The 72,089-nt window shown below is 39.1% G+C and overlaps 2 protein-coding genes across 2 annotated transcripts; one reads left to right on the top strand and one right to left on the bottom strand.

Annotated features, from left to right (window-relative positions):
• Nucleotides 1-44,892: 44,892 nt before the first annotated feature.
• sap30l (sap30-like) lies at nt 44,893-51,598 on the top strand. The gene is made up of 4 exons (XM_084940956.1): nt 44,893-45,663; nt 47,747-47,869; nt 49,459-49,557; nt 51,077-51,598. The coding sequence occupies exons 1-4, from the start codon at nt 45,478-45,480 to the stop codon at nt 51,203-51,205; spliced, it is 537 nt and encodes a 178-aa protein (XP_084797082.1). The 5' UTR covers nt 44,893-45,477; the 3' UTR covers nt 51,206-51,598.
• A 3,296-nt stretch (nt 51,599-54,894) lies between these two features.
• LOC146379643 (heart- and neural crest derivatives-expressed protein 1-like) lies at nt 54,895-57,341 on the bottom strand. Its single transcript, XM_084940955.1, has 3 exons — nt 56,617-57,341; nt 55,886-55,932; nt 54,895-55,621 (listed from the first exon to the last, which is right to left on the bottom strand). Exons 1-3 carry the CDS (start codon nt 57,098-57,100, stop codon nt 55,544-55,546), a joined length of 609 nt encoding a protein of 202 aa, XP_084797081.1. The 5' UTR covers nt 57,101-57,341; the 3' UTR covers nt 54,895-55,543.
• Nucleotides 57,342-72,089: the final 14,748 nt, after the last annotated feature.

Genomic DNA, 72,089 nt, shown 5'->3' with positions numbered 1-72,089 from the left:
TTTTGTAGATCTAATAAATGTTTCTGATTTCAGAGGTGAGAGGATGATAGAGGAGGAAACTACACAGCTCTCATAAACCCACTTTCAGTGAGCAAGAGGGAGAGAGACTACGACGTTGCACGGGCTGATGCTGACATATGAGTGCAGTTCATTATGATGCTTGGATAATTTACTCACAAAACATGATCCTGAATTTGCTTCTATGATTCATGGTTTCAATAAGAATAAATGCATTTCTAGGAACATCAAGTGCTGAGGAACAAACCTGTTAATCACAAATAGCTTTGACTGACGGGTACGGAGCTATTTTCAGTAAAGATGAAGTGTGTATGCTCATCCTTTCAAGAGTGTTAGATATTTTAAGCTTCTTTACCCAAAAGCCTCAAGTACAGAAAAGTACAAATGATCTCTTCTTCAGTGTACTGGGAATATTGCACAAAACAAATATTCAAAAACACAGCAAAATGCAATGTTTTCACATTTATATAATTGAAAATTACACAAAAGACAAAGAGGACACAGTCAGTGTGTCTTTTTTAAAGAGGTTCCACACAAAAAGAAGCAGCTAAATAAAAGAAGCAGCTAAATGGAACCAGTAGTTCTGAGTCAACAGAAAAAAAGATTCACAATAGATTCAGAAACTGAAATTGTGGATTTTGCCTTTGCTCAGTTAAAGAGGAAACATGCATCCTATCTTGTTATCAGCTCACAGTTCGTTAGGACACCTTAGTGCAGCGGTCCCTAACCCCCGGGCCTCGGACCGGTACCGGTCCGTGAGTCGTTTGGTACCGGGCCGCGAGAGTTGAGGCTCAGGTGTCAAATGTATAGTTTTCAGGGTTTTTATCGGTTTTCAGCGTTATTTTGTTAGCGTTTTTATCGTTTACTCGGTTTTCCTGGGTCTTTTCACGTGTGTTATGAATAAATCTTCTTTTTTTCGGTACCGGTACTAGTTTTATTTTGTTGTATTTATCCGCGACACCTTAAAGGCCGGTCCATGAAAATATTGTCGGGCATAAACCGGTCCGTGGTGCAAAAAAGGTTGGGGATCGCTGCCTTAGTGCACTTACACATCTGTGATGGCTCCAATAATAGTGAAAGTCTGCCTAGGATTTTAATATCTGCTTCTCTTTTATTCTAATTACAGGCTGCTTAAACTGTACTTCAGCTGTATGGTTATTGAACTGTCAGCTTAAAAAACAAAAGATAAGCAAAGGTATAAAAATGAATGTAGGCCTGTGAAATTAAAGTCTCATTATCTCATGATAAAAGGGCTGTGTGGCAGTGGCAATGCTCTTGTTCGGAGTCCACATCTCTATCGCAGTTACCCTCACCCACGTGTGTGCGATTGTATAGCACCATCTAAGAGTAAACTTAGGCATTAGACACTGTGTATCACTCCTCCTGTTTTCCACCTGGAGACATTGTTTTATTTGCAATCTGCCTTTGGTGGCTTTTTGGCAGCAACTGTGATATTCAGCAGTCGCCTCATTGTTTTGACACATGTTATGGCCCGTCTAGGGGTGGCCAGACCATAACATAAGGGTGATCCATCCCCCTCTGACCCAAAGCAGCACATCACACAACGAGTACAATTTTGATGGTGATTTGAGAAAAGGGTAATCAAATAAAAAGGCAGTCCACCCCTACATGCTCCTGTATAAAGAAACAGCGCTGGACACGTAACACAAAGTGTACCGGTTGAGGTGAGCTGAGGATGAATGACTGGCCGTCAATGGCAGTGTGATCATATACGTCGTCTCCATGTAGTTAGCCAAGCCACATGGTCCGTCCCCTGGATGCACCAATCACGGAGAGGCACCTGCACACTCAAATTTGCATATCAGACAACATTACGACAACAACGAAACAATCGACTACACTACACACCAGCTACACAAGGCAACACACTAACTACAGACTCCAAACATGCAAAATGTCACAAATCTTAACTTATGCAAAGGACAGGAATATGTGTTTGTAATAAGTTGTTTGTAGTAAGCTGGTTTAGTTAAGCTGATCAGCTCAGACTGGCTTTAAATGAAACAAATTAGCCAAATCAACAAAATAGTTGACTCCCTAAAAATGATCTCCAAGACAGACACATAAAAAGTTACAGTTAAGTCTAAGTATGCTGCAAACACACCCTTTTGGTGGCCTATTCAGGGCCCTGTTCAGGGCTTGTGACCTTACTATAATGACCTGGCATCTTTTTGAATCTTGTGTGACACCTCTTTGGGGATTAGACTTAAAGTTCAAAGCCTAGTGTTTCACCTGCTGTCTTCCTTACTTGTGGTATATTCTGTGTATAAATATAAAAAGGTCTACCTTTTTTTATATTTTTGCTAAACAGCAGCGACTTAAGAATATGCACAATGTGTCACACAGAAAGAGCAGGAAAACAAGGTAAACTAAGATGTGGAGCAAAACAGGCATTTTCACCCACCAAATTTAGCCGAGGGTGGTTTGCTTGATATGTAAATGGGACTTGCTGTATGAATGTTTCATTGACGCTTGGCTGAGGCAGAGTGTGCGGAGAGGGCCAACCAAGCATGAAATATACATCACTACTTTTATGTGTGTGGGTACTGCAAGCCAAATAAGTGAGATGTTTGCACATTTTTGTGTATTCAGTAACTTGCCATCTATCAAGCATGACCTCCATGAGGTTATTGATATAAATCTTAATACATGGGACTGGACACTCCATAGTTTCTTGGTGTAATGTTGATAAGAACTGTTTAGTGTGCACAGATTAATAAACAGTCAGTGAGAGTTGGTTTGTACTGCAGGAATTATACAAAAGAATTATTCATGCACTTTGCAGTAGCCACAAGGTCACATGGGTTATTCTTACAGCTGCTCCCCACAGGGGAGGCCACAGTGGTCTGACTCCATCTTACTCCATCCCTCCTCTGTCACATCAGCCCTTCTACCTCCACTATTAAGTGGAAACCATGCTCTGTTGGGTTGAGATCGGGTGACTGACTTGACCATTGAAGAATTTCCCATTTCTTTGCCTTGAGAAACTCCTTGGTTGCTTTTGAGAAATTCTTTGGGTCATTATGTATTAATACTGTGAAGTTCTGCCCAGCTAGTTCTGCAGTATTAGTATCTGAGCAGACAATAGCCCTCCACACTCTACAGAAGTCTTCCTGCTACTTCTATCAAACACTGCTGACCCACTTGTACATACTAATGCTGTAACATTGCTTCCACCATGTCTGACAGAAGTGGTGTGTTTTGGATCATGTGCCAGCTTTGTGCGCAGACTTTATTCAGTTTTAAAAGTTGCCTCAAGGTGCTTTAGAGTTTAAAGTAAAGACTTTATAATAATACAAAGAACACAGAGAAAATCCCAACAATCATATGAACCCCTATGAGTAAGCACTTTGGCAACAGCGGGAAGGAAAAACTTCCTTTTAACAGGAAAAAAACCGTGACTGGTTGGGGTCACTGCAGTTTATCTTGTCTAGTTTGCACCTTGCTGTAAACTCTTTATTCACATTCATGAAGGAATCTCTTGATTGGAGACTTTGACAAGATAAAGCTGCTTTCTCAAGAGTGTTCTTCACTCGGTTAGATGTTGTGAAATCATTTTTCGTAAGCAATGAAAATAATTCTGTTGCTGTAAAGCCGAGCATTATTCGTTTGGCCATTCCTAAAGTTTTTGCTCTTTCTGATAGATTTTTGTTGTTGTTGTTCTTCGAGCCTAATGGTTTCCTCTCTCACTTGCACCAACATCTCTTTGAGCTTCGTTTTTAAAATTACAGTGGAAAGCAGATTTATAGTGTGTCTGCTCCATTTGTCACAAAATAAGAAAATGGCCTTCACCTGACCATGAAGCTGCTTTATGTGTACTGAGGTGTTCATGGTTTACTTCTGTACCCACAAACCTCTCTAAAGGAATTGTGTGTTTTTTGTTTGTTTGTTTGTTTGTTTTTTAAAAACCCTATTAGGTGTATATATTTAGATGATATTAAATATTACTAAGTAATAATATTTTATAAATCTTCAGCCATGATATAATGCAGAAAGTTGAAGACTTCAGGGAAGAGTCCAGCGAGACACTGCGCTCTGATCCAGTTTATCTTATTAAACACTGGAGAAAGATTTACTTTTTGACACTGAGCTACAATCAAGGATGCACAATTGTGTTCTTTGTGTGTGGTGTTTTTATCCTTATCCATTTAAATGACCACATGTCACCACCACTGGCATGCAAATCATGGGCTTTCTTTTCATATGTTGGTTTAGTTATAAAGCTGATCAGCTCCTGGAGCAAACTTTGTCTGGTTAGTAGCTGTGCCACACATTGTACACAGTATTATAATGACTTTTCTTTAAAATGACAGGTCCAACGCAGGATTTCTTTTGTTTAATACCTTTCCTCATTTCCCACTCGCATGTCTGGTTAGGTACTTTCAGGCAACTGAAGATAGACAATGTGGGAAGGAAGAAAATGGGCAGGATTTCCAAAAGCCATTTATTCGGTGGAGGGAACCGTTTTCAATACAGCGGGTTTTTGTTTTTTTTTTAAATCCATTTTAGTGGATGGCTTCTTGGCTCATGGCAAGAAGATTGCTGGTTCCACTCCTCTCTGTGTGGTTTACACTTGAGGTCAACTGGCAATTCTAGAAATTGAGCATGGATGTCAAGCAGCCAAAGTGCTTGAATTGTGTTTACATGTGACTTTGTGTGGCCAGTTAGACTGTATAAATGCTAGTCCCATACAACCTCTAGAGTGCAGAAGACATGTCGACTGTTTACAATGTCTACAAGTTTTCCAGGAAAGTAATGATGATGTAGAACTCTCAAAATATCCAAAGTCTCGTTTTGCTGAAAAATCTGATAGTAAACGAAGTATTGAAGCAGTAGTCTACACTCTGTGACCATCAACAAGAAAACTTAGATAATGAAGCCACACAGAGAGATTATCTTACTTTTATAAGCAGTATGGGTGCAGCAGATTATAAAATGCATTTTGGATATGCACAGATATGCAATCAGTAGTGAGATCTTTAAAAAACTAATTTCCAGCTGAAAGCAGGAATGTATGTCAAGGCTGCTGATCTTTGCACAGGTTAATTAGATCATTTCCAGATTCACATGAAGAAATATTGCCAACAACAATTACCAATTTGTTTTTAAGCAATACTCTGCAGGCTGCTGAATGTGACAGAATAAAAAGGCAACGGAGAAGCTTATATCCCTGCAGCACCACAAACATTTGTTTTGTGAGACACCGTCCTCCCACGAATGAGTATTGTCATTCTTGTAGCAGACTTTCAGTGAAATCAACTAATCAGAGGAAGTCCTAAAAGTGCCGCTGGTTTAAAAACTATGACAAAGTTCCTTTCTTGTCAAAATCTAAATTGCAGCTTTGAGGAAATTACAATTATTTGACTTTCCCCTTTGCAATGTAGCTCCAACAATGAGGTTATTATGTTCTCCTTCAGAGCACATGTTTGCGAGTGACACAAACAATGCACCTTGCTGTGCTGAGTGTTCTGCCTCAGGCATGCAGCAGCCAATCTGCAATGCCATGTAATCTCTCAGCCACCATTCAGTAGCCAACAACCTCTGCAACTTGCTTTGCTTCCCACGTCATGTTCTTCCTGTCGCTCACCAGCTGTGCGTCCTCTGTGCCTGATGAGCTGTCCAGACTGGAGCTTACGCTACATCCTTAGCCGAGGACCATTATGTGGCTCAGCACCACAGAGCACATCACAAATAGCAGAGTCGTAGTAGTGCAGATGGGTTAATTAGTTCTGTGCCATTAAGAGTGCTTACAGTCTAAACTGTTTCCAAATAAGACTAGGAGCAACAACGTCCCTAACAACCCTCTCAGGCCTTATTACTCACTATAAGGGAAATCCCACAGTAAAGTTAAAGAAAGCTGAGGTTCCTCTTCAGGTTTGCATTAGTACTGGTTTTTATGACCACAAATTAAGGATTTAGAACTTAAAACACACATTTATCAATAACATCTGTTGTAGCAATATAATATAATATGGGGAAATAATAGTACAGGAGAAAGTATTCAAGCTAAAACTGTCCACTGTGCCCCAAAACTGAGAGGTTTCACTCCAAATCAAGGTGATTGAATCCCCATCTCACTATATCCACGCTTTACCTTTTAAAATGTTCAATTTCTAATTAAAATCTAATGAATTATATTTCATTCATTTTAAAAACTCATAATCACAGAAAGATTTAGATATTATTTTAGTCTTCTTTGCAGGAGTTGCTCTCACCGGGGTGAGTCATCAGACTGATGACTCACCCCGTAAACTCATCCATGAGTAAATACATTACTGGCAACGTGGCAGTGGAAATACAACAATTTAAGCACACAGGCTAAAAATCTGTCAAAAAGTTTTGTTACTGCACCTGTTGATACAAAAAACAAAAGTCTGTCACAGTTTCTCTCTTTAAATAGATATGGACTCGCTACTTCTGAAAATTAATTTCCATGATGTGAAGCTAAAATGAGCCGTCCACAGCGTCCACTAAATTTCAGCCACATACAGCCTTTTTTCACAGGAGGAAGAAAAATGGTACAGAACCGAATAAATGACTGACTGTAAAGATTCACACAGGAATAATCTTGGATTAGAACTGTGCTGGTTGAAATATGGTTTTTTTTAGCCAATTTGATTTGGAAGCTTAAATTTATTGGTCAAGTATCAAGTTTTTTTTTGTCAGTGAAGACACAGGAGGTTACCAGAGAGGAACTGTCTGAGAAACAGAGCTTAGCAGCATTATAGGATATTTGGACCATAAATGCGAGTACAGCACATCTTGGCCTGTTCTGAATTCATTTTGAACCCATCACTTTGGCACACTTTGAATGGTTTTGTTTTATAACAAGGCTTCTGTCCTTCCAGTGGAAGATGAGCTGAGAATACACGGAAGCAAAAAATATCACAGCACTGAGAAAGGGTTAAATTGCTGTTGTGCTAGGTTGAACTCCCAGTTAGAGTCATTATGGTAAATGGTAAATGGCCTGTATTTATATAGCGCTTTACTAGTCCCTAAGGACCCCAAAGCGCTTTACATATCCATTCACACACTGGTGATGGCAGCTACATTGTAGCCACAGCCACCCTGGGGCGCACTGACAGAGGCGAGGCTGCCGGACACTGGCGCCACCGGGCCCTCTGACCACCACCAGTAGGCAACGGGTGAAGTGTCTTGCCCAAGACACACGGCCGAGACTGTCCAAGCTGGGCTCGAACCGGCAACCTTCCAATTACAAGGCGAACTCCCAACTCTTGAGCCACGATCGCTCGATTATTTATATAGTATGCAATAAAAGCAGAAATAAAAGCAATTAAATAAAAGTAGATTGAAAAAATTCACCTTTAAAGGTGGTGTTGGAAAGGTTACCTTTGAAATGTAACACTTTGCAGGCTACTCTGTTTAAAATAGTGCACATATCAAGTATTAACGCAATTTTAACTTCTCTCTTACAAAATGTAGTCTTACTTTTTTAGATAACATCTTTTTTTTTTTTAAATCACTGTTGTGCATATAAATAAAATCCTGCACTCTCTCATAGTCTAAGGCCTAGTGATGGGAATCTAGGACCAGTTCTTTTTGAAAACTGGTTCCCAGTAGTCCAGTTCCTTGGAGTAAAATGGTGACGCAGTTTAGGCCGTGGATATGGAGATTTATTTTACCATTTATCTCATCCTTTTGTGCAATAAAAATAAAGTGGAAAACTGCATCAAAGACAGAAATACCCCATTATGCTGCTAACACAACACAACTTTGCTGCTAACTCTAAGTTAGCCAAGAACCCATAGAGAAAGCTGAGGGAATGCTGACCCCATCAACCAACCCCTTAAGGAATCTAATTTATAAGTGATATTGATAATGGGATCGGAATCACTGAATTCCTACCAATTTCCATCCCTAATAAGGTCCTTACCAGGAGCCTGTGACATTTTTTTAAGTGTGTTGTTTATCTGTTGTTTATTATTATTATTATTATTATTATTATTATTATTATTATTATTAAATGATAATAACTATTAAATGACAAATGGCATGATTACTTACCATATGCATTTTTAATGTTTAAGCTTGATTTAAAATTACGTTTAGTGACAGATTGTAGCTAGAATCCTGTAGATGTTACCTCAGGTTTGACAGAGTTTTCAGAATTTCTAACAAGCTTTACTGCAAACAGTGATATTTAAACCCTTTGAAAGGGAAAAAAAAGATTATTAACCTTCCAGTATAACAAGGCTTTATGTCTGATTATATGGATACCATGATGAACTGGTAACAGATTCAACAGTGTAGTCTGATTTTATTTTTTATTGTCAGATGCCATAATTGTCCCCTTATGCCTCCGGTGTCAAGCTGCCACTTTCTTCTTGTCATTCTGTCTGTTGCCCCTCTTCCTCTGTTTATGCATGTATCTTTAGGTTTTTGTGGATTCTTGGAGGCGCTGCTACTCATTGGTTTCTTGCAGATCTCTGGCACGCACCCACGTCTGGCTAACTGGACAGTATATCAGGACCAGCATTTCCATCTGCCAGATTGTTTTTTAGCAGTAGAAATGTTCAGGCTCCTCTCGTAGTACTGGTTTGTGGTTGTGATCTCTTGCATTCAAATGCCAAACTGCACATACTGTTAAATGAATGGATCTAAAAATAGATGGAGATCCCTGTAAGCCATTTTACACATGATGTTGCTGTATTTTTTGGTGTCCAGAAATGCGCCAAAAGATGGTATACCCGCCTGCGAAAAGATCCTCCAACAATTTAAGGATTAGGACAACATGCAAAAGGCGAATCCAACATTGCTAACCAAAACTGAAGACCTGAGTGTTGACCAAGGCTCTACAGTGATCTCATGTTTCAGCCACTGAGACTAAATATTCTCTGCACTGAAGACCCTACTCATCCATCATACTCAGGAAAAAAGCATTATCTTGTGTTTTTGACTTGTGCCTCAGTATGAATTATTCAATGAGCTATTCATTATCTAACTGGACCTGCATGTAGAGGACGAGTCCCATCTACGACTCAGCCACTTCTATCTCTGAGGAGTTTGGAAAGCTCTCAAAATAATTGAATTGTGGCTTTAGAGGGTCTGGCTTTCCATCTGACTCGACTGCAAAGACAACTGCACTCGTCCGCCACGTCTGATTTATTTGATATACCTTTATTAATCCCACAAGGGGAAATTTCATAATTTAGACACAAGTTGTGTCAGTTTACTGAAAACCTGATCAAAGTCACACAGGGACTAAGCCACATAAAGACCCATCCCCCCAGAACTGGTCATTCATAAAGTAAAATGGGCAAAGTCTAAACTACTGCAGCCACTGTGACTATTTCCATTAGACACACATAATGTGTAAGGTCAGAAGATGAAAAGCTGGAATTCGTGATGTTGAATGTCAGCTTTGCTCCAAGTAGCATTACAGCGTGGTGTAAATGGCACTGTGCTGAATCACACACATGATATGGTGGAGCAGCTCTCAGCTACAGATTTATTAATAGAAAATATGAGAACATTTAGAAAAACACTGAACATTCGGTAGAAATGATACAATACCAATAAAGTACAATTACTGGTGTCTAGGGACTGAAATGAGTTGGGCAACCCAGCTTGTTTTCACATTTTCACAACTGTTTTTACCTGTATGCTTTTATCTCTTTAGGTGAGGAAGTCTCTGTATGAGACCTTTAACAGAATAACGATGACAAACACATTAGGAGTGCACAGGCATCAAAAGAAATCTGGACAAAAATATGTCTTGTCATTTTTGGACTCCACTGAGAAAACAGGAAAAAAACAGTCTACTTAAAGTACCCTTAATGAGATATCTGCAGAAAACAGGAAGCAAAAGAAGAAGAAAACAGTCAGACAACATGAAAATGCAACAAAATTCACCAACTCAAGAGAAAATACTTTAATAAAAGCTGTCCTCTGCAAAATTACACTTTTAGGATGTAAAGAGCTCATGGACGAATTAAAGATTTCTTTAAACATGTGTTTGCTGCTGTCCTGTCAAATGTGGCATAGACGATGCAGTTTGTTTGATCTTTCAAGTTGACTACTTGTTGCTCGTTTGTTAGTCAAAAAAACATGCTGATTGTGCAATAAAAATAAATCTATAATAAAGTTTTTGGACACATCTGTCTCAATATTAATGCATTTTACAACTAAGGAGATTACTCAAACAGTCAATATTCATTTTTAAGAAATTCTGATTGTAACCGTGATACTCTCCTTGCTTATTTTTTAAAATAATGAAATATGGAAGTAGTGCTTACACTCATTTTCACACAAACTCTGCAAGCCTGAATTAGTTTGTTATTTATTTTAAATGCATCACTTGGGAGGTTTAAATGCAAATGTAGTCCAAACAGATTGGACATTAGAGTCCTCAACATGCCAGCTCAACGTGCAAAGGAAAAGCAGAAATTCTGACTACCTACTCTCACATGGAATCCAAAATCCCACTTAGCCAGAGTTACTCCTGTGTCCTGCAGTGTGCTGTGCATGAGACAAAGTTGGCAGAATAAGGTTGGGAGGGTGTGCAGATTTAATATGTGAAAAGACCTTTGATTATGTCTTTCATTTCACGGCAAAGAGATCGGAGGGTTTATAGTGATGGTTGAGTTTACACAGTTTATACATTTAATGATGATTCCTTTCCCCTGGGAGTTCATGTTATTCTGCATGTTGTGTTTATTCTGAGATCTGCATGGGACAAAAAATATTCAGCCATCTGTTACTGTGTAAAGGCACAAGTGTGAAAAAAAATTGATTTTGGGATTAAACATTAGCATTCTCGGAGGTTTATCGAATGTTTTTTGTCAGTGTGTCTACCTGTAAAAATCAGATTCAAGAACTGTAAAAAAAAAAAAAAAGTTTTTTTTAACGTAGTAAAAGTAATAGTAATCTAGTTACACTGTAGATAAGGGAAGATTGCAAACAGAGCTCTGCTGACATGCTTTGAACTGAGGAGTATGACCATGTCACTCCTGTCTTGAGTAGCAGTTTATGTTTTATTTAAAGCTCTTCCAGTCTTCCAGTTCCATTGCTGTCTTTCTTGTGCCATATCAGGCACTATGTAGCCTCATATCCTCAGGCAGCTGTTGAAAACAAAGGGAGAAAGAGTGTTTGTGGTCAGGGGCTCAAGACTTTGGATATCACATGGGCCAGTTCAGTCAAAACATTAGCTTATACACTCCATCACGACTGATTTACCTTCTGAATTTACTGGACATCTGAAGTACAGAGCGCACCATTACTCTGCCACTCTTGCCTAATCCTTTTTACACAATCTGTCAATTTAATAATAATTTTTTAAAAAAAAGTTGGTGACATTATTTGAATCAATGTGATTCTTGTAAGGAATTGGCATATGTATTGACTTTAAGAGTAAGCCACTGAAGAGAATGAGACAGAGTGCAGTGATAGTTTGATTTCATTTTTCTGTCCTAGCATATCACTGTGGCTGCGTTATTGCCGAATAAACTGAAATATCAATGGTATGTGCATCAGTCTGTCAGACGAAATGAAAAATCTTTGACTCAAATTGGTTTTGCACTGATGAAGGTCATTTCATTGGAAAAGAGCAGACCAACTGAAAAGAAGAATTGACTCTCACTGTTTCACTGCTCTTTTTTTCCTGCTTCAGTTTGGCGTGCTCATCTTTAACAACCACCACAGCGATTGCAAAATGCTGTACTGCACATAGCTCCCAGTTAAATTAACAGCCATACCACATGTTTGGATGCCAGTATCTTTGGAAACTTACAAAAGCCCATTTTCCATTAGTACCTACTCGGATCGGCTCGATGCGACTTGAGGCAGCACAACTCAGCTCAGCTAATTTACCATTAGAATCAAGTACCACGTAATGTGCGCAGGGTCAACATAGCAACGCGGCCAAACGTCCCGCAACATCATTTGTATGAACCAACACAGGTGGATGTTGAGGCGATGGTACACCTGCTGCTTGGACTGTGGCTTTTCGTCAGACTCTGGGACCATTACGTTTTTTTCTATGTAACCATTTCCCTCATTCCCGGGTTTAAAAAAAAGGAGATACTCTCATGACTCAGTGACGCCACTGACTAACCAATCGTGGCATATGGTCTGACATCACATTTTCAGATGGTTTGAAACCCTGGTTGAGTAGGTACTAAACAATTATCTGGTACCAGGTTTTATCACTTAATGGAAAACCCTAGAAACCATGAGCCATGGCGAGTCACAAGTAGGTACTAATGGAAAAGGGCTAAAAATAACCATCTTTAAACCTTTAACTCCCAAACATTAGTAGTTTGTCAGCTCGTGCACATGAAAAACCAGTGTGCCGAGCTGAGGCTCTACATCACCAGATAAGTTCCCATTTAATTTAATTTAATTCTTTGGCATATTTATTTTAATCACCTTCTACTATTGTTTTCCTCATTAAGTTTTTTAATTCATTGTGAATCTATAAATATTTGACAGTGTTGTCACAGCAGCATGTTGTTTGTTTAAACGTAATTGGAATAAATTATTGTGACCCAGAAATAAACTTTTTTTTTGATGTTTGTCACTATGAGACAACCAAAAGCATGGTGCCACCTTTGTTAAATGTTATTTCTTTTCAGTGCATCACTCCGTTTCCATGACAATAGGTGTTATAGGCCACATATTTTAATGTAATGAATTTTAAAAAGGGGACCATAAGGTCACAGAGCGCCAAGTGGAAACTATGCATGTGGCCAAGTCATTGCACACCGACTCAAAAATCTTAAGCTGCCTATATTAAGATTATGATTTTAATCTAACAAATCATCAATAAGCAGATGACTTTTACATAATATATCTGAATGCATTAAAACAGAAGTAATCTAACAAGTCTTCAGTATACAGGATGATCAAAGTGCATGATAGTTTTACACCAACACTTCTTTAATGGTTAAATAAGTTTCTGGCAGATACCTGCTCATATTTAGGAAAAGCAACTCAAACAGCCTCACAGTGATGTCAGGATTAATATTTGATGTCTTTTCATATTTAAATCCTTTTAAGAGGAAACACATGGATTGTAATTTTGCTTTCTAATGTCCCTACTTCAACTCATTGTGGACACAACATGTTGGCTAATTATATTCTTTTTTGAGTGACTGAACATGCAAGTCTGAAGTTACTGCTTTCAGCGATGGGTTACATTTGTAAATGGACTTTATGGTTTACTGGTAATTCTAAAGTACTCGAGGGATGTGCTGCATGTTGTCTGGCTTTTTAATGACATTGGCATCAATTATTCAGTTGAAAACATTTCGCTGCGTGAACCAGACAGTCACTTAATGATTCAGATTTGTTATTTGCATTTAAATAGAAATAAGAAGAAGTACTCTTGAAATATGAGTAGTGTCTACACATTCAACCTAGTTGACATGTTGTATTATGTTATATTTATAATGAGAACAACAGAATAATTAACATTGAATTAGCATCAGAGTTTTATATAAAGATGTGATCTACACCTCACAAGTTTGCTCATTACCAACAAAATTGATCATTTTCAAAATTCATCATAACTCTGTGTTCCCCTCTAGGCCATCTTACAATGATTTTAAGATGTTTTTCTTTTCTGTTCACAAGTCTTACTACAAAACTTGTTGAGGGTCGGACCTTGAAGATGACATAGCCCTGGGGTGTTGAAAAGGTTCCTCATCTACCCTCAGCGGTTTAGTTCACCCCTCAGCCAGTGCAGGCACTGAATATACAAAATAGACAATGCTGCTTACAAGGAAAAAATAGTCACTGAGGCAGCAATAAGAGATAACAAATGTGCTGAAGGTTTTGCAGCCAGAATGTTATAAAAAAAAAAAAAAAAAGGAAAGGAAAATAAAGCAGACTTAGATTTTTTTACTTTTACAGAAAAGGAGGAAGGAGCTTGGAGAGATGGATGAAAGGACAAGAGGAGGTAGAGGAAGAAGAGGGATAAAAAGACAAGGGTGTATAAAAATATAGTGAGAACAGGAGGAAACACGAGGGGAGAGAAAGTGTTGGTTGTTTTTGTGCGTTTGCTGGAGTGTGAAATGCAAAACAAATTTCTATACATGCAAACAGAAAAGTATAATGTCAAAGAAAAAATAGGCGACTGGCGGTGGTGGAGGAGGGCCTGTGTACCCTCACTAACTTTACAAATAAAGTACACGCTCCCCCCCACCCCCATCCCCCGTACCTACCACCAGCTCTTTTGTGCTCAGCAGCCAGGAGGAAAAGAGCATTTCAGGATGTACAGCTGCATCAACCAAACCCATTTATAGAAAACACCTCATATGCAATATGAGGTCAATTAAACATCACAGGTGTCAGGTTATCTGAAAATAGAGATGAAAAGAGATTACTGATGAGATTTTAAACATTTTTCTAAGGAAATATTTACTTCAGTAGATTTATAATCAGACAAAATGAAACAAGATTCTTTTGGTCCACTTAAGCAGACAGTAAGAAAAGGCAGCAACTAGAAGCGTTTTAATGAAGCTAAAGAATGTAGTGAGGACTACAACACAAACCTAAGGTATGCATCTCTGCAAGGTACGTTTTCTAAGTACCTAGCTGGCTAAACTGTTAGCTTCTAGACCTGACCTTCCTTCCCTTCAACCTGGTGTCAAGACATGGTGGTGTCAAGTCCCCACTCAAGTTCACATTCCTGCCCTTCCTTCTCTTGCTGCCTCCAAACACACCTTCACCTTCTATTCGGCTAACAGCAGCAACAATTCCCAATTTATCCCAGTCCCCTCCCCCTCCCGCACACACACACACACACACACACACACACACACACACACGCGCGCGCGCACGCGCAAATAAGTCTTGCAAGTGCAGTCGACTCAGACTGAGTCCAAAACTAGATCAAAATCTTCACTTTCTTGTTCCACGTCATCACCTCTAATGATCATATCTGCTAAGATACTGACCCCAGGCATTCCTCCATTTCCCTGTCTTATTCCATTTGTTTTCCAGTTCCCTTCTTTACACCTTCATCTTACAAGTTCTTCTAGACATAAGGCGTCTCCTGTGATGCACTTTTAACCACAGGGTTGGAGCAGCTGCGTGATGACAGAGTAGAGATCAAGCAACAATACAGATACGAGTGAGAGCAGAAAACACCACAGACACACGCAGTTTGTTTACATTAGCTTTTTTTGTCCACGCTTTATGTGCATTAAAATGTAGTTCTCAAAGAGACTGTTTGTTTACAACAGTCATTGAAAATGGACATCTGATTTCTGATGAGGAGACTGATTACTTTTGTTTAATTACTTTGATTCCTGTGTATCTGCTACCCCAGTTTAACACAAGAACACAATATAATCTGCCATGTACAACAACAAGGACACAGACAGACACCCTTTCACTGTCTACACAGTCCCTGCAGGCGAGTAGTGTCTTAATAAAGTTTTACAGATCTATGTTAGAGTTCAGTTTGCATCATCAATTCCCTTTTGTTTATTCATTTTCCAAATATAATTTCCTACTGAAAAAGGCATAGATTCATAAAACATGCATGACCTCCCCACTCCCACACAGGCAGAGAAAAACAAAAAGAAATTGTACAGTAAGAAAACAGTACAGCCTTGTTAATTCAAGGTTACGAATGCAAACTGGAAATGACTGTTGCTTATAAATAATGTTTATTATTAACATTCCATCACTCGTCAGTGACAAGAATTGTGTTGTGTTGTGTTGTGTACAGGACTCAATGTGTCTTCTCAACTTTGGCCTATGATTTTAATTCATGAATTAGTTGTCTGTCATTTGTAACCCAACTGAAAGCTAATGTGGGTACATTTAAAATTTAAGAGGTTGTTTGGAGGTCTGATAGGACATGAGGCTCCACATGTTTCTCCAAGGGTGCCATCATCTAAAAACACACGGGCTACATAAATTATGCACTGATGCCCTTTTAAAAGTTATGCAGTACAACCCTGTCAGCTGCTCTTCAGACATGGAAAAGCATGCGATGGAGTGGAAGTGCTGAAAAGGTGTCAGTACCACCACCGAGTGGTTAAATAAAGGAACAAGTTTTGCTGAAATGTTGCAGAGTAGTCACATGTCACATGTTTCCTGTGCCACCAGTGCCCATGAAAGACCAGATGTTGTAATAATGGCTGCCACGTGATAATTTTAAGGATTAAGGTTAGGTTACTGGGATAATGATACCATAAACTGCAGATGGTTCTAATGGAACAACTTTATATTCTCCAATTTCTGATTTGTTTTGTTTGTCCTTTGTTTTTGCTTAAATCAAATTTTGGCAGCAGGGATTACTTGGTTAGGTTTAAGAAAAAAAATAAAGGATCTTGGCTTGGATTAATATATGCCTGTTAACAGTAATCCTAATTGCTGACAGATGAGTGGGATGTGACAGAGCCCTCTCACTGCTGTCATAGTCCAGTACATCAGGGCTCAAAGAAATCCTTATGTGTAAATGAGCCACAGCAGTGACTCTGACGAAATGTCACTAATTGTTGCTCCAGGGATGAGAACGGCCTGGCGATACTGAAATTAGTACCTCTTGAATATAGCCTCCCATCACATTTGCAAACACATGTAGATGTGGACTACTGGCCTCTACAAAGCCAGGCTGAAAGCTTATGCTTGATGGTAGCCTGTATTACAAAGTCAATTTGGTGGGCTGACCATGCGCTCAAAAGGTAGTTTCAGATTTAATTGGACAGGAGGTACTGGTCCTTGTAGTTCACAATAGTCATGGAGATATCCTCAATGATGGAAATTCAGCATGAGAGGTTAGGGAGAAAGTGCATAGTCAAGTGTGCATCTCTTACCAATTCAATCTTCCTCTTGTTGGAGCTTCAGAGTGAATTCGAGCTGAGGTTGTTTTATGATACACAACCCATTTTACATATACTCATACAATTTATAATAATAATAATAATAACAACAACAATAATACTAGGTGTGCACTCCTCCCCCCTTCTAAAATGCATTTTAAAACAGATCTCCGCTAGCTATAAAACAGAAGAATGTCTGCAGTTGTCCCCAGCACACCACAATGTGCTGTCAAAGTTGGTTTATCTACTTCAATCAAGTGGGTTAGTGGCTGTGCTTAACAATCAATCATTATGTCTTTAAAACAAGAACAGCTGACACTTTAGAATGCTAAATTTTAGTAGCTGTTCTCAAAAGGTGATGGAAAAGGATCTGCTGGAGTTGTTCATATAAATAATGGTGCACACAAATTCTGTTTGAATGTGTTCATACAAAAAGTGAACCAGTGTCCTGAATGCCAATCATGGTGGGCCTTTGTAGCTCAGGAGGTAGAACATCTAGCTGAAGTTCTCCATTTCCTGTAGTCCAACATCCAAAAAGGTGAGCGTATGTGCATTAGAGCTAAAAAGCATGTCCATGGGGGAATACAGCTAATAGTATAAAAACAGTCATGTGTGATTCAGTACATTTTATATGATCCAATACCAAGTAAATACAGGGCAAGTATACCAAAACTGAAACTTTTAATTTATAAAAAGCAGCTTACTGTATGTATGGGAGAGCAGTATGTCAAGATTTATCTGATGGATCATCAGTTTTTAAATCCTGAATACATTTTAATGACCACTTCATTACTGATTTTTACTTTACCACAATAATTAATCAACAAAACAAAACACACTTAGCTTTTCATTTCATAAATGTGCCTGTCCCTAGAGCACTATGGGTCAACTTCTGTTTAAATGTGATATAGACTATAAGTCTAGAAGTTAAAAAAATGTGAATGTCCACACAAAAACAGATGCTTTTTTGGGGAAGTTTTTGTAGTGCATGTTTTCATTTCCAAAAATATGATTTAACACACACTTTAGTGGGTAACATACAGAATTAGAGGCTGGAAACAAAGTGTTAGTGTTAGCATCAATACCAGTGCTGGTATCAATATTTGGATCAATCATTCCACCTCTTGTATAAAAGCACTTCAAATGCTTTTAGTAAGTGTGTATACAAGTACCACCCTAATTACAGTTTACCAAATGCCATTTAAATGAGACTGAATCTGTTTGAAAGTGTTATGTCAGGTAACACCAGGCTCTAAAAAAAAAAAAAAAAAAAAAAAAACAACACCAGTGAGACAACACTGCGAACTCTGAATTATTTTTGTAATCACAACAAGCAGTTCAGTCAGCACTGTCCTTTGGTTCCTCTGAGTCAGAGCAGAGCCTTAATATGACAACAGCGGGATTTTTTTCTTTTCTTGGAGCTGCAGCAAAATGAAACATGTCCTGACCAGAACTGAGGGCTCCTGACAAGCCTGTCACCATGAGCGTGATGCTACCTAAAGAGCACACACTGACAGCTGAGGGGGTGGAGGGTGGTGACATGGGGGTCAGACTGGTAAGAGTGAAGGGAGAGTGATGCGTTTCTGACGGCTGGGTGTTACCCATGTCAAATCAGTCCTTACAGGGCAGTGCTGATTCACCCAGTGTCATTCAGTGATGGAATAAAATGATAGTGGTGAGAGCGTGTCACACAGGCAGACAGGCCAGAGAGACATAATTACCATCAGATCCCTTAGAGAGAGACAGAGACTAAGAGAAGGACATGCGTAAATTGAAAGAAGAGAATTAAAAATGAACAATTTGAAAGAATATAATAAAAGTGGAGAATTTTTTTTAAAAGGGCAGAAGTGTTAAGTGGCAAGGTGGTGAGTTTCATTACCCGCCATTAAAAGAGTTGCATATTATCCAGGTCAGGGCAGCTGAGAGTCCTACAAACTGTGGCTGAGAGTCCTCTGGGCTCTTTTAAATTTAAATCGGCTACTCACAGGTGGCAGGAGATGAGGAGACAAAAGTATCAAAGTCGAGGAGGGAGAGGGTGTACGAGACTCAGATAACTAATGTCAGGAAATGAGGGAGGAGACTGATGGCTGCGATCAGGAGAGACAGGAAGGCTGACAGCTGCTAAAGCAGTTTATGGAGTTGGTTGGACTGTGGCACTGATGTTGATATCAAGTGCATTTATATACCAGATGGTCTAAATGCCACAACATTAAAAAAGGAACTCTGTAATCACAACTATAAGTGGTCTTTTGGGCCAAACAACCAGGATTCCAAGAAGACACCTAAGAAACTAAGCTTGATAGATAAATAGCAATAATAATTAGCAATAAAAGCAATTAAAAAAGAAATTTAAAAGGTCTTTAGCTTTCTGGTGGCGATGCTAATATGGCAGTAACAGCTTACACTGTAAGTATAAGACAGTAGGAAACAGAGGTGTGAAGGAATGAAGCTACAGCGTCAAGCAAGACAAGCAGCCATCAATTAGCTACTCCAGGGAGGTTTATGGGAAACATACACCGTGGAAGCAACGTCACCCGAAGCGATACAATCAAGGCTGCACAGACAAACAATTTCCGATCTTTATTATACCATGTTTTTTTTGGATTGTAAATCCAATTGTCTCAAATCTCTCAAGAAGACCCCAAGGGGAATTCTAATTAAATTCACTTGGATTCAACAAACAGATTCAATTTTAGCGATCAAAATGTCAAGGTCACTCATCACAGAAAGCACATCTTTGGCCCCAACACAAGAATATCGTAGTCAATAAGTTATAAAAACAAGATGTCAGCATCATTGTGATGTTCTACAGAGAGACATTTTTTTACAACATGACATTTTGGTCAGATAATAAGTTTGTTGTGCCGTCTGATGTGTCCGCCTTCAAATTTGTGGGGTTGTGGGGCTGAAACGGTGTGAAAGAGACACGTTTTAGAATTAGCGATGCCCATATTATCATAGCTACAACTTTGTGTTCTACCATTATCAGCTTTTATGGCTTCATAGCAAACACTTTGTCCTTCAATAATGAAGTGACCAGATCACAAGCATGTTTAGTAACAAAGACAGTATCATTCTTAAACTTACTTTCTAATTTAGGTTGGAGTCTTTACAAGGTCATTAAATACAATTCAAGTGCTGCTGCAGCTATGGAATTGGACGAGAGTCAGGTTTATACGACAAGTACAATAAATTTTGGCAACATGAATCTCAATGCTCTGACAGCACTGCTGCTGCTGGCTTCCACAGCCATCTGCTGTGGCTGAAAAGTGGCCTTAGCCTTGAGCAAGTAGGGAGAGGCACCGAGATCCAAGTGATGGTTTTATGAAGTTAAAAAAAATAAAACAACAAAAGCAACAGATTTTTTTTTAAACTTTGTCTTTAAACACAGTGGAGACAAAAACGTTTGTTTTGACAAAGACCAAAAATTTATCCACATAGTCTTGAGGTAATCTTGACCTCTACAAACAAAATGCACAAAGTTCACTTCAGATGAAGAAAAGCCATCAAGTCAAAGAACAAAAACACTGCATGGTCAACAACAGACTACTATTACCAAGATCCAGATCTTCCACATATGTGTGATAGCTGCAACAAGTGCAAGTTATTAAGAAGTTTAATTTGGCTGTGGAAGTTTTTTTTATTTATAAATTGGTATCACTTTTAGGGTGAGTCATGTGCAGCCATAATTCTTTTGTTGTTTTGTTTCATTACAGTTTTGCTCCTCTTCCAACATCATTTTTAGCTCGCCTGACAAACTAAACAAATTAAAACCATAGCACCGTTTTTCAGTGACATAACACTGATTGGCACAATAGTTCAGACACAAGCTTTCTGACAACTCCTACACCAGAGGGACAAAAGACCCAGACCAGAAACTCAAAACCAAAACGCTTGTGGAGGAGAGCAGTGGAGAACTGAGCTAATTAAATCTCACTTCTCAACTTAAATTGACCAAACAACTCAAAGGCAGGCAAAAGGTTTTTTGTAAGAACTTATAGCACCTGCAGGCAATGATACCTAACGAGGCCTCTGCACACCAGCAGATTATAATTATCCAAAAAGAATTGAACTGTGTTAATAAAGCCTGGAGTAAAATGTTCAGCTATCATACATAAAAATAAACACCTCAAGCAAGATATGTTTATAAGGTACGTGAAGAAGGAACCTATTAAAATTAAAGAAGTAGCTTAATTCTTGCTCATTTACATGAAATGCTGATTTGGCTTCATGATGATGGTGCCAATCAGATGCCTGAAGACACCGTTTCTATTAGCTGTTATTTGTACAAATATATTACAAATACCTTCTAAACTGCATTAACTACAAATCAAATTAATTAATGCTAGTATTAGAAGAGAGTGTGATTCCAAACTCTATTCTCGAACTATCAATGGCCATATTCTGATCTTTTTAACCTGCCTTAAATGTTTTAACAGAAGTCTCATGTGTGATCCACAGAACTTTACAAACATATCTCCAGTTCACACCTATACAAAATGAACATCCTGAAGATATTAATTCACTCAAAGATGTTGCAATAGTTGTTCAGGTGTGTTTATGGGAATCAGAATCAGATCTATTCCAGCAGACCTACGACACCAGCTTCTATAAAGAATTGCTTTATGAGTCGTTATAAAAACTGCTGTTTCTAGTCTAGTGAGTTCCTCAAAATTAATTTTTGAGTCTTTCAAAATGAAGCGATAATTTGGTACCTCATTTGTGATATATTTTACAGCCAGCGGTTTATGTGTTGACTGAAAATGAGTGAGGTGTTTCTTGAGATCTTACAGCAAAAACATACCAGTGACTTTATGTCACAGTGTGTCATGATGATAAGCAAAGATCACAGAGCATCATTCTAACCACTTCAAAGAGTCTGACAAAAAAGTATGTGACTGATGACAAGTTATGCATTGATGTTTGATTTGTGATCCACTTTGGTGAACGCCACTCTCAACAAATGCAGGAATCCAAAAACCAAAGTGCAGCCTACGATGTAAAAAGTTTATACAATTTGTTGCTGTTATTCTATCCAGCAGATGGTTTTTGTCAACTGAAAATAAAGGAATATCTTTACTTGGTAAAATCCAGTCTCTTTGTCTTCCACACTAGAATTTCTTCCACTTAGACATTTTACACACTGAGTGGCTTTTATGGACTCAGCTTTGTTTAATAATAGTGGAATAATAAGCTCCATGGGAGGCAATTAGTGAAACACTCTAAACTGACACCTGTGACCACATGAAATAAATTATTAAGCAGACTGAATGCAGAAAAAAAATTAGCAAATCATGGCATCCAGTCAACATTTACACTGAACATAAGTGTAAAGAGATGTTTGTCTAACAGGAAGATATATTAAACCACACTCATGTGATTAATTAAAGGGGAAAAACTAAACTCTTGACTCGTACAGTGAGGGCATTTGGAGCCTCTGTTACGGAGTAGGGGTGCCTTTGCTGTTTCCTTTGAGAAAAGGATATTGAAATCCGCCCATCCATTCAGATGGACATCATCTTCTTTAGAATTATTGATCCACCCAAAGGGATCCCGAACAGTTTGAGTTTGTGAATGTTGTTAGCTTCTCATCACCAAACCTCAGCCTGATTAAACACCTAAGTGGACATCCCAAACTGCAAAAATAAATTTGAAATATTTTAATATTTTGAACTTGTGCAGATATGTGGTCCCATCTATTGGTGCTTATTTGAATTTTTCAATATTGTTATCTAACTGTGCCCCAATAGAACAGCTTCACCTTTGGTCTGAAGTCACTATTTGACACCAGTTGACCTTTCGCAACTTGATTAAAACATCAAAATCATTGGCACCCCATTTCCAGAAACTCTTCTAATGTCATGTCTTGGCTTACTGAAGAACATAACGAGAAACAACATTGGTTTTCCTTTAAGTTCTTTTTATCTCTACATGTATATTTTCCTATTTTGCACCTACAAAAAACTAAATTGAGCTTATGTTCTCAATTTAAGATAGAAAATGTTCCAATGTGATATATTTTTGCCCAGCTAGCTTATAGGACAACATAAAGCCAGTGGTAATAGTTGCAATATTTTTGTGTTATATTGTGAAATGTGTTATATTGTAAATGCCACCTTTAACTGTTCATAGTATATAGTTTTTCCCCTCCGACAATGAAAACTATTGAAGAAAGAAAGACATGGGGGGGGGCACTTCTTGAGAGGCTTCACATAGCAGGAGAGAACAAACAGCAGTGTGATTTAACTCCCCAAAAAGCTGCCATAATCATTCAACACTAATAACCAGGAAATGAAACTGGACACCACATTAGCCCAGCACTGCAGTGGAACATCCAGTTGCTCTCTGTCAAATTACCACATTAGTTCTAATGGCACATGGAGCATTCCAGTCGGACACAGCCCTCAACCTGTCCAGCTACAGGAGGTGGACTCAAGATCATGAGCATTTGTGAGGTCTGAATGATAATGTTGTGGTTGTGTGTTTCCTACTTTATGGACTCAGAGGAGAACAACTAAAGTCTTTGGAATGTTAAAGTTGCGTAGAGATGAGGGTTTCGTGTTTAATTTAAACAAAAGGCGTTGTTCGTTGTTCTGACAAAATGATGTGGATAACTGACATTATGACAGTGAATAAAAAGAACAAATGCTTGTTGTAGTGAACATTAATGTCCAACTGAACTGAAAATATTCTGACTGGGGACAGCTTAAACTGCCTGCCTCTCCTTTGCTATATTCATCATCATCATCACCGTTACAAGGCAGGCTCAATCACTGGGCCCTTTTCAGTCTGGTTAATATTCAAGGCATGGCAAAAGGCATCCTGATGGGACATCAAATGAACCACATGGAGTGAGCTTGTTGCCATTAGCCAGCAATCACAAACTAAAGACCCTTGTGACTTCTGGCACATTTGATGCTACGATAATAAAACCTCTGCTTTAATGAAGCAACTCAAAAATATGTAAAAGGAAAGAAAACAAAAATATTTTCATCTCGTTAATGGTCTTTCATGTGGTGGTTGACGGTTGCAAGAACTGCATCTCATAAGGTGTGTGGGAGTGGTGGTTACAGGTTGGTGCAGCCATCCAAATAAAATGAAATTTAAACTTCTATTAAAATCAAGTTTGCAGGTTGGTCTTATTGTGTGACTGCATTTAGTTAATGAGTGATGTATCCTGCACATCCACATCTAGCAAAAGACAAATGCAAACTTTATCCTAAACAGATATTAACAGCACACAACTATCGACATGCTTCTTTCATAAGAAAGAGCCCACATAGCAAGAGTCAGTAGAAGCACCAAGCGAAGGAAAATGCTGATGATCAGAGCAGAATAAAGTGAGCACTGTAGATTACTGCCAGTTAAGGGACAAACAATCCATCCATCTTATTTTGCTTTTCCAGTTCAGGGTCGCAGAGAGGTCGCAGGTGTTCCCATGTGTCATAGGGCAAGAAGCAGGGCATTCCCTGGATCAGTGGCCAAATTCATATTCACATCCGTCTTCTGCCTTTCCTTCAGTTGTTCTCATTTTCTGAATTATATCCCTCTTTCTTAAGGTTCATAATAAAACATTTGTCTCCATGTGATTAACAGCCAACCATTTTTGCTTGTGTAGTTTCACACAGGGAAAGCAATCAAAAGTACTTGCAGCTTGTTTTTGGAACAGCTGCATGGGTCATTTGAAGGGACTCGCAAACAATCGACTGGGATCCTAGCCCAGTATCTGTCCCAGCTTTGATCTCACTGGATTCCTAGCAGGCGCACAAAGCAGAAACCAAGGAAAGAAATTGCTTCCAACAAAGTCTGAATTTCTATTCTCTTTTCTCCTGAGGTGTGTTTTATCCCCAGCTCGCTTTCTCTCAGTAGATGAAATGCAATATTTGGCTTTTTTTAAATGACTGACTGAGCCTCTTATTGTGACTGACTTTTCTTACTAAACCTCAAGAGACTTATTGTAATTTTCCATTCTGCGCGCACACACACACACACACACACACACACACACACACACACACACACACACACACACACACACACACACACACACAAAGAGCGAGAGGGGGGGAGGGGGGCTTCATTAGACATGTTATGTATTGAGGAACTCCACTCCAAACAATAAAACTATGAGAAAGGTCTCATCTTGTTTATTTTTCGTCCAAATTGGTATAATTTAGGGCAATTAAACAAATTTTACATACAGATAATAGATATGAAGATTATGTTAAAAATTAGTTTCATTTGATATTTTAAAAGGAAATGTGTTTGGAGGACTCCACTGGCAGAATTAAAGAAATACAGTTAGAAATGAAATAATATATAAAATTTGACTTATACATACCACTACATTAACATTTGTCCTCCATGTCATTACTTCCCTGTTTTTATTGAGCAGTGTTTTTAGTTTTTGTCACTGGTTCTACACCTCCAGTGTATTCGATTTATACCCACTGGACACTTTATTAGTTACTCCTTACCAGCACCACGTCAAGAGTTGCTGCAGTTTTGTCACCTGCACATCCATCATGTGAATCTCTAACACAACCCAAAGGTGCTTTATTGGATGAGATCCGGTGGCTGCGGAGGCCATTTGAGTGCAGTGAACTTGTCGTGTTAAAGAAACCAGTTTGAGATGATTTGAGATTTGTGAACATGATCAGCACTAATACTTGGTAGGCTGTGGTGTTCAAACGATACACAGTTGGTATTAAGTGGCCCAAAGTGTACCAAGAACATATCCTCCATTCCACATCCATCTACTTGCATCATCGATGGATGGAGCCACGCTTTCATGTTGCCAACAGCAATGAAGACTCATCACATTTTTTTTCTCCAATTTTCTGTTGTTCAATTTTGGTGAGACCCTACAAAACTGTAGCCTTAGTTTCCGCTGTACTCCATGAGCTTCAAGGTTTGATGTGATGTCCATTCAGAGATGTTCTTCTGCATACTTTGGTTGTAATGAGTGTGGTTTTTTTTTTTAAATTACTGTTGCTTTCCTATCAGCTCAAAGTGGTCTAGCCATTCTCCTCTGACCTCAAGCATCAACAATGCATTTTCTCCCAGAGAACTGCTGCTCCTTGGATTTTTTTTTTCTTATTTGGACCATTCTCTGTAAATCCAAGAGGTGGTGTGAGAAAATCCAAGCAATTTTGGAAATAGTCAGACCGGTCCATCTGGCACAAACAGCCATTCCACATTCAAAGTTAGTAAAATGACCTTTCTCTGCTATTCTGATGGTCAGTTTGAACTTTAGCAGGGTGTCTTGACTATGTCCTAAATGTATCGAAGTATTGAGTTGCTGCCATGTGATTGGCACATATATAACTATCCCTTACTCTAATAAAACACACACACATATATATGTGTGTTAAACAAGAACTGCAGACTTAATGTTATTGAGGTTTTACCTTGTGAATACTGAGTTTGATTTTATACACATTTACCAGTAATCTTGGGCAAAGTTTCAAGCTGCAAAATGTGATATTTATTTCCCTCTCCAAATTGATATTCTCCATTCCCTAAAGAAATGTCGGGGGAGCAAAATAAGAGCAGATATTGACTTTTTTGAGTCAACGACTTGACTAGTCAATCAATTCCAGTTTCCTAAATATTTACCCTGGAGCTCACTGACAGTAATACACCACAAGTCATTATTTCTTCTCTTTTGAACAAATGTCAGCAAGGTAAAATGACATTTTCTCACACTGGAAGATGAACTCTTATTCACCCATGTTGCTTATTTGAATATCATCAAGCATCAGCAGTGAGACAGAAGGAAGTTATGGTTTCAAGCTCAGACAAAGTTATATTCAAAGAAATTTGGAAATGTGAGTATAATCATCCCATTCTCAATCCAGGCTGTCAAACGTTCTTTTATCAAAGCCCCTGGCCTCTCAAAAATACAGTGTTTAAGGTGTCATCACACACCAGGTTTCTGACAAAGATGAGATGACCTGTCACTCCCAACACTTTACACAGGGACACTTGTGAACGACCCCTTTTTGTATCAGCTTTAATCACAGGCTACGTCTAAACTAATCCGAATAAATTTGAAAACGTCTTTTTCGTCTAAAAACGCTCCACATCCACACTAGCGTTTTCAGTCATTTCCAACCAGTTGTTCATCCACACGGAAACGACTGAAAATGCTTACGTTGCTGTATTGCGCATGTGTGACACATAAGACGATTCGACCTGCGTTATTTCTGTGTGCCGTTTATTTACTTTCTGGCTCTTTGAAACATCACAGCAAAATGTCGAGGAAAAGCACCAAGTTTTTCAAATGAACTGACAATGAGGTGGAGTTGTTGCTCCGAGTAACACAAAAGTACAAAGTTGCAAAAGTGAGTGAGAGTTAAAGAATTTGAAGAAAAGCTATCTGGAGCATGTACAAACTGATATTCATCTTTAATAGGGCTGTCAAAATTGAGAGGAAACAAAACAACTGCTCCGCTATCTTAGGTTAATTGGTCACATGACTACATCATATGACTAAAATGTGTCATCGTTTTAAAAAGTCTCCGTTTACGCAGTCTACACTGCACCACGAAAACAGCGTTTTCAAATGTATCTGCTTTGGAGAACATTTTCAAAAAGCTCTGTTTTCCTTGACCAAAAACGCCACAGTAAGGTTTAAATATGGAGGGTTAATGGCATGAAAGGGCATATTTTAACCCAAACCTTGATTCGTTCCTAAATCTAACCAAGTAATCTTTGGTGCCTAGACCTAACCAGGTGTGTGAATGCAAATGTAAACTGCAAGTGAAAAGGAAACAAACAAAACAGAGTGCAAAACACAAAGCTTCCAAATGAGACATGAACTATGGTCTCCTGGTTGGAACACTTGTGATTTAGTCCACTAACTCTGAACAAATAATTGAGCCGACAGCTGTATAGAACATCCTCTATCATATCTTCCTGCTCACTATCTGCTACACATACAAGCTCCTAATTACATTCTAACTCTTTTGATGCTAAGGCAGATCAGAAGTCAGTCCGATCATCTGGGGAACCTGCTGCTTCTTCTCTGGCTGAGGCATATAAGCCCTTTTTCCATTATTACCTACTCAGGTTGGCACCCCATGGCTCGCCTCGGTTTTCAGGGTTTTCCATCAGGTTAAAACCCTAAAAAACCCTGGTACCCGCTACTTTATTAGTACCTACTAAGGTACTAAGTTAAGGCGTCACTCGATGAGTCATGAGAGTGTCTCCTTCGCAAAAATAAAAACTGCCATTTTTTAAACCTAATGATGAGGAAATGGCCACAGAAAACAACAATGGTCCCCGAATCTGACAACCCCCCCCCTCCCCCCCCCCACACACACACACACACATAAAACATATTAAGGATTATACATTAACATAAAACTGTTGTTGGAACCATATTGAATTTCGCCAGAGAAACACATGAAGAGAGGGAGAGTATGCATTGTATGCAAACAGCCACCAAACAGCCATCATAATTCGTTATACAATAAGAACAGGACAAATCAACAACTGACAATGACTAATTAATATTAAAATCTGTAACATAATGTTTGGTGTTTGGTCTGTTACTGTTACTATTTTTACCATTTCTTTTTGGAGCAACTGTAATCCACATTATTTCCTTAGGGATTAACAAAGTATTCTGATTCTGACTCTGATTGTTTCAGGATGACCTGCCATTATCCAATGACACATCTGCTTACCTGCATCTTTTGCTCGTTTCTCCTCCTCTTCTTTTATATTTTTTCTAAACTGAGCACCTGATGGCTTTGAACTTTTCTTGTCCATCTTACATTGGTTTTAATTTCTCTCGAGGATCGCCACAACATAACCTAATAGACCTACACCTTAGTTCACAGATTCACTTTGTCTAGGGTTTATTTCTGGGATTTCACACAACCCAGGATTCAAATCATGAATACATAATGGGCTTAGATATACAACATTATGAATGAAATGTGCTCTATTTGGAAGCAGCCCCCCCCCCCCTTTCGACGGGTTGTGTGTGAGACTTTAAATCATCAAACTGTAAATTATAAATGTTAAATTGTTATTGATCCCTTTACCCCGAGTCCTAAAGTGTATGTTTATTTTCTTACTCTTCTTATATTTATTGTTTGTTTACTTACACTGCTGTAACTGGAGCCTCGTCGTCTCGTCTCTATATACTGGACTGTATGTAGCGGAGATGACAATAAAGTTTACTTTGACTTCAGCAGCAAGCAGGCGCACCGAGGGCTCTCGCGCTCACTTTTCCCGTATAGAATTTCGGGAAAAAAACATCGGTGCAAATTATAAGTCTGTATCATGATGTCTGGTGACGTTTTGTTTTTATTTTGTTTTATTTTGCGAGTTGGTTATTAGATGCCGCTCCAGCCAGCCAGAGAATCCCCCGCCGCCCCGCCCTCTCCTCTCTGCGCCGCAAGCAGCAGGCGCACCTCGCAAACGGAGGGCGCCCTTACTCCCAGCAAATGGGCGATAGAAAACCGATCGGTGCCTATGCCATTCCCAATATGCGGTGGCTGATGTCGGGGCAGCATGAGTACCAGCAATTTTTTATTTTTATTTTTTTGCCGATGCCCGTGATGCCGCCCCCCACGACGATGCCGCCCCGGGCAACCGCCCGTGTCGCCCGTATCAAAAACCGCTACTGCGCTTGGCCGCGTTGCTATAACAACCCCACACACAGTGGTACTAAATGTTAATGAGAACTGAGTAGAGTCAAGTCGTACCGCCTCGATTCGAGCCGATAGTTACTAATGGAAAAAGGGGCTATAGTGTTACATCTGGCATTAGCTTAATATTTTTAACAGCTGCTGATCGCTAAACCATTCTTAGCATGTTAGTTGTGCACTGCTCACCTTTCTTTTAAAAGAAATTACTTAATAGTTGGCTTTTGCCCCCTCTCCATTCTTTCTTTTCTTTTTTGATGCCCCCTATTTTTCTTTCTTGGGGAAACAAATGGATCACAGTTCACATTAGCAGTCACCTTGATAAAATAAATTAGCTGTGTTGTAAAGGGAAGTCCCAGTGTGAGGCGGACTAAACCAATTTGCTTTATTTGTAAGGGGTGAAAGCGGCATCGGAGAGCGTCCGCTACTATTTCTAATGATAATAAGTTCAGGCAGCCAACTGATTTATTCAGGCAATTAAATTATAACACTTATTAGGTAGAAATTTTAAGAATGTAAACAAAAGGTTTGAAAGGGCTCATCCTTTCCACTGGGGCCCTGGGTAGTCACTTCCACCTCCCCTCTGCCTCTAACTGACTACTACTGTCCTTTAAAAGAGGACAGTTGTCTCTCAGCTAGTGTGTTAACCAGCAAACACCAAAGGACAGCTTTTTGTAAATCTGACACCAATATTTGACACCTTTGGTTAAGATTTGAATGAGACGTGTTGGAATGACTTCTAAACAATTTCTCATACTTGATTTGGCTAAATTATAGATGTTTGTTTGTTTTTTTAGAGCTACCCAGATATACTATCTGACAGACGAAACAGTTTACCTGAGCTAAGCTAAATGTGATCAATTTATAACAAGTGTGGCCAGTCATTGTAAAATGTGAGTATTGCTTTCTCCAGTTTACTGAGTTGACTGATGTGATTAAAGTGTTTTCATCAGGTTTTTGGAGATGATTTTGCCAGAGAAAATACAAACTTGTTGTAAATAGACTGGGAGAAAAAGGAGAAAATATCAGTTACCCAGCAGGCATTGTGTGGGTTAACAAAGGAGTGATGGATTTTCTACTGAACATGACTTGTTCTGTCTTGATGCATGTCCAATCATTCAGGTAAGGAATCTCAAAAAGTTGATTCTGCTCATCTGGGACAGAATTCTGGGATTACTTGTTCTGTTTGTGCCAACAGTCTGCTTAGATGGATATTCTACACTCAATTGAAACAAGCAAGCAGCAAACACAGCTAGATGACTATCTCTGGATTTTGGATTTGGTGTTCCTGACAGAATGCACCAACGCACCCATTATGTTTAAATTAGAGTTGCAGAGTAAGGATAAATATGAAACCAACATCCCCAGTTGAGTGACTACAGTGAAAAACAAGATAAAAGTGATGCAATGCTGCCACCTGTGGAGGTTTTGTGAAGCTGAGCACATCTTACAATTTCAATACTGACTTTGCATCTATTGAGCCTGTTCACAGCTTTCGTACTGATATTAACATGGGTTGCATCATGCATTGTTCTACCTTTGTTGTGCTTCTGTTGATGGTGATTCCTGACTAATTCTCAATCACCAGTATATTGAGATTATATCCATGGCATCACCTGGCATGAGTGGAGAGCTCTGACAGAAACTTCAAAGATATGCAGCACCATTTGGACCAAATTATTTGTGCAACTCTTTTTTATGTTGAGTATAACTCATCAGGGCAAGATCCACAGTTACAGATGACCACCGTGTGGCTCGCCTAATCATTTCAACCATTTCCCAGGGCCCTGACTATGAGAAAGTAGCTGCCTACTTCTTGTACCAGCAGACTGTTATAAAAATACATTTATTTCTGCTTTTCCAGTTTTGAAACCTACATTTTATTATGTTTAGGTATAGTTGGATAGCACTGCTTTAATAATTTAAGCACTAGAATGTTTCTGATGGAATATTTCTTCTTTTGTTTCTGTTGTAGTTGCAGGTGTCTCAGAGCGGCAGGGCTGTCACAGCTGAGCCCACTGTTGTATCTGGCAGTAGATCCAAACTGCTTCATGACTCAGCTTCCCTTTTTTTTTAAGTCATGCCCTGGTTATAGGACTCATCACAGTCTTTATCAGTATGACCAACAGTATGCGAATGCTTGAACTGTACATCCACATGTGATTACTGAACATGTCATTCTAATACTGTGGGCTTTGTTCTGCTACTGTAAGCCTCCGCATTTTTGGTTTCAGGCTTTCCACCAGATTTTGGAAACTGGCTGCAGGGATTTGCTCTTATTCAGCCAAAACAGCATTAGTGAGATCCAACAGTGTGCGATAAGGCTTGGCTTACAGTCAACAATCCAGTTCATCCCAGAGGTGTTTGGATGGGTGGATGGGGTTGAGATCTGAGCTTTGTGCAGCCAATCAAGGCTTAACTGTTGTGAGGCCCAGCACATAAAAACCAGCTCCAGACTGAAGGCACATGCAAGTATCTGCTGTCCAAATTATTATTTTTCTTTTCTCTTTCTTTTTTTACATAGTTAATTTAATGATGTTAAACAAAAAATGTCTAACTAAAAAAAAGAAAAAACATTAACATATAGCAAAAAAATCTATTGTTTTTTAAAACAATGACTATAACAAAAGGTCAAAGATTGCATCTGCATTAATTCGTTCAGCATTAACTTTGTCAATAGATGTGCATAATTCACTTGTACACATTTAAAGAAAATCACACATTTAAAGCACAAGCTCTCCTCCACTAAAATAGAACAAATGAAAATAATTTGAGATCTGAGTGGATGATGGCACATTTCCTCTTGTGAGACATCCTGCTAATTACTTTGATTTTTTTTTTTTAGTCTGCATCTTTCAAATTGATGCTAAAGCTGTGACATGAGTAGGAGTTGTCCGTGAAGAGCAGGAATAGACTGGCTGAGAAATGAGTGAAAAGATGCTCTTAGATGTCAGACAGCAGGGAAACAGGAGGGCGATCTGACCCTGACTGAGGAAGACACAGGAAGCGTACAAAATGCTACAGGGTGTGCACACTGGGGCAGAGACTGGGTTCTCATTCTGAGCTCCATGTGTGGCTGGGTACATGCAGAAAGTACACTTGCTTATGTTGGAAAAAGATCATTTTTGGAATATTGTTAATGAAGTAAACATGTTTTCTCTCATGTTTTCAGTCACTCAGTGTTTAGAGTCAAACTTTCAGCGTTATTAATCCAATGATACAATCTCTGACACACTCTTTTAATATGACACCTGTACAAAAGCAGCATGTTTCTTCTCTTCAAAAGGGAAAAATCTCATACAACTTGACACTGAAATGGCAAATTAATTGGAATAGCCTTTTTCCAAAACTCTTACTGCTCTATTGTTACATTTAAGTCTTTTTTTTTTTTTTAATAATAAATTATTGCTTAATTGTGATGTTAAAGTCCATTCATTAGTCAAACCTCAGATTCAGAAGGAACAATGAGATTTTCATTCTTTTTGTGGAACACTAGACAATCCTTGAGCATGTGAGCTCGTGGACTCGGATGAGGTACTCGACTGCATTCTTCCTGCGGTGGGGTGTGTCAGAAGCAGGGGGATTACGACGATTACTGCAAACAGACACAACCATAGTGAGAGTTTGGGTCTTATTGCTGGCAGTAAGTCGGACTCATTCTGTGTTTTCTGGACTTCATAGGGCCTACTCTTTGTCACTGACTCATAATTTGCATGGACAGAATTTCAGCAATGGGGTGAAGGGTGTCAGGTTTGGTTTGGTTTGGTTTGAAGCCGAGTACTAGGATAAGAATTAGCACTTCCAAGCCTGAAGCAGTGTCTGACAGACACAGTACCTGTCTCTTGTCTCAGTGGAGAATGGAACATGAAAGTAAGGATGTCGATTTACTGGTTATCTTGATTTCCAACCACATTTATGGTCAGGAGCTGTAGGTACTGACTGAAAGAATGGCTACTTCATCGCATCAAAAGGAGACATCTGAGGTAGTTTGGTCATCTGACTAGGATGTCTCCTGGGCACCTCCTCAGTTGAGTGTTTTAGGCACATCTTACTGGGAGAAGGCTGCAAAGCAGACCCAGTACCTACTGGAGAGAGGTTGTCTCAACTAGTTTAGGAACTCCTATATGGGCCTCCCAGAAGAGCCGGGGGAGTTGGTTGGGGTGGGGGAGGTCTGGGCATTTACACTGCTTTGTAGTGTGTATGTAAGTACAGAAGAGCACTTAATATTTATTGGAATCTCTCTAATGCCCTTCATGTCTGCTTATGCAATGAAAATGTCAGCGGAGGTCAAGGGTGATGCTCTTAGAAATTAGCATATATGCAATGGGGGATTCAGTGATTTAGCATCTGAAATTAACTTTGACTGGAGACAAATGTTTAATGAGGGAGGGGTCGGAGGTCTAAGCCATTAAAATTTCAGTCACATAAAAAATGCAACTGGTCTTTTTTTCCCCTAAAGAGCGCTGGGACTTCTGTGTCTTTTCACTCAGACCATGCTGATGGAGTTCTGATTATAGTTCAGACATTGAGGAGCATGATGAAGGCACAGAGGAAGCTACTGGAATCACTGATACAGCCTGCTGCTGCCATCAGCTAACATTATCAATTTGCATATGTGTATGCGTCACATGTCTGCAGTTGCCCTTTCCAAATGCCATGAAAGGTCAGAAAGCAATAAGTCAAAGTGCCGCTCTGCTTGGCAAGGGTGTCTGATTTCACAGGTTGTATGCATCATTCTTTAGTTTAGCAGAAAATAGTAAACAGTAAGGATAACAGAAAGAGACCTAGAATTAATTATTGAGTCTACTGAGTTTGGCACTCATTTGATTGAAGAGCCCCGACCTGTGCTGCTCCGGCAAAACTTGATGTTTATTGAAATTTATACTTTATTATGCCTGGCATTTTGAGCAGCACAGGGGTCGGCAAGTTCCAAACCAATATTGATGCTCAGTATATGAATCAATACAGGGCCTGTATATCCTTATGAGTGATAAAGCTAACAGTCAGAGCAAAATTTCTTTTTCTTAAAGTATCACAACTCAAAGTGAAGGCCGCTGCTGGAAAACATATCAGAGCATTTTTATTCCAAAAGCAAATAAATATTTATTTCCTGAGTAACTTGCATTCCTTCATGGTTTGAGAATATTCCAAAATGTATGTTAACTGCAGATATAACCTGAAAGCATCAATGTGGAAATGGAAAGATTATTTACTTTTCTGTTGACTCTAGTCACTGGATCTCAAGAAAACAAATGACTGTGGCAGAGATATTAGAAAAGGACATGGCTCTCTCATTAATGATTTCTCTCTGATGATGGTGATACTGCCAAATTTCACCAACCTATTTTCATCCTAAACTGAGAAAACAGTTGAGTGTGGTATCTGGCAGTAATATGATCATTAGAACTGATCTTAGTCTTTTTTATTACATTCCAAATCTCAGAAGTTTATGTTCTTTAGTTAAAGTAATCACAATCTGTGTGATTTCAGGCTGTGTGGAAGAATCATGGTCGTACCCTTAGCTCCAAAACTGCTCTTCTAATGTAAAATACAAGGGGTTTAAAAACAGCTAACAAACTTGATTAACAGGTGTCATGGCAAATATATATAGCTGCTTATTAGGGATAACAATTATGAAACACTAAAATTTAATTCACCAAAATCAGAGCATAAACTTTTGGATGGGCCAACATCAGAGCCAAGAAATCCAGCTCGATGACTCTAATTAGCTAATAAGCAGTCACCAGTAAAAGCCGCTTGTATGGCAGGCACACATCTAAAATCCATTACTTTCAGCCTTAATAGAATTAATTATTCAAGTATCTATTACATAGATGGAATTAGTTATAGAGAAAAGGTCTTTTCTTTCTACTGGGTTGTAAACCTATTTATTTCTGCTGTAAAGCTGACAGTCTATGGTGATTTTTTCACTTTGGGAACCAGACTCAGGTGGCCATTCAAGCAAATTCAAGTTTTGACATTTCCTTAATGGTTTCATTTTTCACAGTTCCAACCAGTAGTGGTAAAGCATGAAATGACAAATTGATCAACATAATTTTTGAAAAAACAAAACAAACCCAAGAACATAAAATATTGTAGCATGGAGAAGAAAATCTTGCCGAGTTGTGGCACTGAAACGTTTGTATGATGGATCCTTCAGCTGTTATCATGACAAGCCAAGAGGACAGCAGTGAAACAAGAAATTCAGTCCCGCATTGCAGCAGCAAGATTACATGTCAAACTTGATGTTGTACCCAGATTTATCAGCCTCACTCTGCAGGTGCCTTGAAATGATCTGAAAGACCAGGATACGGTCTGGACACAGCAAGTTCACGTGAAATTGTTTGGTCTCACTCATAGCCACGCAGATATGAAATATCCTTAATTGTCATTTATCTCCTGGTCTTTTCTATCAATGTAAAAAATAAATAAATTGGCATCCTCTAATCCATAAAGTCTGCATGCAGACACGCTGTCAGCTGTCAGAATCTGCACTAATTAATGACACAATCTAGAGGCTTCTTTATTCGTTATGGTCACAATCGCAATAATTTCATTTGACAAAAGAGTGAAATGTCAGCAGGTTTAGACGACACATTATGACTGAGATGTGATGATTTCAGTTGAAGAAAATGAATTTTGACAAGTTTATTTCTGCAGTCACCAACTGTTAATGGATTCACACGTCCTTGTATTTCCTTAGTTTTTCTAAGGAAATAATTGTGTTCTTTCTTTAATGTTGCCACTTTTCTCTCTGTTTTATATACTTATTTTATTCATACATTATTGAAAGGTATTTTCAATACCATTCAAAGCAAAGAGTTTAGGGCACAAAGTATTATCATCATTATTATTTCTCAAGGTTTCAAACTTCCAAGAGTTTTTTTTTCTCTTATTTTCATGATTACTGGAATCTAAATAAGTCAAATGGTTTTTTTTCCTTTTGCCAATGTAATAATAAAGAAGCTGTCCTTAACCATGAGTGCAGCTGCACTGACTCGGTGTTAATTTTTTGTTTTTAAATTTTGTTTTCTTGTCAGGGTTTCTCTGTCTTTACTACCATGATTAAATAGTTCAATTGCAGTTTCATTGAACTTCAACTTGAGTGGATGTCTAATCTGCCAGAATAAGGGAAAATGTTTGTTGGAGCACAAAACCTTTGGCAAAGCATAAAACATAACACTCAGAGTGTGAATAGAAACTGCAAGCTGATGACTTTCCACAAGTTTGATCATTTCCCTGACTCACTACACAACCACAGATTCAACATATTAAGGATTTAAGAAGAAAGTTCATTATGCTTACAAAGCAGAATCTGGAAAGCCAAGAACACTTTCAGATTAAAGTGCACATCTGCTCGCTGTCAAGCCAAAGCTAAACCCACAGTTCAAACATGTAGTTTGAACTGGTCCACATAAAAACAGGGTCTAAATGTTTGTTCATAGAGTACATAAAGCAACAGCTGCATAAGCCAGTCATTTTGTACACAGACTAAAAGTTAAGCTCTCTGGCCATAATCACTAAAGCCACAAACAAAAAGGGAACAGGATTGCACAGAAAGCATCACCAAGATAGGAAGGATGGATTCCACAAAATAGGAGAAAAGTTTGCATTCAGATAACTTCAAAATGTCTGGCTTTTACAAAACGACAATAAACCAAAGCAGTCTTCAACCATCCACTGAGAATGACTCAGTACAAACGCTATCTGAGCAAATCCATCTGATCATCCTTCAAGCTCTGTAGCCAAACCATACATGCTTTAACGTCTTTTGAGAATCAACATGGTGGGTTTAGGGTGAAACAACAGACAGATGCTTACCCTTTTAACCAGCTGTGTGTCAATTTGGATTCTCACGTTAATGTGCTGTACTGTGAATATTATGTACACAGTGCATGCATTTTGATAGGGTAGTTATCCTGTACTGGACCGAAGCAGACTGCAACTTGTTAGTCATCTTACTGCACTGAAGATGAAAGTTTATATAAGCATAAATAGCACTGGCACATGACCTAAAGCTACCACTGCTAGCTAGTTAGCACTGAAATCACAATTAGCACTAATAACTTATCCTGTTATTTGAGACAGTGATTTTCTGGCATAGACTGTAGGTTGTTCTTTTCTTTGGAGCCCTCTGCTATCAGTGATCTTATTGATTCTTATCTGACTGGTTGAAATTTATGTGATGGATGATTCAGGTAGCAGCCTGTAAGATATGTTTCTGTATGTATGACTGCTCTTTTCTAACTGGTTTCAGAGCACGACTTCTCAGAGGGTTCTGTGTAACAAAGCGTCCGGCAAGTTAGATGTGCCCAAATTTATTCATCTGTAAGCCTTACCAAATTATACTAAGTGCAGATTTTAGTCAGTGAGTAGTTATTTACGGCATTACTTTCCCAACTTCCGAGTAGGAAAAACTCACAAAAACACTTGCAGCATGTTGAACAACTTTATTGCTAGTACTTTCGTCACAAGAACTAGCAAGATTTTATGTGTTGGGCTCTGAATTTTTGTCTTCTATACCGATCTGTAAGTAAGCAAGTAGAATTTTCAAGTTATGTAAATAAATGCTACTTGTAAGTAAGTGGTAACAAGAAAATGTGTATATTGATGTGTAAGCTTTTATTTGTGCCCGAGCAAGTCAGCAGTGTTAAAAAGCAATTTGTAATGAATTACGTAGACTTTAAGAACAAATGCTGTAATATAATGTGGTTAATATGTCTTTTTTCTTGCTTTATGTAGAAGTCCCAGAAGTGCAGTTCTCTAAAATATTTTTTAATTCAGGAGACACAACTGAAACAAATGCAGACTGTGTTCCAGGTTTTTATAAGCACTGAGTCATAATACGGAGACAGTTTATCAGATCCCCATCTAGAAATAGTGTCTACACAGAGCAGACCTGTTTGTCCTTTCACATTCCACAGAGTGTCAGAAAATGAGACAGTGGTGGAAATTTTCCATTCCCCTCTGTGACAGGCGGGATAATTGGCTTTCAGTCACATCTGCTGGAGAAGCAGGTGCTTTTCTGGGCTGTGGTTTTCATAAAGTACTGTGCTACATTTGCTAAAGGGAATGCAAAGGTATAGGGGGGAAACAGTCATGTGTGAAAGATGCTGCAACTATTTTATTTTAAAGCCCATGACTTTCTGACGCATCATTTTATTGCCATGTATGGACATCTACGAGTTCATGCATGTAGACAAATTAATTCTTGAAAACAGATAGTGTTAGAAAATATGAGGAGAGAAAATGCACCTTTTTTCCAATCTTTTTCCGATTTAAATAATTTACCCTCCTGTAGCCACAAGAGTGAGATATGACTGCAGCTGCTCTGAGAGAACATCTGACTCAGGAAGGTGTTTCTGTGAGTCACCACTGAATAACAGGTTGGATTTTTCCCCCCAAATACAAGCGGATGAGTGAAGAGCAACAGACAGATAAAACCTTGAGCCTGAATAAAACCAAGATTGTTCAAAATTGTGCCAACAACTTGCCCATTTGTTCATTTTGTCAGCAACCTGTTACCACCTGAAGGAACCTGCTTTTCCCAACGTGGTGTAGTTCAAATGATTTATGTTGTCCAGTCACCGCTCTATAGCAGACACCGGAGAAAGAAATATAAATCTTTGTGACAAAAACATCCAGAAGAGCACCTGAGGCATAAACACTGTATTATCTGTAGGATAATCTTAATTGAATAATTCAATCTTATATGTAAATCTTGCAGTTCCCAATACCCCTAAGAGCATGTTTGATTTGATAACAGGTCATGCATTAGCAGCAAAATTGGTGAAGCAGTCACGTAATCTACTGATCTGTGTGCTCCTTTCATACAGTCTGAGGTTTCGTAATGCTCTTTCAAAACTGTCTACGCAGTTCAGGAATAGTAACAGAAATACACTGCTCAAAAAAATTAAAGGAACACTTTTTAATCAGGGTACAAGATGAAGTCAATTAAACTTCTGGAATACTGATCTGGTCATTTAAGTAGCAGACAGGGTTGTTAATTAGTTTAAGCTGCTTTGGCGTTAATGAAATTAACAACAGGTGCAGTAGAGGGGCAACAAAAGACAACAGGTGGAGGACACTGAAATTTGTTTCCTTCTTTATCTTTTCTGACTTTTCACTAGTTTTCCATTTGGCTAGAATCAGTGTCACTGCTGGTAGCATGAGGTGATACTTGGACCCTACCGAGGTTGCACAGGTAGTCCAACTTCTCCAGGATAGCACATCTGTATCTGCATTTGCCAGATGGTTTGCTGTGTCTTGGAGCACAGCCTTAAGAGCATGGTGGAGGTTTTAGGAGAGCTGGAGAGGGCCATAGAACACTCTTAACTTATCTGAATTACTGGTATCTGCACCTTTGTTCAAAGAGGAACAGGTTAAGTACTGGTAGAGACCAAGAAAATGACCGACAGTGACCTACACGTGAATGTCTCTGACTAAAAAACAGACTCTAGTGGGCCTTATGCTGTATGGCAAGTACCATTGGGTCCAACTGGCATTTGCCCTAGAATACCAGAATGTAGTACTTTGAAATTAATAAAGCATTAAAGACCACATTAGGAGACGGCGAATGCATTCTCTCTTCATTTATTTCTCTTCATTACTGTGTCCACATATGGACTAAAGATTAGTTATTACAGGGCAGAGTAAAGCAGCTTGTCCTCCCGTAGTTTTATGATCTTTTGACATTGCTTTCATCAAGGTTAAATCAGAAACAACCTGGATTCATGGTGATAATTTTACAGCACTGTCTACAATAGACATTAGCATGCCATACAGAACTTAATAACTTGATAAATACAATTTATTGGTCTTGATTTACTAGAAACACTAGTCCTGGGAGTAAAGCTCCATCCTCAAAGGAAGCGATTTGCAGCAACACTGACCTGAGACCATAGAAAGTCAAGCACATTTGGAGACTTCAAGCGATTATGAGCAAAGAACATGAAAAAAACCCACTACTGACTTGAAGTAGGCAGATCCCAAAGTGAAGCACAGTGAGCAAATTTCTCCCTGTGGATGCAGCTTGATGCTACTTCCTTTGCTAATATTAGCTGTAGTAACAGTAAACAAGAAATGACAGTACTAATGTCATGGTATTTACACTTGCTGTCTGGTTGGGTTTATTCATCAATACTACTGGTAATGCATGTGTATCCTTTGGAGCAATCTGTGTAGCAATGTAGATCTTTTTGGCTAGGTAGAATGCTGATTGGCTGAAAAGAAAAACACCTGAAGAAGCACAGATGAGAAGCATCGAGTGGCTGCAGTGGGAGATTTCCACTGTTTTGCTTCATTACAAAGAAAATCTTTGTATGTTTTCACTTTTGCCTTTTCCTAACCCAAAGGAGCAGCAATAGCACAAACACAAACAAAAGTAGCCCACATAACTGACTTTCCAGATATTTTTGACACTGCCCTCTAGTGGCATTACAACATGCAGATCTGCTAAGCAGCTGTAGCTGGGGTTGGGGTTGAATAAAATAAAGCTACTTGTTAAATCTAGGCAAAAACAAGCAGAAGCTCGTGTTTCTGTGCACAAACAAAGTAAATATGTCTTTTTGTGCCTGTTTCACATTTTGTTATGAGGCTGAGCTGATATTAAAGTGAATAGATGTCGGGGTGTAAGCATATTTGACATTTATAGATGGGTTGTGGATGTCAGCAGCATTAATTTTCCTTCTTGTGAAATCGATAAAATCCAATCTTCTTTGATAAATGTTTAAAAAGAGTTTTGAAATTTGCCCTTGCACCTACAGTGATACTGAAAAATCTGAGTAGATGTGCTAGTTTCCTCCATCTTCAAACAGCACTTGAAAAAAAAATTTTTTTGCTTTTAAAGACAGATGTTTTAATTTACCCGATCTTTACTGAACTCCTTGGTAATACCTTTCAGTCTGTATATCAAAACTTTACCTACTTCCAACTCCAAATCCTGAATGGATTTGGCACAGATTTTTCTCTTTCTTTGTAATCCCTGTATTTGCTTAACTCAAGGAGAAGTGACTCATTCAAACCATAATCATCTCCTCTCTAAATAAATCGCTGGGTATCTTCCCCGGCCCTGAGCTTTTGTGTTTTGCCTCTCTTACCGTGCTTTTTTTTTTCTTTAATGACTTTAATCATCTCTGTGACTGATGATGTTAAAACACACACAAAATCTTAACTTCATAATCATTTCATCTGTCAACGCAGAAGCTGGGATAGCTTTTAGGCAGCAGTTATTCACTGAACGCTGCTCCACGGCGTGCCCACTTTCACGCGTCTCGTGGGATGTCATATAACGCTCAACTTGTCACACCGGCTCGGATAGAGAGGTGTCGGGACAACGTTGAATACACTGAGAGACCACTTTACATGTTATTGCCTCTGAGAGCCAGTTCCCTGATGATATAAACCTCTAAACTGCAAAGTGAAAAAGCTGCTAATGTTTTGGCGCTCTGTCATCTGCCGCTTTTCTAACAAAAGAGAAAATTCAGTTGTTTTTACTCCTTTTCATATTTTAGATATGGCGCCCCTTCTCTCAGTCATTTCCTACCTCTTCATGCGGGATGTTTGCACATGAGAGTAAATATCACATTAGACATATGACAACAAAGAACATCATCAGCAAAGCAACGGAGTACAAACAGATTCACATTTACAGCATTAACAGCTCCCAGTGTGGCCAGCCCAGCCTGTTATCATTTTGGGAACCAGCTGCAGTTATTTGTCCACGCTCAGCTACAGCACGATTAGTCAGGTCTGCAGCTCTTGTTGGCAGCAAGGTCTGGATCATGGTTGGTGTTCCAGTTTAACCTGAAGGTGATGAATAAGGTTGTGATCAGAGGCTCTGTGCAGGTAAGTAAAGTTCTTCCACACCAGACCTGGTGAAACTGGTTTTGAATGTGGGGCTGAGGTTAGGTTGAAGCAATAGACGGACTGAAAGCATACTTTAATGTGTATTTATCTTTTCTTATCATATTGACCAGCAAAGGGCATAAAATGGCCCCAAAAATGTGCACAGACTTTTCATGATGTTGTGTGGCGGCTATAGAGTTTGATTTTTCTTCTTCTTTGCACTCAACTTTACTTCAAAGGTGCACATACTACAATTATTGGACTTTATTTTACTCAACTAGTTTTAGTCGACAGCCACATAAAGGTTTATTACACGATACCTGTACAAGTTCATAATATTATGAGAATTACATACATATATATATATATATATATATATATATATATATATATATATATATATATATATATATATATATATATATATATATATATATATATATATATATATATATATATAAATTCCTAGAAGCACGTATCTAATTTGCACCGGTGACTACAATATTAAAACAGAATCAATAATGCAATAACACATTATAAAATACTAATATAAGGCTGAATAAAGTTTTTTCCTGCTAAATAATGGTTTTCCCTTTTAGTGAATGAGTACAATTGATTTTGCTTCTTCTTTTTGCTAAAGAATCTGAATTTCTTCTTGCTCTGCAGTTGCCTTAAGCACAATTTAATCTACTGTCAAACACATCCAAGTCGTTTCTACAAGAATAATATTTTAGAAAATATAACTACACACTTATGCTGACATTTCATTGTGTAATTGTAAGTAAAATGTGCTTTTATAGCTCTTATCTAAAGCAATAGTCATAATGTGCCACAACTGAAACAATATAAATGGATAAAACTTATTAAAGACAATCCTGCACAGGGGGGTGCTAAGGTTCTTTTTTAAGGTATCAGCAGCGTCCACAGATGTTAAGTCCAATTGAAGAGAATTCAACAACTTGGAAGACACAACCTCACTTCTTGTCATTAACCTAGACCTAGGTACAGCCAACAGCACTGATCAACAGTTACATATGGATGAAGCGTAATAACCATGTTATGATCTTGTGACATAAATACGTTAAGAGCAGACTCTGAACAACAGTTTTTTTCAGTAATTTTCAGCTTTTAATTGAAGATAACAATGGACTTTACAGCGGTCCAAAATGTGGTGTGGCATTTGGAAAATGATGTCAATATGGCACAACAGATGTCATGACAGAGTTGGATTAAAAGTTAGGATAAAGTTAGGATCTGGGAATGACCTGTACTTGAAGAAAAAGTCAGTATACCTTAGAAAGTAACTTGAAGTGACTGTTGCTGTGATTTGGTACTATATAAATAAAGCTGAATTGAAACTAGCCCACGCTTGACACAACTCCTTTTTGCAAAAGAAAACCACAATGAATTGCATGTGAACATTTGAGGATATCAGTTACAGATAAAGAATGGTGGGCAGCACTGATGCCTCACAGCAAAAAAAATTGTGGGCTGCAATTCACCTGTCAGCTGGGGCCTTTCAAGCATTTGCATGTGTCATCACCAGTTACTCCAGTCTCTTTCCATACAAACATGTATGTGGTTTGGCTGAATAGGTTAGATTAATTGGTGATTCTAAATAGATCTGAATATGAACGTGAACACCTGACTCTCTGTGTTAGCCCTGTGACAGACTGGCGACCTCTCCAGGGTGTACCCTGGCTTTCACCCTGTGACAGCAGGGTTAGGCTCCAGTACCCCACGAAGAAAAATGGATGGCTAGAAATAAAGAAAACACCATTGGCCATTGAACTATAAAACCCAACATTTTTAGTCACTTAAATGGCTTTATATCCTTGACAGTCAAGTCAGAGTTATATTACTTGAGATGTTACTAAAATGATGAATGATGAGCAGTCAAAACCTTTGGCCTATGTAGTCCAAATCAAGGCATGTGAAGGAGTCTGTTGTTCCTCAGGTTTTTATTCATTTGTGAGGTTTTGTCTCCCTCCAGCGGTCAAATGTGGAACTGCACCGTGTTGATGCGAACAATGCTGTCCTCACTCTGTCCTCATGTAGCTTAAATGCTGTTTAAGCTCCCGAGAGCACACCGCTACAAACCAGTCTTTTAATATTGACCTTCGAGGGTTTGTTTGAAGCGGTAAACGAGTAACTGTGACGATATGCAAATTAGTAACAATGTCTCCTTCGTATCACGAATTCAAAGAACGCAAACGATTCAAAGCCAGACTTAACGAAAGTGGGGTTCCCCCTTCAATTTCGCATACACTCACTTCGTGTGATAGAAGTGGTGACTCGTCAAAAATCAATAAAACTTTAACATTACGAAAGAAAAACTGATTTCGAAAGTGTGCCGTGTCGTCAAAAGCCCCTTTAACTGGCAGCAACGCCACCTTTAACTCCGATTCATAGTAGAAAACATCTGACGCCGAACGATACAGGAAGAACTGGGCTGCAAAATTGAAGTTGGTTAGAGCCAATGGAAATGTCACTTTTTGTACATTAAGCCCGCCTTTGTACGAAATGAGCCAATGGGCGCTCAGTATGGGAACTTCCGCCCCATAGACAGAGCATGTTCCATTGTAGGAGCTCTTCTGAAAGAGTGCCGTAATCGTTAGAGGTGCACGTCGTTAAATGTGTAATTTAGTCAAAGTTGGTTAGAAAGCTGTAGCCGCCAGTGTTTTTATAGCTCGGAGTTGCAGATAGGTTGTTGTCGTACGCGCAGAAGCGACGGCTGGTTACAGGGACGAACTGCGGCGGTCTCACCGAAGGAATTCCTGCATCAGCGGCAGCTCATCCACCTTGCTGCACTGCTAGCACAGGAGCTAGCCAGTGTAAGCGGAGACTGACGGCGCCAGTCTGCCGGAGATATATACGAATATGTCTTCAACCTACGGGAGCGATCGTGTTTTTAAATAACTTGCAAGTCGGCATCAAAACATCAGGGGCTGTTAAATTTACGCTGTAGCCACTTAGCCAAGGTAGCTCGCTAGCTAACGTTGCCAGAATTGTCTTTCATAAAAGGGCAACGGGTGAACAGGAGACTAAGTGTCCCACCTGACGCTGTTTGTTTTTTGTTGGCGCTCCTTTTTTAATCGTTGAGGTTAAAGCAGGCACATCGCCACAAGTACAGAATGAATGGGTTCAGCACAGAGGAAGATAGCCACGACGGACCGCCTGCTCCGCCGTTTTACGGTCAGAGCTGCTGCCTGATTGAGGACGGAGAACGCTGCGGCCGGTCTGCTGGAAACGCCTCCTTCAGCAAGAGAATCCAGAAGAGCATATCACAGAAGAAGCTCAAACTGGACATCGACAAGAGTGTAAGACAAAGAATGTTATTGCGTATTTTAAAGTCCTGAACAGAGTGCGGGGGTGGCTGAAAGTTAGTGGAATCTGAACAGCTGTCAGCTAATGCTAGTTAGCCGGTTAGCGTCAGTTATTGTGACCACAGAGCTTTCCGGTCCTGCTGGAGGTAAAGTTAGCAGACTGTGGTGATCCTGCTTGCTGAGAGATTTAGCTGTCATGCTAACGTTAGCTGTCCTTGTTACTTGAGCGTAGTGTGGGATAGCAGTGTCCCGAACTCAGAGCTTTCTGTCGTCGCAACAGTTTTCTCCAACACGCCCCCGCCGCTGCTCATAAAATGGCTGTTGCCAGGGAAGCTTAACGAGTTGCTAAATGTCAGTCCAGTTATAGCAACAGTCGAGTTTTAATGCCGGCTGTCGACAATTGTTAAAGTTAAACTCCACACCGCATCGCTACTGTGTGTCTGCTGAAGAGCTTTGCAGCGACTTGGCTTCTTTTATGGCAGTTATTTAATAGCACGCGCTGTCTGATACGCATTTATTACAGCTGATTGTGCCAGCAGTTATCACGTGGTCTGTGTGAGCCCACAGTGAGAGACACTTGTTGAGACGTGAAGCAGAGACTTTTTTAGAAGTTCTCTTTTCATATTTTGCTTTATCAGTCCTGGCAGTTATGATAACATCTCACAGTATTTAGCAACAGACACACTTTACTCGGAGTGAGCAGACATTATAGGAAGATACTTTATTGAAATTATTAGGAAATTGTTGTTACAGCACCAGGATAATCAATAAAAATTGTAGGGTCCATAATATATCAACGACATCGTTAAAGTAAAAGTGCCTCAGGCCATAGTGAGGGCCTCATACTTTGAGAGAGCAACTGTTCCCAGCCCCAGTTTTGTCAATTTTTTGCACAAAGATGTCTGGGAATAAGACCACTGAAACTCAATATTGTTGGGGCTGACAGGCTGCCTTGTAGTTCCACAAACACCGGTTTTGTTTACTGTGTCTGGGAACAAAAACAAAAGCATTCTGTAGCCCAGAGCCACATTTTCAAACCAAACAAAAAAGGGTTATCTAACCGAGTGACAAAACAGCAGATTGGCACATTTGAAGAGAACGCAGTCAAGCTTTTGAGTATGCCCCACTTTAAAAGCTGGAGAAAGTTTTATCAGTTATTAACAAAAACAGCAAATCTGGATCAAAGCGAAATTCCAGTAATAACAATGGCAAACTCTTTTATTTTCATTACAGAAATGAGATTGTGTATATTCTTCCTTTTAGTCAGATTCCCTCACACTTTGAGAAACACTTTGGTTCAAACAGTTGGCGAATGAGCAGCTTATGAATGGTGTTGGCATTACAGCAGCTGCTGAATAACACAAACATATGGCAGGTTTACATAGCATCCTTGTGTGATCTGCTGTGCAGTTTGTCCACAACACTGAAAAAGATTAAGAAGAACCTACGGGCCCCAGTTTTGCCCCGTTATGCACAGCAGTGTCATATCCACGAGTGTACAGGTGTCTGTTGTTGCTGCATTAAGCCACTCTGCATGCTTTGCTCCTCACTGTGTCCACTCTCGTTTGTGTCCTGTGTGTTTCCTACAAAGTGGTGGCCGTGGGCATGTTGGTGATTTGTTACACCCACGTGTCAGCTCAGGGAATGAGCTTCTATTCATTTGTGTTTGTGTGTTAGCTCTCCTAGTTTATTCATGACATGCAGGGACTCGAGTGAAAGTGTGGCCTTGAGGAGTTGCGTGCTTATGATCACACAAAGATACAGGGATTGTTGCATTAGAGGCTTTCAGCTGAGACAACACATGGAAGACGAGCAGAGCGTAGAGTCACAGTTTCAGTGTGGAGGTCTTTAATGAGACACTTCCTGTTTTGAGCGACACATTTTGGATGATTTCTGCGTGGCTGCAAACAAGAGGCTTAAAGTAGAACGGCAAAAACAGAAGTGTTGTTTTGGTTGACATTAAAGCAGAAGCTTGAGAATAATTTTGAAAAACTGTATTAAACAATCTGGAAATGACCAGTGAGACTGGTGAACCTAAAGCTTTGCATTAATGGAATTCTCCCATCTTTTCCCACAGGTGCGACATCTCTACATCTGTGACTTTCACAAGAATTTCATTCAGAGTGTTCGCAACAAGAGGAAGAGGAAGACCAGCGATGATGGAGGGGAATCCCCAGATCATGATGTGGAGGTGCCCGAGGTAACAGCGAGTGAAACGTTAATCATTATAATGATGCTGAAGCTCTGTTGTACAAGTATTCAAGTTTCTTTCCTTGCTTTCGATGTTTTCCACGTACCTCATGTTTAAAAGCTTGGCTTGTTTTGTTTCTCTAAGCAGTCTATGGTGAACTTTGAGGAATGCTTTGGATGATTTCCCTGCACTAGTTTTAGTTTCACTTTCTTTACTGACTTTGCGACGTATACGTCAGTTCTGCAAGCATTCTAAGCTTGATTAAAACAAAAAAAACCTCAGTTATAATTTATCCACATCAACACTCGTCTCCAGAAGAACTCTGGTTTATCCAGATGTTGCTTTGCATACTTTATGAACATTGCCCTCTGTGTTTGCAGCAATTCTTCCTGCTCCATTGCAGCCATATGGAGGCGTTTCCCTGTCTTGCTGCCTCAGTCAGATTGTCTCTTTTTGACTTCAACAGCTCCATTTATGTAATAACATGATTGACACTGAGCTTTGCAAGCAGGGAGCCCTTTAATATTGTTTATAAACTCCCAGTTTTTTAGGCATCAGTTAGAGAGTGGAAGGGATTGGCAGGAGTATGCTAGCTCCCCTGAGCAAACCAAAGATTGCCATCTAAGGTGAATGTGTTAATCACTCACATAAGGCTGGATGGTGTGACCACAAATTAGTATCACTGTTTTCATTAAGATTCAAGTGGCTTTGTGTATGTCACTATATTGTTTACAATGTGTTACCTTTTTGTCAGAAGCACATACAATATATAGTAACTTTTTAAAGTTATAATTGAAAAAATAATCACTTCTGTTAAGCAAAATTAAATGCTTACATATGGCTCGTTAATGTTTGTGCAGCAGTTTTAAAGTGAACCTTTAAACAAACTTTATTTCTCTCTGGGTAAAGACACCTTTTTCTTTGCCTCACCTGATTCCTTGTCACTGTGTGGGTGGAGCTTTCTGAGCCAAAGCGAAATAAGTTTTACCTTTATAAAAATGGAATAACATTAAATAATAAAAATTCAGTTATTTTGGAACATCTCTGCTCTCGTTAGTTGTTATTCCACCTGGCTAGCTAGCATTACCCAGCATGCAGTTGATAGTTTGTGCTGTTGAAGAGAGCTTGGTGTGGATGGGTAATATTTATCCTGTATTAACTTTTGGGTTGAGTAATGAGAGCTGTGGGTTCACAGTTAGTCCCCTCTCATTGTGCTCAACAGCACTCCTCGTGGCCTGTAATGATACATTTAAACTGCTTGAAACCCCACAGTGGATGTTTCTCTGTTCCCCAGTGCAGCCATATTTGAGAAGGCAGCACTAAGCTCAGACCACGTTTGGATTGCCACAATTTCCTTCTTTAAGAAAAATAAATCTGTTCCGGATTTACTTGTTTTCATGTATTTTCATGCTGCATTGACCCACTTTCTCTCTGTGCATCATTAAAGTTTCAGCTCCTTTAAAAGCTGAAAAAGAGGCAGAAGCCACTGGGAGCCTTGCATAAACCATGGAAAGCAGGATTTAAAAAAAAAAAAAAAAAAAAAAAGCTCATCACTTTGAACCGACTCACTGAGTCCCTGCTTCTCTTGGTGATTTCAGGTGGACCTTTTCCAGCTGCAAGTGAACACGTTGAGACGCTACAAGCGACACTACAAGCTCCAGACCAGGCCCGGCCTCAATAAGGCTCAGCTGGCAGAGGTAACAGCAGAACTGATCCTTTTCATTTAGGGGGTTATGTACCAGTACATCTCACTAATTTTTCTTTCTCATATTGAATTTTCACTAAAGTGCTCCTTAAAGATTTCTTTGGGAATGTTGATCACTGAGCTGCTCTCATTAGTGTATGCTGTGATATAGGAAGTGTTGGCGCTCCCATTCAGCTGTAATGGCAAATTGTTAGACTGATTTCCCAAATCGACAGGTGGACTCGGTGCAGCCAGCTCCGCCCTCGTCCTTATAATTACCTTCTGTGCTTTGCGCTCCTGATCATCCTGAGATGGGGTCAGCTGGGGTCGCATGTGGTGTTGGGCTAACAATGGGAATGAATGAAATCAAACTGGGCTGTAAGTTGGATGTTTCCCCAGGCTTTTAGTCACATTCAAACCCTCCTATTAATGAGCCTACCACATCATTAATAAAACACCAGTCAACAGCCCCACAACCAGTTACAGCTGTCCTGTGTTCAGCCGTGTTCAGGAGAACCATAGCAATGTGAGAGGCTGTGCAGAGGATGTTTGGCTCTGTAAAAGTCGAGGTAAAGAACACAAATGACTATTTTTCAGGGTTTAGTTTAGGCCCGGTGCTTTTGGTGATCGATGCTTTCAGTGTAGACACCGCAAGGACTATTTCCAGTAATTATAAATTCACTGGAGCCAGCTTTGTACTGTAGTGTTGTTTTCACTCTGTAAAATGTTTTTATTCCCTGAGCTATAAATTCAACTCCATTTGCTTTTGATTGATGCATCACTTGGCCCTCTGTGCAAAGGAATAACCAAGAAGAGGTTAAAAGAACCAACTCTTCTTAAAGCAAGGATTGTAGGTGTCCAGAGGGCACCTGTGCATCATCAAATATTCTTAAGTCAGTCAGTTTATTAATCATATAATCCAAGTTTCTTCAGGTGTGAGCAGCTAGGTGTGAGGCAGAGTTTTTCTGGGGACTTTTCTTTTCTGGCCTGTAGAACCGGCGTAGAGACTTTAGTTAATGTTTGTAAGAGATGTGTTTACATAGTTTTAAACAACTTATTAGTCAAAGCTGATTACGAGGAATCACGGGGTTGCTTTTTAAAGAAGTATAAAGTCGCTCTCATTTTTTGGACAAGAATGGAGCATTTCTCAAATAATAACTCCCAAAAAAGCTGCTCATTATCATGTGACTGAGTCATATAAACATCATATCAGAGGAGGGGCCAACTTAGAAGTGATCAACTTTTAAAGTTTCTCCAAATCTGGCTCTAGGAAAACTTGGGAAACCAGTGCGAGATATGGGAAAGTTTAATTTTTCACAATGACAAACCGTGTCTCCATGTTCTCATTTACAAATATCACAAACTAATCTGGATCCAGATTTCTTTCTGGGGATTTAATTTAATGATTTAATGGTGTGAAGGAAGATTTCAGCAGTCAGGTATGCAGTCTGTCTTTTCTCTTACCAACCCTGAAACAAACGATGTACATCGCTTTTCTTTTAACCGCTTCCCTCTTTCTCTCCCTTCTGCAGACGGTGAGCCGTCACTTCCGTAATATTCCGGTGAACGAGAAGGAGACGCTGACCTACTTTATTTACATGGTGAAGAGCAGCAAGAGCCGCTTGGACCAGAAAGGGGACGGTGGCAAACCGCTGGACTAAACTTCCCCCACAACAATCACAGCGGCAGCTACAACCACCACAACAACAACTGTAGCTACAGACAAAACCTGGACTTCAGTAACAGCTCCTCTGCACCCTCCTACTCCCCTCTGAGAACAGGACATGAACTGCTGTTGTCCTTAAAGGACTCAAAACAGAAATCCAGGGTGAGATGAGTTCATTTTGGCTTTTTGGCCCTCTTCACAGAAATGCAGTCTCTCCCTTTTGACTTGGCCCTCTCCAAGGATTTACGAAAGCCAGGACCATAAAGACTGCTGATTACCAGGACTCGCTCTGCAGAGTTTTATGTCGTCATACTGTAACACAACTGTGTCTATATGTACAAAAGAACAGCGTCCGACTCAAGCGACTTAGCTGAATGCAGTATCCTGCCTTAAGAGTCAAAAGGATAGCAAAACAACTTTTGGTAATTTTGGTTTTCTTTGCCAAGTTGACTGTTAAACACGCTCACAGTGAGGAATGCTTGTGCCAAACGGGACTGCGAGATGGAGCTGAATGATGCGATGATAAGTGGGATTTTTCCTTCTTTCTTCATACGTGACTGTTGGAAAAGAAATGCCACCCTGGTCTGAAGTCACATCCAGAACATTAAGGCTCAGGTTCACTCTTTAAAAGCTGCAAATGGTGAAGATAATGATTATAAATGTGTAAAACATTAAAGGAAGAAGAACCGAGTAAGGATGTGATACATTGCGACTCAGCCTTCTATTTGTTAGTGGTTTCTTTTTTTTCTTTTTCTTTTGTACCTGTGAACATACACATGCTGATTTCTTTATTTCTGTAACCCAGTTTAAGTTTAAGTAAGCTTTAGTTCAGCCTTAATTCCACAAGTTGTTCAAAGGTTGTGTCTGGTTGCATATATCATTTCTATTTTCTTTTTTTTCCTTCCACGTTAAGTGGAATGGTCGCATGAATGGTCGGGCTGTGTTGTGCTGCCATCCGACGGTGTTTACAGCGGATAAAATCTCTGCTCTTAATTTCATTCCTCCAAAGTGGGCTGACAGGTTAGCCTGGTGAAAGTGGGAGAAAAAAAATTAATGTTCTTCTTTTATTCACAATTTTGAATATGTGTTACATGCGGATACCCTTCTTCCGTATCGGCGGGTGAGATTTTAAATTTTAAAAACCCTTTTCATAGTGGTGAACCTGCGGCTGCTTCAGTCTAGCACGATTCATTTGGCAGTAAAACGGCATCAAACAGCAACATGTTTTTTCTCTGTATAGACTCAGTTATTTACATTTAAAGCAGAAGAAATAATACGTTTGGCTCTTTGTTTATTTTTTTAACTTTTGTTCAGTTCCTTTTTTTTCCCTTCTGTTTTTTTTAAGCTGCCTGAAGTGATGGGAAATGAGTGGGAGCTGTTGGGTTGCTAGCCACCGTTAACCACCTGTTGATGTGTTTAAAAACACTTAATGTGATAAAGCAAACGCGCTGCTGACGACCTATAAGTTTATTTAAAAAATTTTAAAGCACTGCTGCAACCTCCAGGTGACGGACATCTTTGCTGTTTTACAGACACATCCTCTTTGTCTTTTATGGTGGCGGAGGCACGGATCGTACGTGCACTTTGGATAATTGTGCGCACGATTTGTGTCAGGTTTGTCCTTTTTTCTCTCCCTCGCTCTCTTTTTTTAAGTGTCACATTTTAAATTTTGCTTGTAGGTTTGTTAGTGTCATGTAGGTAACATCCATCTTTATTAATGTGTAGGTCATGCCACGTTAACCTAATTGTTGTATTAGGAAAAAGAAACATATTTAAGTATGACTGCTTGTTGCTCCTATTAATATAAATAAATGTATTGTACAGGAAGAAGAAAAAGCCTCATCTCTGCTCTTTTAACATGTTGTGACCAGAGGTCAATAACACCAGACTAATTATACAATAGAACCAGCGAAGTGCTTTAAGTGTTTTCTATGTAAAGATTATACTTTGTACTCCATGCCACTTATTTTAAAAAGTACAATCTAGAAATACCTTATGCTCTATCACTAAAGATGAAGCAGAACGTGTAAGTAATGCATCGCTGGACAGCTGGAGATAATATTTTTAAATAAAGTTATATACACATTATGCTTCAGTGGTTTAATGTATGATCCTATATGATAAGTTCTTATAGTACTTTAGCATCAAAGTATTTTAAGTTTATTAGGACTATGATGTTTAAACTGTATTGGAGCTCTTCATTTAATGCTTTCTAACAGATATTGGCACTGTATTTTTATTTTTTATTTTTTTAAACAAAATACACTGGAGATTCAGAGGCCTTGACTTTGTCCTACATGTTTTCCTCCACACTATATTTGAAGATGAAGAAAAAGTTTTCTTTTACTTGGTTAAAAGTTGCAGTTTCCTCATGCTGTATTTTTACAATGACGCCCATCGACCACGAGGCGTCACTGTTGCTACTGTAGCGCGACAGCAGTCCATTGATTTTTTTTTTTCTTACATTTGGAAACAACACTTACTTCACGCTGTTCTTTTATTTAGCTTTTTGCAAAAGAATGATAAATAAATAAATAAATAAATAATATGAAGGAAACTGTGGAGAACAGCAGACTGTCAACCTGTGGAAATTATTTAAAGGATAAGGACAGCGTTATATTTTCAAAGTAATGAATTTGTTGAACAGCATCCGGTTAACATGATAGCGCTTTTTATGTTATTTCAAATTATATGTAGATTTAAAATATACCAGAAAACTATTAACAAATGGATAATTTAGATGTGGGCCTACATATAACTTGTGTTGGTGAAACAAACTCAGTTGGGAAACAAATGAGTAAAAGTAAGATTAAAAAAAAAAAAGGAATTAGAAATATTAAATTTTAAATAAATGTAAAAAAAAAATTCCTGCTGATCGAAAAAAAAACTTTATTGTCCATATCAAGATTTAGTTTTTTTTTAGTTTTTCGTTGTTTTTTTTTCTTACTTGGGACCAAGCAATGCGTATAACACCTACGTGGCTAAAAAAAAATAACAATAATAATAATAATGATAATAATTTTAAACATGATGGGGAAAAAAACACTTTCACCAAACACAGCTAGTGTCTTAAAATAATCATTTATTTACGGAACTAATATATATAATTTCACATCTAATGCACATTTCCATCACCACTGCGCACATTAATAAACTTTTATCCTATTGGGTCTTTTGATTTTGTTTTGTTTTTTAAGTTTTACATGACGGAGTGAATAAAGTTGCGTTAACTGAACAGTCGGTGTCTTCTCTCAGCGGACAGTGACATCGTGTAGAGTATTTGAGGTAGATTCAGTAAATTCAATACGATTCCTACGCGAAACAACAGCCCGGAGAGTTCACGCACACACACACACAGAGGGTCTGTTGGGAGATAATTGAGCTGGGAAAACCTACTGTGGACGAAAATACCTGAAAATGAAATAATACAGCGGGATGGAACAGTGATAAACAAAAACGTGTCCCCCCTTTCATGATGTGTTTCTTCCGGCTTCCGTTTATTTGATTGTATCTTTAGAAGCCAGACATCTATAAAAATCGTCCGATTTTTTTTAGTACTTTCTCGATCCATGATTTAAAAGTTAACATTTTAATTTTATTTTTGACATGTAAATTATTCCTATTTTGTACACGTTTTTGTGTCAGCATTAAGTAAATTAAGTACAGTAAGTTTAGGGTAAGAAATGAAATATTCATTTTTTTAAAGAAAAAAGGAAGAAAAAATACGCGCAAAACTGAAAGTTATAACTGCTTCCTGGTTTAACAAAACTCTATAAATTATTAACACTGAGAAATAAACCGGTGTCTCTGATCTGAAAAAAAAAATGTAAATCACGCCAGAAACGAGATAAAAAAAATGATTCTTGTGCAGCTCAAAATTCAAATTAAACATATCTAACTTTAAATGGCTTCATACTGAAGATTTCTTCCACCTTCTTATAATTTATTAATTTTTTTCTTCATTTCCTTTAACTGGGAAGACAGCGTCAGGTAAACACACATTTAAGGGGAGACAGATGTGTTTTTGACACCTTCCATCGCGACATCTGGTCCGCAGGGGTGGAAAACATCAACAAAGCAGAAATACCACAAATATCAAACACCTACAATCGGATCTGTGAATCGGTTTAGAAACCACGGCACGAGAGAAGAAGACGTCTGTCCTGGAGCCCTCCACCTTTTATGCCCGTGTTGTCCTTTAGTTCGCTCTTTTTTTGCGCATCGCCGCACGGCCACAGCGACGTGCTTAGGTTCACTCAGTGGTTTGTTTTATTTTAAATCTGATTTGAATCCAGAGTCTCTGAGGAGTTTTTTTCGGGTGGAGAAGTGGAGGTCACTGGTTCAGCTCCAGAGCCCAGACCTGCTGCGGCCACCCAGTCCGGCCTTTCACCTTCTTCTCGGCTCCTAAGGACTCCGGCAGGCCGTCGGTCTGTGGGAGGAGGGGGAGGAGGATGAGAATGAGGATGGAGACCAAAACACCACAACATAATCAGCAGGACAGAGAGCTGAGGGTCACTTTGCTTTTATTTTATTTGAGCTTTTTGCGCTATTTCGCACATCATATTTATCTGTATTCCAATCTTTGTGTCATGTGATGCACTCTGGTTTTAGATGTGCTTTATAAATAAATCTGGATTTGGAGTCTAAGTTTGTCCTCGTGTAATCTGAAGAAAACTGGAGGTTTTAGTGACGCATTCAGGGCGATGACATCACAGGATTTCACTAATTGACAGTAAGTCAGCTCCTGGGTCGGAGCATCAGGCATTGCCTGTCACGTACCCCAATATTGACTAGTAATCTTTTAAATTCATAGAAACGATAAAGTCTTTATCATTTGTCTAAAACAACATTTTATTGTATATCTAATAAGGAAAGGACATTTACTTTTCGTCGGCTATGATTAGGAGCTATATAATTAATAACAAATAATAATAACTGTTCCTTGTTATTCATAAAAATATTTTAATCGTGCACATATTCAAGCCTAAATATCTGAGTCTAAATCTACAATTAGAAACTGTTAGCAAACATTATGCATTCACTATAATTAACACGTCATAAATGTTTACAGGCACAAACTGTTAGATGTTTTTTTGGGTTTTTTTTTTAATTGTTTGTTAGGTTGGTTTAAAATATATTTTGGCCGATATTTCAACTGGGACTCATAACTGGGAATTATTTGAAGGAAAAATGAGATGAAATAAAATGATATAATTATAAAGCGATATAAAGGCTTTGGTTGGAGGTTAAACATTAACGGTACTTCGATCCGAAAGGTCATGCTGAATTGTTTCGTTCAGCGTTCATCATTTTCAGGCCTACAGCTGCTTTTACACTGACTAACATGTTACCGAATCCCAGAAAAATGCTTTGGGTTGGGTTGCACTTCACTTCGACACTCGTAACTTACCAGCTCCCGTTTTCGTTTCAAATCCCGGTTTTCAAATTTCTTAATTTCGGCCTTAAAGCCCTCCGTCTCCCCGGAGTCTTTGGCCAGGACGTCCATCAGATAAGCGATGTAACTGGTCGCCAGGCGTAAAGTTTTGATTTTTGACAGTTTTGTGTCCGCCGGCACGTTGGGGATGCACTCCCTGAGTTCGGCGAAAGCTGTGTTGATGCTCTCCGTCCTCCGGCGCTCCTTCTTCGGCCCCGACGCTCTCCTCTTTCCCATCCCGGCCTGGAGCCCTTCCAGCCGGGCATCGTGCGTCGTTCCGGGCGCTCCCAGCTCCGCGGCTGGGTAGGGCGCCTGAATCTGGAAATCAGGGGGCACTTCGCCGTGATTCACCACCCAGCTCTGGAAGTACGGTGCATCCTGGTGACACCGCTGGACGAAAGGGAAGGGTTCGTGCATCAGGTGGTGGTGATGCTGGTAGCCCCCGATGAGGTTCATGCTGAGCGGGATTGCAAATATGGTCGTTGCCGTGTTTCCTTTCGGCCTCTCTCTGCTGCCGCCCCAAAACGATCTTTGCTCGGGGATCCGCAGCCAAAAGAAATCATTCAAGATTTAAATACGTCTTCCTCTGGATTTATTAACAAGTCAAACAAAAACAACCACCGCCTTCACATCGTATTCATTCTGAACGCGGCTTCAGCCCAGGCCGAGAAAAACGTTTTAAATTCCACAGAAGAAATCTCGGCGATGAGCAGGGCTCCACTTGCGTTTCCTTCTTGAAATCGTTTCCAAACGAGGCAGCTCTGACTTGACCAAGAAATTTGACCCTGGTGAAGGTGTGAGGCCCCAGGTTTATATGACTTGGATATCTGCGTGAAAAGGAGTCAGCCAATGGAGGGCAGCGCCCAGGATGGGAGGAGAGTCTGGATAGGCTTCTGAAAACATGCACCATAATTTCAAGACCCTGCACAAGGAGCAACTATCGGCTATCCGAAAATGTTGCAGAAGAATGTACTTTGTAAATCTGTAAATCTTTGTAGGATTCAAAGTCTTGTTTTACTTTTGGAAAGCGTTTACGCACGAACTTACGCACTGACATCTCTTAAGGCATACACGCTTAATCATTTCTGCCACTGATTTGCAGCAGCACTGTATTATCTACATTTATATTTGAATTAACAACTCCAGGTTGGAATACATGGAGTCAGAGATTCAAATTAAAAATATATATATATAAAAAGTAAATTTTTAAAGACGTGTGTATAAATTTCAAAAATAAAAATAAATAAGATTTGCCAACTCAGAAATTCAGACAATTCAACTGTTTTTAATGATAATCCCAAATAATCCGAATAAAGCAGACTTTATCTTTTTGTTCAGCTAAACATTTAAAAGAATGGGCGAATAAAAAAGGTAGAACTATGCCTAAAATGTAAAATTGACATCATTTTATCCGTTTTTACCCCGGTGTGCTCACGCATCAATTTAGTTGCTTTAAAAACATGAAATTATTTTTCTTTTTCGGTCCTTCTTTAAAGATTATCTAAGGGTTTTAAAAATATTTTCTTTAAGGCGTAATGGCCATTTTCTTATGTCACATGTCAAAGTTTAGAACTATTTTATCAGAGTCAAAAGGCCTGACCAGATTTTTATCCACGTCTTATTTTCCAGTAATAACATGACGTGAATGTCAGAGAGTAATGAGAAGTGTAAATGACCCGTTTGAGGATTTTTTTGTGCTACTTTTGGCGCACAGAATCAGCGGCCTGTCCGCGTCATACCTGAAGGAGAAGGCCTGCACTGGCTTTATCATTTTTTTCCTCTTCCTCGCGCAGCTCCTCGCCCACCAAACACATCATCTTATCGCCATCGCCTAAAAACATTATCCCATTACATTACATGACCTTGACGCTATTTAGAAACCATTTACGGCGGCGTCTTATCTAAATACAGCCATAAATCAGGAGGTGTCACCCTCCTGCAGCACGGGTACAAATATTCCATAAAAGCTCTCCTGGCCTGCTCACTGTTTACAGCTAAGGAGTTTGCAGCATATTTCACCGACCAACATGCGTTACAATAAATAATCATCAGTCACAACTTTATGTTCCTTACTTCACACGAATGCACTGAAGTCTGCACGGAAAGGTTCATATGAATGCGTTTTTTCCCGTTGTGACCATCCACACTCCTGCAATACACTTTTATTCTTTCGACTGAATTATTTTTTGTGTATATAGCCACACAGATACTTTGAAGTCCACTGTATTTTTTTATGAGGGGTTATGGTTGATTTTGCACAATATAAATTTGTGATTGTTGCTCACAGCACCTGGAGCAGCTACAGCGCTGAAATTTGCTGCTCATTTATTTGACAGTCTTAGGGGAGCCATTCTTCATCATGACCACGCTGACTTTTATACTTGCGTGCATCATCCTGAAGAACTGTACTTATTTTATTTTGCTTTTTATTTTTATTTTGGACACATAATACAACAAGAGCCTCATGTCAAAATAAAATGCTTTAAAGCAGAAAAATAAAAGCATGTGCAAAAAAATGTACAAAAGTAAATAGGACGGTGCAAATTTACATTAAAAAACTACATATATATATATATATATATATATATATATATATATATATATATATATATATATAAAAAACAGTAATTAATAAAGCAAGCATTTTATATTAATTCATTTCTAGATTTCTAGTAGACATTTACTGAATGTGTCATTGATGTACTTTTGTGTTCTAATAAGAGCTGAAATTGAACTAACATACATCTGGCTGATAATCTCACTAGTCTCGAAGTACTGAGATATTCTGTTCAGTGGGGATATTTACCTCTATAATACAGCAAGTTATTGGCAATAGGAAGCAGAGCTGCTGGGATTATAATATAGGACCGATTCCATGCAGGGGATTTGTTATTTGGCTGCAGTTGCATGTCATGCATTATCATGTGTTATAACTCTGCATCCATTAAGCATCTTAGTTTTACACTAAACAAACAGTAAGACATGGATATAAGATACACTATTTAAGTGAAAAGTGAAAAACCACAGCACAGTGGAGGGTTTTTTTTTAACCCACAAGTGTGATAAATTGTGCATCTGTTTTCCTTCTTAAATCCATTTTCAGGCCTTCTTCTGTCAAACATATACAAACTATTAAAATTGTTCAAAGACAAGAGAAGGAAAAAGGGGGAAATGTTGTTTTTGTGTGCAACTTTTCCTTTAATTAAAGAAAGTCCCCTGTGAACTGAAAAGCAAATTTTGTTTTTGCTATAAAACAAAAGGGTTAATTTAAACTTTTTTTTCCACTTTGGTTCCACGTCTGCATTTAGATGCATTTTGCTGTTAAACTGTAAATTCAGACATGCAATTTGTCGCTTTGCAAGCCAGCACGAATCTTCTGCCTCTACAGTCAAACTTTATTTTCCTCCTCTTGCACAGTTCAACAAATAAGCGCATGAAACAATGATATTGCATTTGGCATATTTTTATGCAAAGCTGGGGCTGCTTATGAGCCTCCTCTCTGTCCTGTTTGCTACTCGCGTGTAGCCTCAGCTGTCAGCGTGAAAAACACCATGCAGCCTCCAAAAAGAAAACCTGGCACTGTTGATTAAGACGTCCACTACACAGAGATGAAATACAACACTGGTCATACACCCACACGCCCTCTTACTCCTTTTCTTCATCTCTCTCTGTATCACTTTCTCCACTTCTTGTTCTCCTTTTGCCTCCATTCTTTCTCTCAAATGTTTAACCAGAACCTTCCCTCTTTTTGATCTCTCATTTTTTTCTGCCGGTTTTTTTCCTGCCCTGCTATCACCAGAGGTGCTGAAAGACCTGAGCAGCAGTAATAGTCTCTTCATATTTTGCTTTCAGCCCCAATAGACTTCAGTCATCTCTCTCTCTCTTTCACTCTCTCTCCTCTGTTCCTGCTTTGCCAGGAGAAACATCCAAAATAGGTCATAAGGAGCCATCTTGGCCCTGTTATGAATTCTCCTCATAATTGTTTGTGTCATCATGTAGATTTTTCAATAGACACTGCTTCCCTCCTCTTCAGATTGCTTACCCTCAACTTCACATTTCCAAACAAATATTCAGCCTGATTCAAAGCCGAGCAAGCTCAGTACAGCAGAGCACGCTCAGCTCCAAGTGTTTATCACGCAGAGGCTCTTACAGTATATATCCACCTCTGGCATACGTCGACGCCAGCACGCAAAGCTAATTAAGCCCATTGGGTACAATTAGACATGGCGGCTCTTTCTCATTCTGGGAAATGTGGGCAAAGTGGATCATGCTGCAGGGTCAAGGAGTTCCTAAGAGGCCCAGTGCCCGATGGGAGAAGAAATTCCAGTGTCCACTATGTGGAGTGTTAAAGAGGAGCAGGACGGGGTGCAAAAGAGGCTAAAAATGTCAATTAATAGTTAATGTAGGATTATTTTGTTCCGTGCTGGTGCATTTGAGTTCATGCAGAGGTCGAATCTCTGTAGAACAACAGAAAATCATTTTTGGTGAATCTCTGAAAACTGAAATTTGAATTAAATTCTCATTTTTGTCAGTTTGAGTTTTGCTTGTTGTTAAATTCTGTAAATCTCACATATTCTCACCACAGTCTACTTTATTGTTTTGCTGCTTGAGGGTGTATGTCATTCAAATTACACATAAATTAGTTATGTAGTTATTGATTAATGTCTGTTATCCTTGAATGCAGTGGGACAGATTTGGTTTCTTCTTAATACTTATACGTGGGGTTTCTTGTATGGCATTATAAATTACATTATGGAATGAACATAAAGTAAAATGCTTGATACTAAATTATTATTGTTCTTTTCTTGTAATTGAGATTCAAAATTCCAGAAAAAAGGAGCGTTTTAATGGGAAATCTCAATAAACATGATGATGTCATGATTTGAAAATACAGCAGCATCAGCAGCTTAATGTGACGCCTGTCGTTTATTGTTGTTATTTAGCTTTTTATCTTTTGCCATCCGTCCGTGCAGCCAACCGCTTTTCCTGTTGTGGGTGCAATTTACACACTTTTGCAGGAGAACAACATGTTGTGTGTGTTTGTTTTTTTAGTTTATGTTCTATAATCTTTTAAAGGGCGGCATCTATAAAACTGTGGGTCAGTACTGATACTTACAAGTACAATTTGGCCAATAAGCAGTTGTGACATCTTTTTAATTTATGCTTATTTGTTTATATTGTTCCTTTGTGTGAGGGAAACAAAGAGATTATCATAAAAATAATCTCTCCATCACAATTTTTTTTTCCATTTTGCACTGACATTTTAATACAACACTACAGATAAACATCAGCATGATGTTTGCTAATGGCCCCTTATTTACAGATATCAGTCAACAGGGCCAGTATCGGGCAGCTTGAGCCCCTTTTTCTCCACAAAAAATGAATAAATCAGTTATGTATAAATCAGACACTCAGAGACGATCTGCCATCCCTGCCACAGTCCCTCTCTCTCGCTCCTCTGATGTTAATAAAGCAGACACTCTCACACATCTGCAGCTGTTATCATAATGCAGTGAACAATGAAACTTTCCTGGGTGTTTTTGTTTCCGCTTTTATTTTTCCTCCCCGAAATATGATCTCACTGTCAGTGATGTCATTCATATGACTCACATTAAATACTCAGCTAAGCCATCTGTGTTGCATGCCTGACTCCTATAAAACAAACAGGACGTGGTTACAGTATCAGTCATGTCTGTGGCTTCTTTGCATGTTTATCAGGAACAACAGTGATTTTGGTTATAGATGGTGTGGTATTTTAGTTTAATGTAATGTAATCAATAAAAATTAAAATTCTTGCAGAGATCCTGGTGAATGTTTTATTTGCTGTAGTCTAATTAACAAAAATATACCCCAAGCAGACTGGAGTCAAAACTCATGCTAAACATATTTTATTGTTTGTCATTTGGGAGCTTTACCAGATCATTTACTTTTACTACACACACTCCACACTTGCTTTTTTTCCCTCCAGCCTGGTCTCACTTTCTTGACCGTTTCCTTATCTGAGCAAAAAGGAAATTCTCCACATGTTTGACGCTGCCCACCTCACCTCTCATACATTTTATTCTCTCCTCTCATCTATCTATTGATAAGTGATTGTCGTCTCCATGCACGTCTGCTCTCTGGTCATTTGTGTCTCAAAGCTCCAGAAACTGTCCTCTAACTGCTGCAATTCTGCCCGTCCTCAGCCAATAAAGATAAGAGCGGGGCGGCTGGAATGTGGAGCAGAGAGGTGACGGTGACGAGCTGAAGGGACATAAACTGACATAAACTCCAACACTTTCAGTTATAAACCTTTTACCTCCTTTTTTTGTTTATCAGATAAGTCATGTGGACACATTTTCAAGTTATACATCTCAGGCTTTTAATAAAACAGCGATTATTCTGTCTATTAGCAGCTCATGACAGTTTTTACACTTTCTGGGAGTTATGAAGGAAATCTCTTTATTTGTCAGCACCTGCGGTCATTCATCAAAAAGAATTTAATAAAAAGAAAATTGTTCATTTGTTTGTTTTTATAGTATTTTTTTTAGTTAATGCTGATGAAGAAATAACTCCTTATAAGACTGCAGAAAGTTATTAAATGCATAGCATATCAACTGAAGGACAAAAATTAATCATGAAAAATGAAAATCATTGTTTCTAAGAGACCAGTGCTTTACGGTGTCTTGTTTTGTCTGACGAACAGTCAAAGACCTGAAGATATCTGGTTTGTAATCATATGAAACAGGGACAAGATGCAGATTCCCACATCAGAGGCATCCAAATAATCATGTTTTTGCTCAATAAATGACTTAAAATTATTTATATTGTATTTTAAAAGTCCAAATGTATTCTGAGGAACATACAACTAATCATGTACATCTTCAAGACCAAATGATCTGTCAATTAAAAGAACAATATGAGTTCAGATATTAATTACATTGTTAAAATTTAGAAATGCATCAGATACAGCTTGCATCATCCACGTTGGTCCCTGCTTTATTCTTTATGAAAACATCAGTATAAACTAAGACCGAGTCGGGTCCTGTGCTCCGGGCTCACGGACCACCGGCAGGTCCGGCTCTAATGATTTCATAGCAGCAGATTTAACAGAGGGTGGCTGCTCTGTGTCAGACGACCCCAGAGGGTTTAGCGAGGCTGACAGTCAAAACATCGGCATAAAGGATTGACCCTGAGAAATCCTGACGTGGAGATGGTTCAGGGACCAGCATCTCTAAAAGTCTGACGTATAAAAATGAAAGCCTAACAAAACTGAAAAGCACTTAAGGTCAGCTCTTGTCTTTCTCTCTCTAATCCTCCGTGTACTGGTAATTTGAGTGGATTCTATTTGTGCCTGTTTGTGGGGTTTTTTTTTTTCATATTGCTCTAATATCAATATACTGAAATCTTCTGGCCTCCAAATAAATTCTTTAAATAAAGCTCAAAGATGTCCAGTTTCGAAGTAAAAGGAGAAAAGAAAAAGATGTCTCTATATTTAGATCGGACCTTTACAATCTCCCACAATGACCAGCAGGTTCAATCCCAGAGCTTTCTAGCTAGGAGCCCACAGTGAGTGCTAACCGCTGCACCACCCTGCCACCCTTACATGTGGGAACAATAAGTTTTTACTGTTGTTACAGCTCATTGGAAAAAAAGAGTTTACCATACAACACACAGCGAGACAAAACCCCACGAGAAACACAACCTGCATTTAGATTTATATATATATATATATATATATATATATATATACACACATACATATATATAGTCTTGATGGACATTTAAACATATTCCAGTTCTTTAATTCATAAAATATTAATCAGTATTGTATTGGCTGAAATTAGATAAAATTCCACCAAATCTGGATGGAAAGGGGACTTTTTTAAGGCTATGACTGGATGTAATTGAGACAAGAAAGTCTCTGGATATCTGTTTCCTAGGGAGCCGATATCATGACTACACTAACTTCAACAAGCATAAACAAAATCTTAAGTGTTTCTGTAGCGTTTAAGGAATTTGATTCAGGAATACCTGTGTAATGCTTTTATATGTAATCCTCTTTAGACAGATTTCTCAATGTAAGACAAACTGTTTACCCCTTGGTTATAAAATAGGGAGAATAAGCTGTGTGAAGGCTGTTGTGTATAGTAACACTCTGTATTAGTGTTGAGGTCATTGTGTTTGCTGACATAATTGCCCCACAGGCTCTTAATGGCAGAGGCAGCTAGTTAAAGTCTCCTGCTTGTCCATTCATACTGAGCACTCTCCACCTCGTGCTCCTGCTCATTAAAACGGCGAATGGGCCACAGATGTGGAGTCGCCCATTAGTTTTTACCTGGAAGGAGCTTAGGGAGAGGTGAAGGTAGGAAGTCAACCATCAGGGCCAGGGCTTTGTTGCCCTGCTGGGGCCACCCAGGCTAAAAATGTCTGAGCTCACACTGCTGGAAGGGAACGTGTTCGTCAGGTGACAGATGTTACCTGCTGCAGGTAGACAAACAGCAAATTAGAAATGTCCTCAAAAGGCGGGCTTAAGGGTAGATTTTTTTCACGACACACTAAAATGATTAATGTATACAAATCTGGAGGATCTGCTGGTTCTGTTTTTAAAGTCCCGCATCAATCAACGGCAGACAAACAAATCCCTTAAACCTGGTTTTGCTTACAGGATCAATATGAGCATTGTCTCTAGCTCTTAAAGGGACAGTTCACCACAAAAATTCTATGTAAACATGGTGCTTTTTATCCGTCTGTTTTGGAGTGATGTGCCCAGTTTTGGGAGATATCAGCTGCAGAGACTTATCTTGACTATACTGGAACTAGATGCCACTCGCTTTGCTTTGAACAAAACCCCAGAAATATGCAGCTGGAATCACTCAAAGAAATCCACAAACCTTGTTGTGAGAAGTCTAATGTAAAAAATATTTTTTTTACTGAGCTACAGCCATCAACGGTATCACCGTTCAGGAAGTCTGCATGATGAGAGGCTCATGTTTGTGACGGCACAACATTTGTAAACATGACTGATATCAATCCTCATCCAAACTGCAGTGCTGACACACGCTTTCTTCTGCACAGCGATATGGTTGGTAGGTTTCGTTCTTCCTTCTTTGAAGCTTTTATTTTTAGTGAACAGAGTAATAGTTTCAGAAACAAAACATTTCTCCACCACACAGTGATATTCCAGGAAACACACCTTAACAACAAAACTTTGCGTCAAAGACATCTCCCAGTACCACAACTTACCGTTCCTCCCGAGGCGGTGCATCAATTATCGCAGCTTCATCGAAGCCGATGAGCTGAGCTACTACTGACCTTGTGAACGGCGGATTTTAACCTTAACCTAACATTAAGGTTAACGACAGAACTCAACAGTCTAATGCAATCTTAGAGGTCTGTAAAAGGTACTTCCACACCCAGTGCATAGAATATATGTGCAAACATATGTGGAAAGACTGGAGGCATATGACAAAAGCACATTATATAATAATACAGAAAAGTAGACATTTAATGAAGGCGCTTTTCCAAGACAGTATGACACAGAGTTCACAAACATATCCATGAAGGAGTTCCAAGCTTAGTGTGGAAAAACTTGACTTAACCCCATCTAACACCACAGGGATAAATTGAAAGCCCAACTGCAAGCCAGGACTTACGGTCCAGCTGAATGTGCATTAGTACATGCACCCTGCAGTACTTAAGCCTGAAAACCAGAAGATCTGAGATACTCCAGATTAATGTCCTTGGTGTTGACATACAGCTGTAATGTTTCCACAAAACTTTGGTCAAATTTCCACATACTTTAGACATATTTGAGGCCAACATGAGAATAAAACCTGCATTAGTCAGAAATGTTGACCCTAACCTGGAATTGAATGACTCTGTAATGTGAAAAGGGTCAATCTGGCTGGAAATATCAAAATAAAGTGCTGTATGTAGGTTTACTCGAGAATCTATAAAAAAAATGATGGACCTAACATCTATTTCCATCCAGAGTTTTTAAATCCAGATGTGACAAGCAAGGCCAGACCTAACGAGAATAGCGTACATCCATATAGCAGCGACTTGTCATACACAAAGCAGTCGCGCACTACAGCACGAGTGGCCCCCTGTTGGCTATTAGAAAGAATATCAGTTTAAGGCACTTCAACGTTGACTTTACCTTAAACCCAGAGCATCCTGAGGGCTGAAATAAAGCTCACAGTCATTTGGCTCATTGAGCTGAGCAGCATGAGGGGAGCTATGGCAGAAATACTGTGCGGTCCTTGCCAAGCACCGTAACAAAGACAGACCCTCTCAGTCAGGAAAGTAAGTCAAATGTACCAGATAAAGAAGCAAATAAAAGAGCAGATTTTGAGGTTAAACTTCACTAGGATGACAGTGTTATTCAGTGTCTGGTAGATCTGTAAATATCCAACTGATTGCTACACACATTAACCGGTTTCCTGACCTATAAACCTGCAAAACTGTGACATTTGTGTGTATCTAAGCTGGCTTTCTCGTTTTTCTGCACCTCCACTGGTCAATAATTGATTAAAGAAGCTTTGACAAAACAAAGTAATTGTTTCATGCCATAACTGGCTTATTGACCAGGTCAGACTTTAACTTTTACCTCCAAGCCTACATGTCATCTGTCAGTTTACTTACAGACTCTAAAACTCTCACTGTTCAGGGTTTAATTGGGTTTATCTCACTCAGATGTGACCAGAAAATAACAAGTAAAGCAGCTCTTCGTGGTTTTGAGTGCTGCGTGGACAGATTTCTTTCAGTTTGTCTCAGCTGTGTTTGAACCTCTTTCTTATCTGTAAAGACCCTAAAATAGCTTAGCAGCTCTGTGTCCCAGCTGGCATTAGGCCTCATGATAGTGTCAGATCAGCCTGAGGAATGCAACGACAAGCTCTCAGACTCAGATTGGATGCCTATCAGAGCAGCGTGAGCTCTGACTGGATGCTTATCATAACCATAGCCCGTTGTCAGCTGATGGGATGACCTTTACAGTATCAGCCACTGGATGCCATCTGAAGGCGAGGCAGCAGCGGCGGGACTTTCCCTGATATTTTTTCACACCTCCCTCATCAGACCTGTAAACCGCAAAGAGCATTATTCAGAAATGAGAGGGGTACTTTAGGAAAATGAGGCAAAGCAAGCTAAATTTAAAATGTTATCTCACACTGCAAGCAATGAATCATCTTCTCTGCGTCGACTTCGAACCTCTAATATGCATGAGTGCATGAGTGTCAGAGAGCTGAAGGTGGTGAAACAGGCCTGCTCTATACAAGTCAGCACTTACAAAAGGTTCATGAGTGCAAATTTTGTGTTAATAGCCATGGCAAATACGTAATTCTTCAAGTAGATTTTCACAATGGGTGGCACACTCCAGAGTCTCTGTAGAGATGATTGTGGAGGTTATGCTTTGAACTGATTTTATAAAATCAAAAATGAACGTAAAAGAAAAGAGTAAAAGTTATTTTAAGCTTGTGGTAGTTGCTGATTTTTATACAGCTGTAAAAAGTTCAACTTAATGCAAAGCTATAGTTACTGTACAAGTGTGAAAACATTAGATTGTCTGTGCCAGCTGAAAACTTTATTTTCAGCAACTCAAATTTTCAGATGTTTTGGTTTAGATATGGAAAAAATACCGCTGGTGAAGATTCACCCTGCCAGTGAGTAACACGTCAAGACACAGCTTTTGCCAAGAGATCAAGACTTGTTCGTGCCTAATACGGTTATGCAGTTCTAGGTCTTACCCCATTGAGTATTGTACAGTACAGCTGTTCAATATCTCAGGATGTAGAGCATCGACTAATTGGAAAGTTGGTGGTTCAATCAGGCCGCCCAAGTCTGCTTGCCAAATATCCTCGGGCAAGATACTAAGCCCCAGATGCTCTCCGATGCATCTGTCAGAGTGTGAATGTTAGACAGAAAGCACTTAAGCAAAGAAAAAAAAGACCTTTCTGAGCTGCTAAAACTACATATGTTCCAACAATCGCAACTATTCTCTTTCATTGCACATAAAATTATCAAAGTTACATGAGAACTTCAGTCTGCATCAAAAATCTTACAAAAATAGCTTACATCCCCAGCCCAGTCTTACACATTATTCTATATAGTAATAAATAATAATGACAATAACTAAACCAAGAAGTGGTCAAAGGGAAATATGCTATAGGAAAGCGTGAGATGTGCATATAGACCTCCATTGGTGAGTGCCTCGAACCTGCATTCTTTCTACTGGCCAGCAGAGGGCGATACCTCTGGTTATAAAAAGAAGTCACATTGTATATAAGTCTATGGGAAAATGAGCCTTCTTTAGCTTGACCTACCTTTCTCTGTGAACTGATAACACATTTGGCTGGTGGATGTACGGTTTTATTTACTAGTTTTCAGTATTATTTAATACAAAATCATGTTCATTTTGTAAATTATTATTATGTTTTGAGCAAAACAGATGATAAAGCAGGGTATGCCTTAGGCCACGGTGATTTACTTCTTTATGAAAGTGCAGTCACTCTAGCCCTCGTCAGAAACGGTCTTGCCAAAAAATTTCGATATGCCAGTAGAGGAACTACACCATCATGTAGCTGTAAGTGCGTTGACATGACTGTTGTTGGATTTGACAGCATGTTAATAAAACTGGTTTGAATACAATTGAGTTATATGGCCCTTGGTGTAGTTTTAATGTTTCTAGAGAATTTTGAAACCTTGCCCTCTGTAATCTGGTCAACCATACATGGTTATGTGAATGTAGGTGTGGGTGGCACTGGTTTCTTTGTCCGAACATGGTGGATAACACTGATCCAGCCTACCTTCTATTTATTCCTATCAAAATGCTTTTGCTGCTGCCAGATATGGAGCACAGACTGTTTTCCCAGAAAAGCCCCTCTGGATGGCTCGTGTTGAGTCTACACTCAGAGTTTTAAAGCAATCATGTTACAATACTCAAACTAAAGATAATTGTTACTACTTTAAATTACACATAAGAGAGAGATGACCTGAGAATTGTCGGGTGTAATTCTGTGGCCGGGACATAAATCTGACCATGAATGCTTTGTGGCCGCCCAGGTCAGTCCTCCTGTGGGAAAAGGGAGATGAGAGACTTGGGGTCAATCTAGGCTAAGCCCTGCTGGTGCCAGTGAACCCCCTATTTCACCAGACCAAGGTCAAATACTGTTTAAGAAAAAGATTGCATTTTTGTTGCATGTTGTTGCATTTTTTACTCATGGGGGGGGGGGGTCGTCTGATTGTTGGCGTTTTCTCTGTTATCATAGGATCTTTACAATATTAAAGCATCTTGAGGTAATTGTTATTGCGATTTGGTGCTGTACAAATAAAATGTAATTAAATTTGTCAACCTGTTTGCAGCAACAGGAAAGGTAATGAGAGCTCTATCATCTCGACAACAGTATAGCATACATGCAAGCATCTGACAAAAAGTTATGAAACCAGGCTGCTGAGTTTCGGCATCTGAAAAAAGCCAAAGCTCGTGTGATTAAATCATTTTCTTGTTTTTCTTCAAAATTAAAATCTTAAATGTGTCAAACATGCATTTACTCAAAAGTTAGTGCTTTTTGTTGCTTAAATTGGGCCTTTATAAGCATAACCATTCAAAATAATTAATGATTTATGTTCAATATAATGTTTGTTTCTTAAAAAACAAAAAACAAAAAAAAACCCAGGGGCATTAAGTGACCTTATGCAATTTAGCAGGAGTGCATAATCAAATATTTTATGAAATGGTCACAAATTGTGTGTAAATGAACACAAATTTGCCTTGGTTTTGCAGCACTTAGCACAAATTTGAATCTCACATAATTCATCTAGAACTTTCTTTTATGACAACAGTTTTTGGAGGTTTTTAACGTATGCAAAAATTTAGGAAAGGATGGATTTTACCCACCATTCTGTCCACAATCATCTCCTGAACCTAACCAAGTCGAAAACAAAGCCCAGGCGCAAAATAATATTAAAGCTGATCCAGGTAGCCTTCCAGCTGGATCACAGGGACCAGGAACTAGAAGACGCAGCTGGTGGCACAATAATGGTGGAACAGAAGCATTCCTGACATCTTGTTCCTTTACGTTTTTTGGCTACTTATCCCAATTTTTTTAATGGCAAGTCTGAATTAAGCAGTAAATATGTTTTTGTCTTAAAAAAAAATACAGATAGCAACCGCTGTTGCCACTAGTGCAAAGCTACTCCTGCACAAACATGGAGTTCTATTTAAAAAAATAAATAATGCGTGCTGAGGAACACTGTTGCCATAACCATTCCACTGAAAACTGGCAATTCTCTACATTTTCACTATTTTTACTACAATTTTGCATCATGCATGAACTTTATGTGGGGTAAGAATATTAGAAGGAATTATATAGCCTGGGCTACAATTAGCTTAAAATATTTGATGGGATTCAACAGTTGGGTGCATCACATCACGTTTATTCTCACTGTTTGTGTTTTGGATCCGTAGTTTAAACAGGAGAAACATTAAAGAGGAGAAAAAGATTGTAGGGTATTGACTTGTTTCAATCAATTCACCCAGCCTAATTGTGAGGTCATGATCGTGTTATGAAATGAAATAAAATGATAAAACAAGAATCATGGGTCAGCTGAATTAACGTGAGCACGATTGAGCCCAGTCTAGTCGAACAGACGGGTGAGTTTGGGAGCTCGGCTAAGGCGCGATCCCGCCGCTCTCTGCACCATTTTCCCATTCCCCGGCTTTTCCATGTCGACTTCGCTCTGCAGCTTCGCTCCTGAGGAAAAACAGACGCCCTCTCTGCCGCCACCCTCCCCCTCCTCCTCTTCCACCGGCTTTCTTCTCCTTCCCCCTTTGCCCCTTGGGCTTTTTTTATGGCAGGGCTTCTAACATATGACCCCTGCCATGCATTAGACTGCATGTAAGCATCCAAACACGACAATATAAAAAAGAACAGTGTGCGATAAGGTACACAAATTTCGTGTGTATGTATTGTTTTCTCAAATTTTTCTATGAGGTGAGACCACCTCCCCAAATCCTCACCAGCTCTCAGCAGCAAAAACTGAATTTTGATTTATCCCCTGCAAACACACTCATACTGTAATCCAATCAAACAGCAGCCTCAGAGAGTAAGAAATCATCTTTGCCTCGTGGAGATTTTCATTCAGCTCTTTTCTTCTTCGGCCCATGCTAGCTCGTCTGGACAATCGCCCCTGTGAATCATCTGGCTTGCCGCTGTGTTATGTGGAATGACAAGCTGTAATTTGGTGTACACGTTTACCTCATTTGCATGAGAAGCATTTGCGCTGCCTGCCACCAAGTTGAACAAATTGCGGCGGCGGTTATTCTCAGAATAAATAACGGAGGCTAGATTATGAACGTTGCTGGGAAATGAAGGAGTGGCTCATTACGGCAGAGCAGCTTTTTGCTAAGTTGGTGTCCAGTGGCTCTTTCTCCATGACTTCCAGGTGAATGACATCACTGTTTAAC

The sequence above is a fragment of the Perissodus microlepis genome, chromosome 10, assembly GCF_051167445.1.
Source record: "Perissodus microlepis isolate ML-2025 ecotype Zambia chromosome 10, ASM5116744v1, whole genome shotgun sequence".
Lineage (NCBI taxonomy): Eukaryota > Metazoa > Chordata > Actinopteri > Cichliformes > Cichlidae > Perissodus > Perissodus microlepis.
This window is presented reverse-complemented; position numbering and strand designations above follow the sequence as displayed.

Coding starts and splice junctions, on each gene's coding strand:
- sap30l (XM_084940956.1), top strand. CDS start 45,478: ATGAATGGGTTCAGCACAGAGGAAGATAGCCACGACGGACCGCCTGCT. Junction 45,664..47,746: donor AACTGGACATCGACAAGAGT/GTAAGACAAAGA, acceptor CTTTTCCCACAG/GTGCGACATCTCTACATCTG. Junction 49,558..51,076: donor ATAAGGCTCAGCTGGCAGAG/GTAACAGCAGAA, acceptor TCCCTTCTGCAG/ACGGTGAGCCGTCACTTCCG.
- LOC146379643 (XM_084940955.1), bottom strand. CDS start 57,100: ATGAACCTCATCGGGGGCTACCAGCATCACCACCACCTGATGCACGAA. Junction 55,933..56,616: donor ACGAAAACGGGAGCTGGTAA/GTTACGAGTGTC, acceptor ACTGTCAATTAG/TGAAATCCTGTGATGTCATC. Junction 55,622..55,885: donor ATGCGTCACTAAAACCTCCA/GTTTTCTTCAGA, acceptor GGCCTGCCGGAG/TCCTTAGGAGCCGAGAAGAA.